At 33.4% G+C, this 72,089-nt stretch overlaps 1 protein-coding gene and 1 non-coding gene across 2 annotated transcripts; both read left to right on the forward strand.

The window, feature by feature from the left end:
• The first annotated feature begins 20,725 nt into the window (after nt 1-20,725).
• Nucleotides 20,726-20,798, forward strand: Trnap-ggg (transfer RNA proline (anticodon GGG)). The gene has a single exon. It is a non-coding gene; the product is annotated as a tRNA-Pro (tRNA).
• A 17,138-nt stretch (nt 20,799-37,936) lies between these two features.
• On the forward strand, nt 37,937-50,741 carry LOC149782335 (uncharacterized). Its single transcript, XM_089934866.1, has 5 exons — nt 37,937-38,714; nt 42,370-42,568; nt 46,629-46,800; nt 47,250-47,416; nt 50,135-50,741. Exons 1-5 carry the CDS (start codon nt 38,106-38,108, stop codon nt 50,413-50,415), a joined length of 1,428 nt encoding a protein of 475 aa, XP_089790992.1. The 5' UTR covers nt 37,937-38,105; the 3' UTR covers nt 50,416-50,741.
• Nucleotides 50,742-72,089: the final 21,348 nt, after the last annotated feature.

Consider the following 72,089-nt stretch of genomic DNA (forward strand, 5'->3'; position numbering starts at 1 on the left):
CTTCACGAGATGTCCGCTCCAACACATTTCATATTTCTCTCCTCGGGGAAGAGTTAGACTCAGAGGGTACGAGACAAGTTGTTGAGGTAAGATACATTTTCTTTGTTAAAACGTAATTGAGCTTGCAACGTGATCTCATATCTTAGGACATGAAAAAAAAGGAATCATAAATTTAGAGACATTGAGAACGAAGTTAATACACTTTGTTTCTGCTTCCGCTATGGTGATACATTAATTGTATTGAACCTCAGAAGCCTAAGTAATTGTTTTGGATGGAAGCACAAAAAAAGATTAAAACAATTTCCCTGTATTCTTGGACTGTTTATGAGTTGATCGGAAATATAAATAATTGTCTAAAATTGGACTTTCTTGGGTATAATATCAGGACTGAGATTCTGATCGTGTCTCGTTTTAGGCTTAAATAAGGGTTTTCACCATTTTTATGCTAAATAAATCATTTTGTAGATTAATAGCTCGAATTTTCCTGTCAAAATGTTTACAAATATATTAGTCGATTGAGTCAAAATGGAGATATCTTGAGGAGTTTGGCATTACGACAAATTAACCGTTATTTATCAATTTAAGCTTTTTTTTAGACAATGTGTAGGTTAATAAAGTGATTGAAGTACATTCATAATAAGTAGTGCATTGCCCAAGCCCCTTATATATATACGTTTTGAATTGAAAACATTAAATATAAATATTTATCTTGCGGCCTCAAAGTCGATTAGCAAATGACTAACCTACATTTGTCTTTGGGTCCAATTTTAATTGTTATTGGGTCTTTGGATTTTCTTCAACATTTCGATCAAAGTCATTTTGGTTTTGCCAATCATGTAATTATTGTAATGCTAAACCCATAATTTCATATCAGGAAATATTCGATACTAATAGCAACCATAAAGCATCATCTCTAGCAACGGGTAATGTTAAAAGCAGATGTTTCCAACTCTGATGAATCTGTATTGTAATCAGTAATATAACCTTAATGTACCTCTCTATATAATATATGATATTTATTAATGATATTACAATGGTATCAACACTGCACCTTGGCGACAAACTGGGTTAGCTACGACGTGTATCTTACGAGTCACCAGCTTCGGTTACTTTTTCTATTGTTATATTTTTCTGGGACTTTGTGCAAAGATACAAACTGTGATATTTATTTATTACATGCACCTCTGTTAGTGCGTTGCATTTGCAATGAAACAGGTAGTTTAAATTTTCGTCTTACCGTTGACGGTCTTTGCTTAATCGTATACCTCATGACTTCGTATGAACATTAGATATTTTTTACATTATTCAATCAGAAAAAAATCTGCGGGGGGGGGGGATAATGCAGGCGCTAAAGTTGTATTATACAATTTTTTTAATATTACCTACATTACTAAACATTGTTTTAGCAAGTTGAATTCTTACTTATTGTTTAATCCAGAATGGTCAAACTTCGAGAAGAGATTTGTATCTTTATGAATACTACAATCTCATAGCTAGAGAAAGTCACTTAGACCTACATTTCACGTATTCAGCTTTTGTATATATGTATGTATAACGTCATCCGCTTAAAACAGATCACTGTGTCAGCAACGATAAGATTTTGAAAGTATGGGGAATTATATTCTTTACTTTCAAGTATCCATAATATCTTTATTTCTACTGACTCATTCTGTTTATCTGCTATGTCAGACTTTGCATATCAATGAGTACTGAGAATTCGGAGTGTCACACATTCATACACTCTTTATCCTAATAGTTGATTATGATGACATAAAGTATATCATCACATTGCTATCTCATCTATATTGGGATGCGTCAAAAGGAAACAGTATGAATAAATATATTTCGTAAAAAGAAACAAAGTTACTTTTTCTAACGTCAGGTGTAATACTCAGCTTACAATATAACAAATGCATTTTGTTATTGAGAATTGAAAAGTCTAAGTCCAGAATATACTTGTTTATGTGTTATTTCGTCCCGATCATATATATATTTTAAATATTAATTATCGGAATTGAATTTTCTAATAAATACATACAACATTTGTCATCGGCGAAAGTTCAAGTGATCATCCGAATAGTTAATGTCACCAGATTTCCGTTGAAATACATGTCATATTTCTCTCCTCCGGGAAGAGTCAGACACAGACAGCACGAGGCAAGTTGTTAAGGTAAGAAACATTTTCTTTGTTGAAACTTAATTGATATTGCATTGTGATTTCATATATTGGATTATAAAAACAGCAATCTTATTTTTAGAGACATTGATAACAAAGTGGGTACACCATCGTGTCTCTGCTTCCGCTATGGTGATACATTTATTTTACTGAACCTCGAGAGGCTAGGTAATTGTTGTGGATGGAAACACAATAAATTTTAAAGCAATTTCTTTTTATACCTGGACTGTTTCAGGGTGGGGCGGAAATATACATAATTGTCTAAAATGGGACTTTCTTAGGTATATTATCATAACTGGTTTTCTGATTGTGTCTCGTTCTAGGCTTAAATACGGGTTTTCTGCTTCGATTATTATGAAGTGATAAATTAATTTAAATATCCATATTATGTTCATCGGCATAGAAACAGTGTAAAATACAAGTCTGAGGCAGCTTAAAATTTTGTTTGATCGCTCATACGTATTATTTCAAAGTCTAATGAATAGTACTTGCCAAATATTATGATGTAGATAAGAACTAGAAGATATCCACAGCCAACGTTTAACATAACTGACCCATTTTCTCTCTACTTGGTTTCCAATTTAGAAAAAGGTCCAAGTGAGTATATTCAAGGACAATCCTAGCCTTAACGTCTTCAAAGATTTGAAAATAAAATTTTCAGGTCGGTAATCGAGAAGGATATGAAATATTTATCCAGTTTTTAAACTACCGAGTCTATTCAAAATGGCTTGACACTGCAGTAAGTGAGTCAGACAAGTCAAGTTTCTAATTAATACATACAACATTTCTCATCGTGGAAAGCTCAAGTGCTCATACGAATAGTTATGTTCACGAGGCTTCCTTTCAATTTCATGTCGTATTTCTCTCCTCGGTCTGATTCAGACAGCACGAGTCAAGTGGGTGAGGTAAGAGACATTTTGTTTGTTCAAACTAAATTGATATTGCATAGTGGTCGAAACGTTTGGCGCAAAAAATACAAATCATTTTCTTTACGAACGATACGAACAAAGCTGATATACCTTCATGTCTCTTCTTCCAATATGGTGATAAACTGATTTTAATAGATCTAAGTAATTGTTGTGGATGGAAACCAAATAATGTTAAAAATAGTTTTGCCTTCTCCCTGGACTGTTTCGTGGTAGGGAGGAACCTTATATTATTTTCTAAAATGGGATTTTCATTACCTACAAAGTCAGAACAAATAATCTGACTGTGTTTCGTTTTTGGCTTAAATAAGAATTTTCACCAATCATTAATCTGAATAAATCGTTTTGCAGGTTCATAATAGGAATTAACCAGTCTCAATGTTTGGAAATAAAATAGTTATGTCAAAAGGGGTGTTTCTTGAGATGTTTGGCTTTATGAAAAGCTTACCGATATTTATCATCTGAGTTGCTCCCGGACACGTTTTAGGTTTACAAAGTGAATCTTGTAGATTCGTAAGAAGTATCTCATGCTTCTTATATATATATACATATATATATATGTTTTGTGTTTGAAATAAAAACATTAAATCAGTATATATATCCTGCGCACTCTCAGTGAATTAGCAGATGATTAACATATTATTTTCTTGAGCATAATTTTAATGTTATTGGGTCTCTATTATGTGAATTGTAATCAACATAGAACATACTACAAGCATCGCTTTTCAAAATCATATTATTGATAATGCGTGGATTAAAATAAATATCTATTTTGACTTTTATTATGCATATCTTACTGATATCAGCAGGAACCTCTGTTACTCCTTTGTTTTTGTTGAACATATAAATCATCATCATCTGGCTTTTCCAAGCATATACTAATATTAACCATTCTCCAACATGAGAAAGCTGTTTTAATAAGTAATATAACCCTGTAGATAGCTCTCTGTATACTCTATGATTTTTATAAATGCTATTAAAAGTGTATCAATACTGCACCTTGGTGACAATATGGGTTAGCTTTAACATTTTATATTATAATATTTATATAGGACAGTGTGCAAATATTAAAACCGTGATACTTGGTTCTAGTATGCACCTATGTGAGTACGTTATATTTACAACAAAACTGGTAATTTAAATTTGGGTCTCGCTGTTGACGGGCTTTTTTATGCGTATTCTTCATGACCACGCATAACGTTTAGACACTTCTTACATAATGCACATCAAATCAGGAAATCTGAGGGTGGGGTGGGGTGGGATTCTGCAGGTATTAGAAAAGGTGCGATATTACCTATATTACTAAACTTTGCTCTAATAAGTTGAATTCTTACTTATTGTTTAATCCAGAATCATCACACTTCGTGAACAGATTTGTATCTTCATGAATACTACAATCTCATAATCAGACAAAGTCACTTTGATCTACATTTCACATAATCAGATTTGTATATAAGTATGTAATACATTCTCTTTTTAAAGCAGATCGCTGTGTCAGCCACGATATGCTTTTTGAAGTAAGGTATGAGGTATTATACTCTTTACTTTGATGTATGCATACTGTCTTTGTTTCAATTGACTCATTCTGTACATATACTATGTCAATGAGTACTGAGAATTCGGACTGTCATATAAGTATACATTCTTTTAATCTCTATTACTAATAGTTCATTATATTCACATAGAGGGTAGCATCACGTAAATATATAATCGATATTGGTATGTATCTAATGTACGAGATAATGGATATTCTAAATTATTCGTTGGTACTTTGCATTGATGTTAAATGTATAATTTAGAGCTACTCCTGTATTATATACTTTCGCTAACCAAATTTCCACTCTTTGAAATCATTTTTACTTACCTGTTTATTGTCAATCTCCAAAACAAAGTAAAATGAGCATAAAGGTAAATTTTTTAATGGTCGTCATGGCAGGTGTAATCGTAAGCTTATCTTTATTCAGAAAGCAAAATAATAAATGCATATGTACCCTAACCAACCATCTTCACGTTTGACATTACTCGTTTTAATCTCGCATGATATGTTCGCCGACTGACCATAGTGGTACGAGTCTATGCTCTTCAAATAAGCAAAGGAATAAAATGAAAAGCAGCAAGCTTTATACAATTTAACAAATACTTTTTCACGAGTCACCGGCTTCGGTTACATTTTATATTGTTATATTTATCTGGGACATCTTGCAAACCTAAACACCGTGATTCGTAGTTCTTTCTTGCACTTCTATTAGTACTTTACATTTACAACAAAACAGGTAATGTAAATTTGGGTCTCCCCGTTGACGGTCCAAGATTTTGCGTATTCCTCAAGAAGACGTAAAAAGTTTATACACTTCTTACATTATTCACATAGAATATTGAAAATTGAGGTGGGATTCTGCGTGTATTGAAGTTGTATTATAACAAATTGTAATATTACCTATATTACTAGGTTTTGTTCTAATAAGTTGAATTCTTACTTATTGCTTAAGCCAGAATCATCAGACTTGGTGTATATATTTGTATCATCATGAATATATCAATATCATAACCAGAGAAAGTCACTTAGATCTACTTTTCAGGGAATCAGGTTTTGAATCTATGTATGTAATACGTCCTCTTTTTAAAGCAGATCGCTGTTTCAGTCACGATCTGCTTTCTGAAATATGGGAAGTATGCTCTTTATTGTCATGTATCCATACAGTCTTTATTTCTATTGACTCATTGTGTTTATATACTATGACAAACTTAGCAGATCAATGAATACTGAGAGTGTCGCACATTCATACATTCTCTAGTCTCTATGACTAACAATTCATTATATTCACACGGAGTGTAGCATCACATCACTATCTCATCTATATTGGCATGTAGCAATGGTATAAGACTATGAATATTGTTTAACATAAATTTAGACGTCACTGGATACGAACTTATGGCTGGAGTATCATGCAGAGTTCGTTGGTAAATTGCATTGATGTTAAAGGTATGGTTAAGAGGTTCTTCTACATTAAATATATTTGCTTACAAAATTTTCTTTCTTTGAAATAATTGTTTATGTTGCTGTTTATTGTCAAAAGAAAGAGAAATGAGCATACGAATAAATTTTCCATGCGTCGTAATGGTATGTGTAATCATAGGGTTAATTTTGTTTAGCAAGAAAATAAGAAATGAATAGGTGCAATAACCAACCATCTTCACTTTTGACTGTATTCGTTTCAATCTAGCACGATTTGTTCGCTAACTGAACTTATTTATTGGTACTAGTCTATCTTCTTCAAATAAGCAACATAAAACCAGTACGTTAGATTTTCTTTCAGCATGAATAACCGCAGCCACCGTTTAATATATATCTGACTTTTCTCTTTACTAAGTTTTCAATGTAAATTATGGTACGTGGGGGTATGTAACAATGTCAATCCTAGCGTTAACTTCTCTGAAGACTTGAAAATAAAAAATATTCAGTTATGTAATTGAGAAGAGTGTGTATTATTTATGGAGTTGTTCAACTGCAGTGTCTATTTGTAAAGACTTGTAATTGCAGCAAATCAGTCAGACAAAGCAATTTTCTAACTAATACATACAACATTTAGAGAGGAAAGTTCAAGTGCGCATACGAATAGTTATGTTCACGAGACATCAGTTCAAATACATGTCATATTTCTCTCCTCGGTGAAGAGATTGACGGAGACGTCACAAGGCAAGTGGTTGAGGTAAGAGATGTTTTGTTTGTTCTGACAGATTTGATATTGCATCGTTCTCACTTATTTTTTGCGCATAAAAATAGCAATCATATCTTTACAGACATTGTCAAACAAAGCCGATATACCTCCATGTCTCTTCTTCCACCATGGTTACTTTTAATTCAAAATATGTTTTCTTACTCCTGGACCGTTTCGTGCATGGGCGGAAACTGATATACCTTTTTTAAATTGGATTTTCTAAGATTCTGATCGTGTTTCGTTATATGCTTAAATGAGGGTTTTCACCATCTTAAAGCTAAATAAACCGATTTGCAGGTAAATAATAGGAAATTTCCAGTATCACTTTTTCCAAATAAATTAGTTGATTGTGTTAAAAGGGGTGTATCTTGAGATGCTTGGCTTTATGACAAATTTGTTGTTATTTATCATTCTGAACTGCCCTCAAACACTTTGTAGGTTGAACAAGTGCTTAATGTACATTTGTAATAAACGTATCATTGTTCTTATATATATATATATATATATATATATATATATATATATATATATATATATATATATATATATATATATATATATGTTAAATGCGACCTTTGGTCGACATAGGAGTATCTATTGCCGCCCAAAATTCAGACAAGTTTTCTTACCGTTTCTGTAAAAGTAAAACTATTAGTCATTTGATATATATAAATGAGATAGTAATTAGGTTAAAACTTATTTTTAAGTCAACTTTATTTAAAAGGATGCTCAGATGTTTCAATAAAAAAATTTAAAAATATATTCACAGTGCAACCTTTTGGCGACATCATGTATATTACGTATATCCTTTTCGGTAGCGTTTATGTTTACATCACTAAAATAAATTTTAGGTTCATTTTTGATCATCATCGTTGTTACGTATCGCACCGTTAGCATAGATAATGAAATACCATAGCCCCAAATATTACCTAAATATTTTGCCCACTTATAGGTTTAACTTCCAAAGTGATACCTTCGAGCGTGATCCGCATGCTTATATATTGGCCTAGTCAGCTTCCGGAAAAGCCGTCTCGATATTTTCAAACAAAATCGCTGGCTTGCGTTTGCAGTTGCCTTACATAAAGCGCGTAGTAATTACTCCAAATGTAATGCTGGGATTTGTAGACGCAACATGGATCTAGCAGTGTAGCCAGTAGAAAGAATATTCCAAAGTATGGCAGAGGTTGGTTGATCATGCAATTTGACTGAATGTGAATGTTGCTTGTTTATTCTGTCAATAACTCCTGTTGCAAACTGGGCCAAAATAACTCACAGTGACTTGCATCATTTTTGATATGGTGCATACTGTAGATTAAAGATTGGCTTTTGATTTAAACTACAAGCAAATGTAGGTGCTGGAGATACTTCAAAATGCCACCCCATTATAGGGGTGCGGTGTGTCTCGTACCATTGCTTAGAATAGTTTACCTATAAATGACTGACTATTTAGATTAACATCGTTTTGGCCCGTCAGGACATGCACGACGATTACCTATAAAGGATATCAGGTACAGCTAAAATAACCATAGGACAACACCCACCTCCCACCCCTTAACAAGAAAAGACATGACATAATTCCCTCCCCCAGTATAAGTTTATCCCTTTTAAACTTTCTTTTAACCAATACAAACATACATCTTTTTGTGTCGCCATGGACCATTGGATTCTGAAGCTTAGTGTTGGCCTCCTTTGAGTAGGTAAACGATTTTTTGTGTGCCTATGTTATGTTAGATCATAACTGTAACATATACGGATATTAAGATGCCTAATGATATAAGGACTTATTGCACGCACATTTGTTTTACACCTCACTTTTATAAGCATCATTATGCACACTTTTAATCATTGCATTAAATCCTTCAGCGGCTCTGTAACATTTGCATTTTTAAATTATACCATATCCATTGGAAATAGAGCATTCCTAGCATAGAGATAGAATAAGAATTGTGCGTAATGTATTTGATTAATATTTTGTGAATTATTTAAAATCTGAGACATAATATTATTTTATTAACATGAAATTCCTTAATTCAATTAAATATTAATATTTCTGATTTCTTTTTAATGTCCTTAACTAAAAAACCTCTTGTGCTTAAATGACAGTGGTACTTACAATAAGTTCAGTATGGCCACTACAGTGGCCATTTTTAAAATATTGTTATTTCTGCTCATCCATTATGGATGGTTGTGTCCACATGGTTTATTCAACAAAAGACTACTTAAGATGTATGGTTGATCCTAAATAAAAAATGGTTTCGATCTGACATTCAATATGCCACCATGGCAGCCATCTTACAACCTTTTTCATCGCATCTCTACTTAAACAGAAAGTAATTATGAATTGGTTTTTTCACCATATGCCTTTGTATGATGTCCAGTTGGTCTTAAATGAAAACTGTGCTAATATGATGACCAAAATTTCTATCACAGCAGGGCGTATCATTGGAAAAGTACTGTTAATTTATTTTGCTTGATATATTTAACTGTTGAATGAGTTGTTTATTCTATTGTTGCTTTCCCACTGCGCTATCATTTTAGCCATTTGACACTTTCGAACCCTCCGTTATAATTTAATGTTTCCTGACATCCATTAAAAAGTACTCAGCTGATTAAACACCCTTTTACCAAATACTAAAACCACATCATTCAAATAGCACCTGTTCTTTTCTTTTCTTATATTTGTTATTATCAATATAATCAGGATAATTACTGCTCACTTGGCCACTACATGTATATGTTGTACCTGACTTGACCAGACTTCTGGTGCATGACCTTTGTGTTTGGATTTGCATTGACATAGTCACATGAATGGCCTACCATGATGGAGTCCACTGATATCATGTATTATATATTTTATTGATTTCCATTATCAATTCATAACGTGTGACATATTTTTAGATTAAACAAATAAGGAATGATCATTCTGAAAAAAATAAACACTGCACCTTCAGAACAAGCATACAATTACCCAGATAGCTCCATCTAGATCTGTTATAGATGATCAATTTTTGGTGATTCCAAATCATATAGTGGAAATGACCTGAAGCAAGATCATAAGAAAGAAAAAACAGTTTTCAGTAGTGAATTGGAGATTTCATTTGCTTCGGTGAAAATCAGTGGATCACATGGTACATTTTCTATACTACTAAAATTTTGTTTAGATTTATAAAAGGTTGGTGGGGGTGGGTTGGCATGGTTTACACTACTTTATTCAGTATTAAAACTTGTTATTAGCTCTACTCGTCATAGGACAGAAGAGGTTATATGACTGTTACCACATCTCATAAACTACATTGAGGATGGTAGTGAACTGTTTCATACACACGCATTCATATCATGGTCTAGTTGATCCTAAATGAAGACGCTCATACATCCATAAGTCTTAACAAACAGGTATCGTCTAGCTGAACATATTGTTATTACTTCTCCTCAATGGATGTTAATATAATGTTTTAACTGAAAGACTTTTCATGATGTCTAGTCGGTCTTAAATGAATAGGGTGCTGATGTGAGTTCCATTATAGCTGTCACATCATTGGTCGATCTTAAAGACATGTTATCATTACTCCTCCAAAGCAAATAGTTTTGTGGCAATAGTAACGTTCACAAATCCAATATGGCTATCATAGTGGCCCTTTTGAGAATATTTTCATTACTTCTCGTGCTAAGTGGTTTTCTTATTAACATGGGGATTTTACTAAAATGTTAAGGTGTCTAATGGCAATGGTGCCACTCAGGCCACCACAGTGACCATTTTAATGGTCATATCAGCATGGTGTTTTAACTCAAACACCTGTTGTGATGTCTAATTCGTCATAAATAATTATGATGCTAAACTGACCACCCAAAGAGTCATTTGGAAACGTTTGCTCTACTCTTCAATGGAAAGTCAATTTGAGAGGGATATTCGTCAGAATAGTTCTTCTGATGTCTCGTTGGTCCTGAATGAAAACAATGCAAACTGATATTTACAAAATGACCCACAACAATATATAATCATCAAACAATTAATATAGTATACACAACAGTCTACTTAGTCTTAACAGAAAAAAGTATTGTATTAAAGTCCTGGACATTCTTCTCACTCAGAAAAGCATCAATCCATTATAGGGACTCTTCTTATTTTCATTGTAGGAAAAGTAGTATTTGATGTTGTAGCTGAGATAATGTTGCTGTTGTTATTTTCTGGATTATGATAATGAATTTGGTGCATGCAAATTAGGCGTTACTCAGAAGTTTTTGCATAGTATACCCCCACCAAGGGAAACAAATACTTATATCAAAAACATAACTGAAATGCGCGCTGCACAATGCATTTTTCTTTTGTATATTCAAGTAGGAAAATGTGCATTTTCGATCTTCCAATTTACCTCCTTTGAAAACATAAATAAAAAGTGAGCGATTGTTCTTTTATTTATATTGAAATATTTTTACAATGTGAAACTAGTTGCAATTAGAATATTTTACATGATTATTAGGTGTTGATAGTTTTCAATCAGTATAGTGCTGCATTAATTGGCTTCATCCTTTTATGTGTTAGAATCGAAAATGTGAGCATGAAAACCACAACCAGTGAGCTGTTTTTACGCTTTTAATTTTATAATTGCCGTAACTAAACTTAAAACTACATTATGTCTGCCATTTGGAATCAATATAACTTAGTTTCAAAATTTAAATTCTAACACTAATGAGTTTCGACATTTATTGAAATTCAAAGATTAATTAGTTTTGATGTGTCAACAATGGTTCATATAAAAAAATGGTAGCTAGTTGAAATGTTGGAAACAAGAAGTAAATTATGTAAAAATCCAATTTGTATCAAACTGGCTGACTATATAAAACAAATTGCATTATTTTACTAATTCCATATGGCCCAAAGTGGCAGAATGGTCTAAAGCGCACACCATTACGGATCACTGCCGTCGCACCTCTGCCTGTGTGGGTTTGTCTTAGGCTCGGCCAGTTTCAGCATGTGAGAAAGCTTGCTGGTAGCTTCTCGTGGGTTGGTGGCTTTTTCTGGTATTTTCCCGGGTTCATCCTCCACCATATATATTGACCGACATTTATGGCCTGTCTTGTGTTGTAAAAATACATTAAACCCTCTAACTACAACAACAAATTCCATGTGTCGTTGCGGGCTGCATAAAATAATTACATTGGCCATTCGTTTGAGACCTGTGAACTAGATACATGTAATCTGTACCTTCTAGCAATGCACGACAACCTTAATGTTTCTTCTTACAGTTTTTATACAACAAACATGTAGCAATATTAAATGTGTTCCTGTTTTCCTGATGTCAGTCTGCTTGTTCTTTATTTTCTTAGGAAAAGGTTAGGCTCCCTACAATATGTGGTTATCATACCTTTGAGAAGGGTAAGATTAATTTTAAGTATCAAATGTCAGGGTGAGTAGGACTGAAAGACTGAAGATGGTTATCTACATGCACACTCACTGCCTTGATCAAACCATGTAAATGGCTCACATTGGAGATGAGATAGACAGTAATTGATTGAGACAGAAGGCCACACTTGTTGCATGGCACTTTTGTTAGTTATTGTTATCTAGGAGATGATTAAATGTGGTGTTTTTGCCAAGATTACGTAAATAACAATGTCAGTAATGAAATCAATTGATAGAATAACAGAGATCTGAGCAGTGATATATAATAGAACAACACAATCCCCCCCCATTAAAAAACAAATAACAATTTAATCAGTTACATAAAGAATATGAAATTGAACACGACATTTGAATGATACACTTACTCTTAGAAATATAAATTCAAAATTTAAAAGAAATGTAATTATCTATTATGTTATACCAATAAAACGAATTTGATCATAGAGTTGAGTGAACAATAAAACTCGTTACTCAGCAAGCAGGCATTGCCGTTTTGAGTCTCCTTCCAAATTCAGTGTTTGTGAGAGATCAAATTCGCTGTGTCCCGTTTCCTCTTATTTCTCTCTTCAGCCTCATTTGGGTCTTCAGATATAACCTGGTTGTCTTTTCTCTTTCCCCACCGTGGTTTACATGTAAAGCTCTTTTCCCTTTATGCTTTCCCGAGACGCTCTCTCTTCTCTATGACTGAATTCTTCGTGTCCCTCACTTCCAGACACCCATCACTTGGACAATCTTTAATGAGAAAGTATACTAGCTCTTTTTCTTGGAGTGGGGCATCCACATCCTCAGAAAAAGTTTGGACTGATCAAACTTTCGGTGAATAATAATTAAAACATTGAAATTTCTCATTAAAGCAAACACCATAATTAACTTAGAATAATTAGCTATGGTCTGCCTTTCTTAAAAACTATTCAGGAAAAACAAATTTTAGACACTTGTTTCCAAATGGCATTAGACTGCTCCAGTGGCTTAATGGATACAGCGTCCACCTCAGATGCAATAGTTTGAGGGATCAAACCCCAGCATAGTCGTACCAATGACTTATAAAAATGGTTCTAAGAGCAGTATTGCTAGGCTGTTAGCATTAAGAGGTAAGTGTTAGGACTGGTTGGCCTACTGTAATGTGACTGGGTGGGACATCATGTTACATGTCTGCAGTATGATACCCTAGTGCTAGACATCACTATAAACTTCCGTACTGCAGAAGTGTAATAATATGATTGTACAATTGTGAAAGCTACATTGAAATTCCAAATCACATGCACACAATCCATAATGGCACAGAATTGTCTCTGGTTTGTCTCTACGATGCGTTTCCGCCACTTAACTCCACATAAATGTCACCTCTTCTATATCTCTAACCCTTATTCCAGCAGGTCCTAATTAAAAATCAATCACGCCCTATCCCATGCAGCAAAATATGCCATCTTCCACAGGCAGTGATTTATTACGGGCCAAGCCTGTACGCTAAAGTTAAGTGTTACATGTCACCTTGACTGCAACAAGATTACACTCATTTATGGTACAATAATCATCTTCCAAATTTCATACTGTTACATTGTTTCTGTAGTTACGGTCAATGCCATGACAAAGTTGTGATCATAACATTTTATGACTATGACATTAATTGTAACTAAGGTGTTTTTGCATGAGTTTGCAATATTCTGTGTCCACAGTTTAAGCATGTCAGGGCAGATTAACAGTACATGCATACAAGTTTTGTTTTAATCAATCTGTTTATAACAGCTTCACCTTACTAGAGAACACCATGACATGCAGTTATAAAAATATATATTACAGTGTGAACTGTGTTTCGAACCATCAATCAAAGAACTTTAGGTGCCATGATGGAACACTGCATTGCAAGTTTCTCACATTTTACTTTTCACACAAGATTTATTTAGGATTCATGTAGAGCTTACAGAAAAAATAAACCTGATAGTACACTGATTATGCTCCCTCTAAATCACGATTGTGTCCCTTTTGTAAGTTATGTGTCTGATCTGTTCACAAAAGGTCATATATAATTTGCCTGAAAGAAACTATGATCCATTTGTCGAAATTATGCATTAGCACAACAACTTCAAAGTACAGTTATAGTAGTCAAATGTTTCCCCCTCTGAGCGTTTCGCCGGGGGAAACAACTGGCTAGCAAATTCTTTCCCCCTCCAAAGTTTTCAAACAGGTCTATATTATTGATTGTGGCTATACTACAAATTATTGTGTAAATGCATCAATAGGAATATTGATCACCACTACAATTATTTTATTTTCTGCGGCAGAGTTAGTTTGAAATTATTTTATTCAAATTGCAGCAGAGGATGTTTTTATATTAGACAATATATATATATATATATATATATATATATATATATATATATATATATATATATATATATATATATATATATATATATATATATATATATATATATATATATATATATATATATGTATATATATATATATATGGCAAAAAGTCACATATTGATATTATAGTATTTTGAAATAATTTATTGACATATCCAATTGTGGTTTTATTTTGTCAGATCAGTGAATTATGCACACTGCTACAGCTAAGGTGGCGCTCACCAGATAATATGTACTTTTGAGAGAATGACGTATGTAAGGTGAAGTAGTTCGCATTTAAAACATGCACAATGGAGAGAATGTTTGCATACCTCTATGTTACATTGATGTAATGTGGATGATATTTCTTTTCGATATTGTACTTTTGGAAATGTTACATGATTTAAGCACACTGCTAACTAAAATGACTGCTTCCTTGTGTTAAAAAATCAGTCTGAATTAGTCTAAAGTACACTATACATAGCAGCTATTAAAATAGGGAAAATGAATTTTGCCAGACTAGACAATACCAGCTTCTGAAAGTGCAATGAATGAATTACCAAATATATAAAATGTAAAAAAAGTTATCGGCTCTTTTTTATACAATTTACCTCTGAAGTTCAGGAAGTGAAAATGACAAAGTAGAGCTAGCATTTTTTTTGAAAGGTGCACATTTGAAGTAAGGCCAAGCTGTATACTCTATAACCCATAGTATACCCATCAATCATACACCAAAATAAAGGAAATTAAAGGTTCTTTGAATTATACCTAAGATACACAAGGTCTTGTTTTAAATAGCCAGTATAACCAGTGAGGAAAGCCGGGGAAATTCTTTTTCTTTAAAATCCTAACCCTATGCAAAATACGAAACTGTAGAGCGCCACCTAAAGAATAAATTACTGTTTCACCTAAATGTATCATAACGATTAGTCAGAGACTTGCTAAAGACATATCCTGGACATATATATATAATGTATTCAACTTAAACATTGTCTTGGAGTATCAATGATTTATCGGTAAAATGATTTGGGAGGAAAAAGTCATGGAAAGTCCTTTGATACTGTAATGGAAACGACTGAAGTATTTAACATTTAGACAACCCAAAAATGAATAAAATACTGCAATGATGATGATAGTGATGACACTAAAAACATTAACTGAATATAGTAACCTAAGAGTGATGGGTATCAAGAATGAATTAATCAGAGAGATGTGTCTTTAGCATTAATATATTGAATTTCAAGCAACGACCTTACATGTGTATGAAACTTTTTTGACGATGATGAATGTAATCAAATGATGCAGTGTTACAAGTTTTGTGGATATATTTACATGCAAAGAGAAAACCTATAGTGTCAATATACAAGCAGAACATCAGATGTAATTGTACAAACGGTGGTCATTTACGTTTTGGCATATAACATTGTGATCATAATAATCGGCATGCAATGATTTGATCTGATACTGAATTAAAGAAAATTATGTTAAGACACAAAATTATATTTGAAGTTTATCCTTGGTTGATGTGGACTAGTGTACAAATGTTTGTAAAATGCACTACCACAGGCGTGCAAATTAATTTCAGAGCGGTGTATTTTACAGCATATGGCCATAAACTTAAATACTGTCCACTGCGAGTATTTTGAAGACCATATGTACATGCTGAGGAGCACATACGCCTGTACATACACAATCATTCAAAATAAATTAGAGGCTAAGGGTGACCAACTGGTCTAAATGGGTCACCGTTACTGATCAATGCCAAGTTTCATTTCATGGGTTCAAGTCACAGGATTGGCCAATGTGGGTATGTGAGAAAACTTGCCAGAATATACATATGGTCTTCAAAATACTCGCAACAATTAGAATCATAAATGATGATTTTTATGAAAACACATACGATTATTAATGTTAGAATACAATTTATAAATATATAAAGTATGATGGCATTGGTGTGTAATGACTCTAGAGGGGTTGGCCTTGGAAAATGTTAACTATTAAGCATAACTTGCCCTTATGCATACTGTAAATTACATTTGCTTGCATAACATGTGGGTATAGGTGTCTTAACTGCGGCATTCGAGTTAAATCACATAACCAGCTTTTCCGACCTTGTGGATCTGTTCGTGAGCATTATTGTGCACTCGGACAAAGATTCGCTAAGATATATGTCAATATAAATAATCTGTGACGTTAACACTGTTGAGGAAACACATATGTTGATGAAGTAACAGTCACGGTTGAAGCGATTACAGTTTATGATCCTGATAGAGTAAAGAAACTTAAACAAAATTGATGGAATTTATAGTTCGAGAAAGACTTCCTTTATATACCAGTATCAATAAATGCAAACGTTCAGTAGGATATTTCCATTCATCGCAGATATTTCAGTGATGTTAGCAATGGTAAAATTAAACATTTGTCAGGTGCCTTTATGCGGGTTAACATGAATGGAGGATTCCACAAATAATAAAAATAGGATTGTTAACCTAGATTTGACAAAGGGACCTATACTGCATTGAGTAACATACGTAATAATACCGTAACATATTTTATAGTTTGACTTGCATTGGCTTGTACCACCGCTAAAATTGTTGATTATTTAACCCATTGAACAAGAAATCATGGTGATAGCCCAGACTGACAGCCATCATTTATATCAACTCTGCTGTTGCAATCTCTGTCAGATGGGCCAATATGTGATCATGTTGATCTTAAAGAATCCCATGCATTTGAACATTCAGCAAATGTGTATTGAAATTACGTTAAAGTTTACTTAACATTATACAGATGTTGTACTGAAGAAAATCGGCAGATTTTCCGTCAAGGCAGATTTGGCTGAGTATAGCAGCCAATTGCTACTGAGATTGACCCAGGTGAGATTGTGAATTTTGAAGATCGAACTGGTAAACTTAAAATGTGTAACATGCTATTTGTGGTCTGAGTTTGGTATGAATCTCATCCACATTGACTTTTATAGCTACACCCAGTGGAATTGTCAGAGCAAGTGTCACAGATGGTGCTGGTAAAATTATTTAATTATGGCTGCATTCTGGAATATGAGTCTATTCCAAACTTTTTATGGCAGCACAAAGTTTTTCAGTACAATTCTACTCGATGGCTATTGGGATCAAATAACTAGCATGTTCGATTTTGAGTTAGTATTGGTAGAAATGGAAAACCACTGGCAACTTGGTGCACATGCACGACACAATGGGTTTATGGATTTACAGAGAGTACAAGTCAAATAATTTCCTTTTAAATAACAAGTGAATAAATACCAAAAACAAGCGCAGTTCATTGTATTTATCATGTCACAATCACGAAGACATGGTTTTCAAGTAGAGTGGTAAGAGCGCTATGTTGATGTTGACTATCCTCTTGCATGGATGCATGTTAGTAACTTTCATGGATTATAATCCACAGTTCACATGCATACATGTGTGGTTTCATAAGGTATGTGGACAAAGGGTAGAGGGTTGTCACCTGTATCAGTAACTGTTACAAGTCTAAAGAACTGAAACCATCCATTGACAAATTAGACAAGATCTACAATACTTGCAAAACATGATGTTAAAAGATGTAAAAATGATGCCAGAACTTCTGATATGTGCCATCGACTCCTAAATGATAAGCTAAGATAGTTTCATAAGCTAAACTATGACGTTTCTGTCTATATGGCATAAGAGCAACAGTTTGATAGCTCACTGACTACTCTTCACCAGCTGGTGCCTCAGGTGGTCTCGATTTTAGCATAACAACCCCATTTTTCAAAACAATCAAGTTGTTACATCTGCAGAATGTGCGTCACTAATAAACCTCAGAAACAAACAGGAGATATCAGGATATTATTCCTTTTCGACGACCAGTGAATGTCATTTGCCAGCCTGATTCGAAATAAGAGAATGCAAAGTTAAAATATGATCACACAGATCAGTACCATTTTATTGATCAGTAACAGGAGCAAAGTTTTCCTCATTAAACGTCTGACAACTGCATATATGTCAGCCAAAGGAATAAGTTCCTGAAAACATCTTTCTCAAGAGCGCTTTTACCATAGCTTTAGTAACTGCACAAGCAGGGTATACATAAGGGATTTCGTTTTCAATATGATCGGATTTTTTTATCCAAACTAGGATTGACAGTTACAAGTGCATTAATCACAGCCTTATCTCCAGCGACGTCGCTGTCTATCACTAAATTAAAACTTCAATGAGCGAGGAACTAACAGCGCTGATAGTAGTTGGTTCTGAATCTGTGTATTCAGACAAATTAACGTTACGGAGTGGAATTCAAAGAAAAGCGCACTCTACTCCCTAAACAAGAACACTTTGATCAGAAGAAGATTTGTCAGACAAAGGTAGAGTACCTGATAATAAAATATTGCAAGAAGCTCCTGCTTCCCTTAACATTTGTATTGGCATAGGATTGACCCAATCACCAATAAGTGATATAGAACCCTTTGATATAAATGGCTTATAATTCTCCATATAATCTGAATGGGGTTCATTTGATCCAGCAAATGTATTTTTCCTATACATGAATAAGACCTTGACCTCAGACAAATAAACTTACTTAATAACTGTCTTTATTCTTTAGCAATAATAACTAATGTACCCGTCCTATGCCACTGAATAATCCAAACAACTGTTTTTCTTCTTAAATAATAGCTAAAGACAACATAGAATTCGTTTGCAAACTCATTTTAACATATGAAATTATAATACAAAACAGGAATGAATTGAATTGCTCAGTTATCTTCTTATACGAACCTTCAAGAGTATATTACGACTATTTGTCTCAATATAACTCAATGTACAGATCTGACTACTTATTTTAACATTTCAAAATACCTGTTCACGTGATCTAATCTATCAAATAGGAAATAACATCTATTCTAAGAACCCACCTAACCAACCTGTCCAGTGGGAAGCGACCCAAAACTTGTCAATATATTTACTAATTATATTATTAGTAACAGTAAACACGTGTGTCAGCATCTATTTATAGATACTATGGAATATACGTTCATAATATCGTAATATTTAACCTATGAACGTGCGAATTTTCAACTAAAGATAATCACTGCAATTTTCAGTCTTGAATACAAAAACAAATTTAAATTATAGATCAACATCAATCAAATCCTCTATTATTATTCTACTGTGTTTGTGTAAGTATAGTACGTAGGCATAAAAATTTTTGCAGGATAGCAGGGATGTGTGCTTGAACGGTTATCCAAAAGCAGTTGCTGGATTGATTAAAATCAGATATCCACTGTTGTACGTGAAGATCTGACAGCGACAACTTAGGGATCGTGTTGTGGTAACATTTTATTTTCATAATCGGTAATTTTATCAGCCAGTCAGATGAAGTTGTTTCTCTTTACTTTTGGAGTCTGAACAGTGTGGATGAAGAATATAAATGTGTACGGAACGATTTGCTTCACTGTCAGATTTTTTAAAGCTGCACTTACATTGGCAAATTTAAAGGTCACCAGAACATGACCCTTAAAGGGTAGTCATCATATCTTCACGTTGGATAGCGGAGATCTGATCTTATTGAGATTGCCGGAATGTAGCCTGTCTTTTTGGATAGTGATCAAAAAGCGGTTGCAGGATTATGGTACGCGTGTATCGCACTAAAAACAAAACAGGTAATTAGATTGTAAATGTGCCTATTGGATTTTTTAAAAAAAATAACATTATCATTTCCAAAATGTTAAATTGCAGAAACACAATGTTATATTCCAGTTTGTCTCTAGAGTGCTTTTTATGTAAACCTACAGTATGCCGTAATTTTTAAAACAAACTTCTCATCTGTCTCTAGGGTGACCCATATATGAACTCTAAAGCAATCAAATATTTAGAATAAAATGGAAACGGGTAAGAGCTGAATGATTTTGTGTGTGTATGCGTGTGTGTGTATGTGTTTAAAATTGAAATTTCACACAACTCCATCAACAACATGAGTGGAAGCCTAACATTAGATTTTAAATCTTGCCGGAAATTCATCAACAGAAAAACAAGACCCACGTGACAGTCATTCTCCAAAGACAGACACCAGACTAGCAGAAACCCATACAATGAACAAACAGTTCTGCATTGTTTTAACTACTATAGTAATATGGCTTCAGCTTGTATATTCTCGAACCGCTCCGGTGGCCTAGTGGTTAGAGCGTCCGCCTGGGATGCGGAAGGTCGTGGGTTCGATCCCCGGCCGAGTCATACCAAAGACTTACAAAAACGGTACTAACAGCTGCCTCGCTTGGCGCTCAGCATTAAGAGGTTAGTGTTAGGACTGGTCGGCCCGGTGTCAGGATAATGTGACTGGGTGGGACATCATGCTACATGTCTGCGGCATGATGCCCCAGTGCTAGACATCACTATAACCTGCCACATTGCAGACATCGTAGCGCTATGACTGAAAATTTGTTAAAGCTACGTTAAAAATCCAAATCACATCACATCACTTGTATATTCCCGAAGGTAGCAAAACGAGTAAAACAGTAATGACATGTGTGGGACTAAAAAAGTTGCTATATGGTTTAAACATATCAAACTCTTTAGGAGCAGATGATAAAATCAAAAAGTACTTAAGGCACTATCTTCTGAGTTGAGACAAGTACTTAAACACCTATTAACAATCACTTGACATTTACAACATCCCAAGGATTGATATCTGGCAAATAAATGGCATGGCCACTACTGAAAAAAGGTAATCACGCAATGGCCAATAATTACCGTCCGATGTCACTCACCAGTGTTCTTTGCAAAGAGCTAGAACATATTGTATGTTCTAATCATAAAGCACTTGGGTAACTATATGATAAACATGATGCATTACGGAAATCGCACAGTTCGAAACACACCTTGCTAATTTATTAATGATGGGGCTAAATATGTGGATAGAGGTGACCAAGTAGACAACTTGTATTTTTTACTTTGAAAAAACTTTTGACATATCCCCCATGAGTTGTGGAATTGCAAACAAAGCTCAACGCTGAATAGGCGCTTTTTAAGTTTCCGAGAAAAATATGTAGTGACTAATGGTCCCAAAACCGGCTGGTGTTACGAGTCTATACTCTGAAAACAAGTAACAGAAAAAAGTGAAAATCAACAAGCGTAGTAAAATGTTACAAATAATTCATTTGCCTTGAATACAAAGTGACAATTAAAAAAGAACTTAAGGTATTAGAAATTAAATCCCCAAATAATTCTATAATTATAGACACAATGCCTAATAATTTAAAATTATGAATAAACTTAGTAGAAATCCAAAAGTCCATTACTGATGATGTTGGTATTCCTGTGATGACCTGTATCTTGATGATGTGTTAACAGTCTTTATTTGAAACACAGTAATAAAAGTACAGGTTTTATTTCACTTTAAATCCTAATGAATGTCTCTATCTAAAAATATGATTTTTTGTGAGCACTCTGCATTTTCAGAGAAAAGAATCATTTAATTAAATAATTTGACGACAAAAAATCCAAATGAAAAATGGACGCAACAATAATACAAATTGATTTTTTAGCAGGAGTGAATAATCTTTCCAGTGATAAGATTGTATAGTCACCTACTTAACCTCCGTTCACAATTAAACCAAGAAAAAAACGGAAAAAAAATAAAACATTGCCTAATGCAAAATAACCTACCCAAAAATTCTGAATGAGTACAAAATAATCTTGTTTATTATAAGAATGTTTGTTACTAAAATTATAATATAAAACTTGGACAATACTAGGTAAATTGTAGAAGAATGCGAATAACATAGACCCAGACCCAAATACACATATTTGCTTCTATCAATAATGAGCCTGATAATAACCCATACATATAGGGAATATTATAGCTTCGTGTTAGTTGTTTACAAAATAAAATTTAAAAAAACAAACAATTCAGGTAACGTAGAAAATAAACTTGATTTTGGACAAGGTTATGTCCAATATGCAATGTTACTTTACAATAACATAAAATTAAATATATAAAAAAATAAAACCTAACAAACAATGCAAAGGAAATATACATAACACTAGTACAACGTAGCTTCTAGAGTAGCGTAAGGAACACTCTTCTACTAACAGCACTGACATCCTAATTGAAATTAACTAAGAACGTCTACTATTCGCAGATGACTGTATATGCTAAAGATTAATCAAAACCGAGCCTAATACATGAATATTGCAACTGTCATTAACAATGCTGGACGATGGGTTCGAAAATGTCAAATGCGATTCTTAAAAATGCAGCATATGCTTATTGACAAGAAAGAAATGACATAAAACAACTATCTCGTATTTACTAGAAGATAATATGTTAGGAAACCTCAATCAAACAAAATATTTCATGCTCACAAGTACTTGTAGTCTGAAATGGACCCCTCAAATTTTACTCGAACTTTACGCCAATAAAGACGTATCTTGTCATCTTGCCCATAAAATGCGAAAGAACTCGCTAACAAAGGTTTAGCTAGACCTATTTTGTAATACACTTGTACAGTACGGGACATGTATTCCCAGGGTTTAGGAGATGAAATTGAAAAGAATCCAGAAAACGAGCAGCCAGGTTTGTTACATCCAATTATGACTGAGGCAAGGAAGTATGACCTTGATATTGGATAAGTTGTCTTGGAAACCATTATAAAGATGTAGATTGAAAACAAGATTAGTATTTTTCTACAAAGGTCTAAAAGCTAAGCAAATGTACCCTTCCATAATTTAACGAAGCCTAAAAGAACCATATAATAAATCAAGACAATATGCATATATGCTATCATGCACACGAACTGATAGTTACAAATTCAGCTGTATATCCCACCAAAAATATTAAGCACAACTGCCGAATCCTCAGAAAACCCAATGTAAAACTTTTTTTATATATAAAAGTAAGTTCTTTTTGTAATGAAGCAAACCCAACATTATGATGTAGCACCGAACGTATCATGATACATGAAGATCAAGCTTCTGAGACTCTCAGGTTTGTAAATCCGACTCTGCAACCACTACAGTGGCCTAGTGGTTAGAACATCCGCCTCGGATGCGGAAGGTCGTTGGTTCGAACCCCGTCCGAGTCATATCAAAGACATAAGAATGGTACAAAGGCTGCTTTGTCATACGCTCAGCCTTACGAGGTTATTGTTAGGACTGGTCGGCATGTTGTCAGGATAATGTGACTGGGTGGGACGTCATGTTACATGTCCGCGTTATGATTCTTCAGTGCTAAACAAACAGACATCGTTGCGATATGACTCAATGATTGTTAAAGCTACGTTAAAAATCCCAATCACACACACACACACACGCACACACACGTCCTAATATGCGAACCTATCACTTCTCACTACAAGATACATGAAATCAAAAGTAAAGTCATAAAACTGCTTTTAGATAAGACGTTTTCTTTTTGTTGAAGCACAACCAAATTAGATCCAAACTGAATCTATAATTTCCAGTCACAATCAAAACTTAAATTCAATTTATACCGCCTGACATTATGTCGATTGGCCGGTATACACTTATATTGGATTCGCGGTACTAATTATATGCAGAACTATGGACCAGTCCAGAAATGGGTGACCATAACATAAGGTATATTAGTTTTAACAGAGTATAATTAATACTTAAATGTAAAGTTTTAGCGAAGAAAGTGACACTATAATGTTGATGTAAATTTAGTATTTGTATAGATTTGACTTAGGAACTTGCACCTGATTCGTTGGGCACGGTGTATATACAGCATTGCATGCGCATGAAGATGACAAAAATATCGTTGCAGGGGGACATTTCATTTTCACCACAGGGGCTCGTATCTTTGCTTAGAATGGACCTGTCATATATGTACTGTATAATAGCTACAAGGGAGGACAATTGTATCCTCGCTCGCCCGACCTATTTAAGAATAAACTCTGTTAACTTCAAGCTTTGCGTAGCTAAATAAATTTGGTACCGATATTTAGCTCAGGCAGTCGACTCTGTATCCCTATCAAACGTTTGACTTAATATTATATCTTTATGGAATGTCAAATCATTTTCCCACGCTACTGCTCTACATGGCCATGATCGCGCCCGCTTGATATGTGAGATCCCGCCGAATGCCATACTGTCCTCTCATTGGTTAAAATAAAATGATGTCCTGTATTTATTTATAATTGATTTTCAGTTGGCCAATGAGAAGGTATTATTCCTTTCCGCGCGTTCTTCTTGTGTTGGTTTTGCTTCTTTATGTTACTTATTTTAAGACCAATGAGTCCTAACAAGCCAGATAACTTTTAAAAATATGACTCTTAATTTTGACGTGAGTAGCAATAACAAGAACAACAATATGTTGTTGTTATACATATATAATATATTCAATCTTAAATGATATTTATAATTTCAGTTTAATGTCCATTTATAAGAAGTCAATTTATTCAGTTTTCGGATCCCTGGTGAAATGTATCCAGGGTCACTCACCGATAGTCGTATTGCATCATTTCGATTGCCAAAATGCAAGTAACCATCGGAGTATGTTTGTTGTTGTTGTTTTTGTTGTTGTTGTAGAGTGTGACACCATTTTTCAGCACAAGAGAGGCTATACATGGCAGCTAGTATTAATGGGGAGGAAGAACCCAGAAAGAATCACAGACCCACGAGATGCTACTGGCAAGCTTTCTCACATACCTACATTGACCGAACCCGAGACTCGAACACACGCAGACAGAGGCGATATTGCAGTGATCCATAATGGTTAGCACTTTAGACTACTGGGGGCACCTGAGTATGCTGGAAAATACACTTACGTAGCTACATGTATAAAGGGAAACGACTTGTGCCTAATTTTATTTTTTTAAAATTGTGCATGGAGGTGCTGTGTAAATGTTGTATACAGGAAACAAATTTTCATGTAACTATGTTACTTTTTGTAATATAACTAACTCGATGCCTTATGCAAAATCTCTTTTAGAGAAAATAAAGATTAATGAGCAAAACAATAGTCTATACATAAATATTGTTAGAAAGAAACATATCGATACAACTATTATTTTCGGATGGTAGAGACAATATAACTTCCAAAATATCTGCACTAGTGACCATATCCAATGGATAATATTTCTGTATAGAAGTACCTAGACATCAAGACAAACATTGCATATAATTTTATTACGTTTTACCCAGATATATTTGATACTGGTAAAATGGCCATTTGTGTCTGCTCCGGTTTGGTTGGGGTGTAGTGAAACGTGATTGGATACCTAGAGTTTAGGTATAATCGAGTTTTATAATCAGGTATCCCCAACACAAAACCTTCCAACGCCATCACCGTGACGGAAGCTCTTCCAGTTTACCCACTGGATTGTTTTATAGTAAAGTTTATATAGAACATCTAATCCAACACCCTCTCTCAACGCCGACCTCCCCCGCCACATTATATTTTGGTCAAAGCTTTAACGTTGGTGTAGTGTATAACATGAGAAACACATTGTCCAAGTGTGTTAATCAACAACATTCGTAACGTAAGAATGGTTGATTATTAGAAATTTACACACAATGAGGTTACCTCCACTGATGTCTAAACTCTGCTGAAAACCCTTCCAACCATTTCTACATTTTTCAAAGTTGCAAATCGGAGATCACGTCTGAGTGGTATGATATTTTGACGTAATAAAAGTTTCTCTCATACATAATGCAAGAATTAATGATGAAAGGCACCCCGAACATTAACGCACGTTAAATCACTTTGTTTCTTTGTTTGTGTTGTTGTGGTTGTCATTGTTGTTTATCTGATTCGATGCGTTGGTGGACTTTACGATGGATATGTTTTCTTAAATTCAATATTGGGTGGTTATGATGAAGGCCATTTTAAGTTTTAAATGATCTCGCACTTGAGATTATAGGAGGACAACCTATTGAACAATATGAAGGCTTCTCTAGCACAGTAAACTTGCAAAAGACATTGTATATCAATGATAGGGAACGGCACGTTGATTCAACGTAAAATTCCATATATTTCTTCGAAGAATCAGTGTTCAAGACCCCGAAAAAAATATTGAATTTTAAAATCCCCCAAAATCAATTCGGTATAAGTGCAGAAGTACCACCAAAGTTGAAAGGTATGTCACATTTCCGACCATTTCCTTATATTCCACTCTCCATCTCAAATAGAAAACGAATTCATGCAAACCGTGTCCTAAGAGAGAAATTAAGAAATGTAGATTCAGTAATTGGTCTAATTCCTTTTCATATCAGCAGATGGTGTGTACCCAAAAGATCAAGTCCAAACCTTAGGTAAGATATGAGAAGAAAACAAAACAATCTGTAAATTTTATTTCAACTAATTTAACATTAATTTGTCAACTATACTGTAGGTTTAAGATATTAAACCAGACTCCACACATTTTGATGTATTTCGGGTTTGATTCGTGTGCAGCAAATTTAGAACCCTGTTCCGTTCTGCATAAATCGCTCTCTTTTGGTTTGGTTTTTGTGAGATTTATTCTTTATCCGTTTTCCTCCATATAATTCTAACGAAAACTCCACAGATTTGTCGAAACAATTATGAAAATATCTGTCATATATTTGTTCACTCTCAATGAAATGCACAGATACATTTTTGACTTCGTTTGCTCACTCTTATTAAAAAATCACAAAGGTCTAGCAGGAAAATATGCAAACACTTTCAGAACGATCTATCTATCTATCTATCTTTAAAACAGTCTAGATGCAATATATACTTTAACATGTTTCAGCATTTTTTTTTCTTTTCAAAATGTGCTGTACATGGTACATATTTCAATTTTAGTGTGTGGGAGGACAACGCAGGACTGGATGTATAATAGGTGGGAGGGACTGAGAGGTAATGGAGGGATGATAAAATATGCTTGACTAACAAAGAGGTCGACAGTTATTATATTCCAGGCCTTTTGTTTAAACCAGGCAATTTACAATTTGCAAACCTTTTCTAGAAAAACAGGGAATCGCGGTAGCTCAGTTGGTAGAAAGTTGGACTTGCTATCCCCACTCAACCTGAAACCTTCCGTATCCTAGGCGGACGCTCTACCACTATGCCACCGTAGCGGTTTGAATGAGTTCAAAATAATCCCAACCTGCTTCTTTAGTCCATACTGTCATATGATAATAAGTAATTCAAAATAATGATTCCTAACAAATAATTATGAACACAACATTAAATGCATCTCCATATTGATATTAAAACAATAACAATAATAGGAATATAAATAATTGTTCACGTCTGTCTTCATATACATTTCCACGTTTATAGTACGACTCTTAATTACAATATATTACTACGTGAAATCCACTGAATGGAATATTGTCATCTCATTGGTTAAACGAAAATAACGTCCTGCGTTTATTTATAACTTATTTTAAGTTGGCCAATGAGAAGGCAGAATTCTTGCATATTAAGCGGGCGCGATCATGGCCATATAAAGCAGTAGCGTGGGAAGAAGGTATGGCATTTCTTAAAGGTATAATAGCAAGCCAAACTGTGCACACGCATACAAAGTCGAATGCCTGAGCGAAACATCCGAACCAAATGTATTACGCTACGCGAAATATAGCTTGCGATAGCAGCGTTTCTTCTTAAATTAGTCGGGCGAGAAGGGAAAGAAGTGCCCTCCCTTCCCTTGTAGTTATTATATAGAACATGTATGACAGATAAATTGTAAGGAACGATACGATCCTCTGTGGTTTGACCCGTACTACTGTGCGTTAGCAAGTAGCATTAGCATAACACCATCATTTCTTACTGAAAGGGGCACTTCTATTGTTTCTTTGTTTCCTGTATATAGCGTTCTTATTAATTAATGCTACTATCTGCAATGTACCTATTCTTGTCGTTGTTGGTGGCGGGCTTAACGTCATTTTCAGCACATGATTGGCTAAACATGGCGGCCAGTATTAACGGTGATGGAAAAACCCGGTAAACCCAAGGGAAGCTCCACTGAACAACTGGAAATTGCTCGCAACCTTTCTCAAATATACACTTTCGCTGAGCCCGAGATTTGAGTCACCCGAAGTGAGCGAGATGAGAGTAGTTTGTGATTTTATAGCTGATCATCTTTCACCACTCGGGTACCTGAGCTTATGATTTTCCTTTTCTCTTTGTTAAGTTGTCATTCACAATGTTTCTTTCCTCCCATTTCTGTCGGGGAAGCCGTGCAGCTCCTATATTAGGGCCCCTCTCTTCTACTGGAAGAGGTATGTCTGACTGCCCTTTCTGGAAAAACACCAACCCCAACCAGCATTCCCCGCCCCCTTCTGTGTTTCGGTGAACAGGACCACTCGGTATTAATTTACTAGGTCAATTGCCCGTCCTATGACGGGAATAAACAAAAAGTAAAATAATTGGGATCAGCGACATTAAAAGAAAGTTTGAACACTAAATTACAAATAAAGTTTTAAAAGAATTGCAATGCCGCCGCAAGTTTCGAATTCGCGACTTCTTGTTTGGCAGCCTGGATTTCACATGAAGACAAATGTGGGTGTTTATATATGACTAGGCTGATTGCCCGTCGTAAGAGGGGAAATAAAATAAATAAACATATATATCAATAAACTGGGAGAGACAGAGTTTACAAGAAGTTTGAAGATACATATAAAAAGGTAATTAAAAAATATATTGCGAATGCCACTACGAGTTTTAAACTCGTGACCTCTTGTTTTGGCAGCCGGAACATATAAAAAGACAAATATGGTTGTTTATGTATAAGATATACCAAGGTTTCTACAATGCAATGTTGTTGGTTTTTTCTTTCAAGTCGGAAAAGATGATCTACCACATCTGATCTTGATACCTATAATGCAATTTGTATTTCTTTGTATAGCTCTTTGCTATTTTATATGTTGTGTATAGTAGGCTTTCTGTCTGATCGGTACCATGTTGAGCTGTTATGTTTGCAGTTAATTTCTATCTCTTTATTTCTTTTTCAGTTCAATATCGAATGATTTTTTTGCGTATCAACTTTGCTATACCTAAAGTGATATACTAGTAATTTTTTTAAAGTATCTTCAAAATACTTCATCTCTAGTTAGCCAAAGAAATATTTTTCCTCAGTCCATATTTTCTTGATCTGGCTATATATATAAGAACTATATATTAGATTTATCTCATTTTTGTTGGTGGTTCTATTATTTTGGTTATATTATTATTCTTTATATCCAAGGCATTTGTTTCAACGTATACACAAATCGTAGCTAAATTAACAGTCGAATAAATCAGTTTTCTTGTATTTCTTTTCCGTTTAGACTGTATTATACAAATCTGTGAAAAGGTTCTGAAACTTGCATCTTATGCAATTGACGAACACTTTGTTGACTGATAATGTGTAAGAAATTGTATATATAACTTTTTTATTTTTTATAAATATTTATTGATTGTATTCAGATGATTTATTCTTATATCATGTAATCTTCCATGGAAGGAAATAAAGATGATGATGAGCACTATCAAACATATAAAATTACTAACCAGAAACAAACATTTATAACATCATGTAATGTTAAATAGAGATGTGTCGTACTCTGAAGAATATGTGTTTTAATAAGTAATATAACCCTTTAAATAGCTCTCTTTATAATATATGATTTTTATTAATGCTATTAAAATTGTATCAATACTGCACCTTGGTAACAGTCTGGGTTAGTTCCGACATATATTTTACGAGTCACCAGCTTCGGTTACATTTTCTATTTTGATAATTGTCTGAGACAGTGTGCAAGTCTAAAAACCGTAATACATAGTTATTACATGTACCTCTGTTAGTACGTTGCAGTTATAACAAAACAGGTAATTTAAATTTGGTTTCACCGTTGACGGTTTTCGCTTAAGCGTTTACCTCACGAACACGTATAAACTTTTCATTCGTCTTACATTAATCACATAATAATAATTAATACTGTGGGGGGATCCTTCAAGTTTTAAAGTTGTATTATTAGAAGTTGTCAATATTACCTATTTTAATAACTTGTGTACTGAATAAGTTGAAATGTTACTTATTGTTTAAGCTAGAATCATCAATATTCGTGAACATATTTGTATATTCATGAATACTACAATCTCAGGCCTAGAGAAAGTCACTAAGACCTTTATTTCACATAATCAGATTTTGTATCTATGTATGTAATATGTCATCTATTTAAAGCCGATAGCTATAATAACTTTATGTTCCCAAGTATATGCATACTTATTTGCCCGTTTTTTTTTTCGGGTAATTTCAGTGCCCGTGTTCATGATAATGCGATGAAAATAGTTGATTGGATGTATATCACTGTGCTACAGCCTTTCTCCGAAAGTCAAAAACTGTGACATATATGTCTAGGTCACAATTAACACTGTGCTCTAGAATCTTTCCTCTGTGGCTTACACATGAATCGAAGTTACTGGTGGCATCTTTTATTTCTTCAGCATTATGCCTTTTATGATTTAATTCACCCTTTTGCAATTACGTTTATTAATGGGATCAACAATTTGAATGTAAAACTATTTCAAAAATAGTAAATAAAGGCTTTAAATATATTGACTACTTGTTACTTATTATCCCTGTTTCAATGCTCAACGCGTATCCATATAAAATCAAACATGTGAAACGAAATATTAATCGACATCTTTTACTAGTATTCCAATATTGAAGCACAGTCAAAAATGAAGAATATTCGGCCATACCCTCACGAACTAATTAAAACAGTGCAACACTGTTACTTGTATGCAGACATGTTGCGCTAACAATATTAGTGGAAGCCGTTGAAAACATTTGCCACGCAGCTCATCCGGAAAATGATCTCCTATGTAAATATTTCTCAGAAAGTATTTTCGTTGGTGAAATTTTAACAAAATGATATTCCACTGTTTTGGAATGCTTATTCATCTTGGATAGTATCAATTTCAATTTGATGAAATTAAAAACTTTTTCTGGATGTGTGCGAAATCGTGACTGTTATAGGTATGTGTTTTGCTTCCGTTTTATATTAGCTTGACTTTGAGGTATATCCATCAAAATTTACATCTGCGGTATGTTATTTTAGATTCATTCGTAACAAACTGTTTCCAGCGATAATGGATACAACAAAATGCCGTTGATTTCACATTACTCAACCTTGTTATAAAAATGGATGAGGAAAGTTAGATCGAAGTAAAATTGTTCATTTTTTGTCATTTCTCAGTATACAGAATGTCGTTCAGTCATTTGTAATGCATTGTTCATTGTTGTTGTCTTCTTTGTTGATTGTGCTATTGTGTTTTTATTACAGTTACACATATAATTTCATACACAAGCGCTCTTCCTCTTCTCTGCAAGATGCAAACGACTTTCCGCTTAATAGAAACATCAGTGAACTTCTACGTTATTACAGTCTTATTTCAATGACGTCCCTCTGACATAATATCTTATATGATAAGGGTTAACACCATGTCTGAATATCTGATTGTCCATGATGACAAATATTATCCCTCATATCTCAAAGTTTTTTATGAGGGACTCTTAGCTATTGGTCCATACAAATTACTTCAAAAGTTGTGTTTCCATGACGACATTTAGTTAGATTGGCGTAGTAGAAAATAAACATTGGACGTATTCATGCAAAATGTCCAAATGAATATCTTCGCTCTTACAAATTCAAAATGAATATTTGTAACACAAATTATATTTGCTTTGAAAACGATAACAAAAGCTCTCCAAAAGTTAATTGTTATGACGTCTAATTTAATTCTTTGGAAATTTAACATCTTTTTATTTTTGTTTTACTTTCATTAGTTCTTTTTGTTAGGAACGTTTTACGTGTTTTTAGTATGCGCATGACTGTTTTAGTAAATATTAGGTGTTGACCTAGATTCTTACACTGATTCACAATTATTAGCAACCACGTAAACACGTCCTATTTTTATTTTAAAATGATTGGTTCTTGTAGAGGTCATTATGGGACTACTATTTAAGATGCAAACAATTTTTTTATTTTATTTCTTAGAGTAAAATGATTGGGTCTTATCAAGGAAATACAGGGACTACATGATGTTTTTTTATATGTAAATATGACCACAAGACCCTTATCCGGGGCGTACAATTCAAGTTTTAAACAATCGTTTTACAGAAGTAAGCATAGTAGCTCTTTTTCTTTCCACTGGAATGTGTTGTGTCATTTGGAGTTATTTCAAATTACTTGGATTCAAAAGGATTAATTCTTTTTTCTGGGAAAATACGTGTGCTTATCTGAGATTCTTGAACAAAGACAACAAAAGTTAATTCAGATTTCCCAAACCGGAATAATATTTCTTGTTTCAGTAAGGAACTGTAGACTTCAACACTACAGGTTCCATCTTGGATTCTTTGTCGGGAATCTAACTTGAAATCGTTAGAACATATTATTATTAGAACTTTTATACAAAATTTCGTAGATTATTCTTGGATTATATTTGGATTTGATTCTTTAAACAGGGAAGTTAATATTTTTTCATTTTTACAGAATTTGTCATGGGAAATATATTATTTTGTTTGTGTTACTTTTTATTCGAGCCTAAACACGTAATATAAAATAATCTAATACAAATATATGTTATAATATAACCAGGTAGTAGCAACGCCTTCTTACATCCATTCATCACTGTAGACAATGCATTATAAACACGCTCTTCCACACAAACATTGAGAATCTTGCATATATTCTCTGACTAATGAACATTCCAATTAAGATCGAAAGAACTGTCTCATCGTCTCAACTATCGGAACTATCAGCACACTGCTGGAAGTTGTCACATATGAAGTAAGAATAACAATAAAGGATAAAGCAAAAGAGACACTAAAACAACTAATAGTACCGTTGAAATCAGACTGTAACGTGTCTAGAATATGAATCATTTGAGCCCATTGCTAAGTAGATTGTGACTTCAATGGGGGTATTTTCAAAAGAAACCTGCCTTCGAACAATGCAAAGCATGCAGAAACGTCATTTAAAAGACGTGTATATTAAAACAAACGCTGACCGAACATTCCCATAAAAAATTACACAATGAAACACACAAAGACAATTTTTCGTTGTCATTCAGTGCAAGGTAAACCTTCATCCAGTATTTTGTGGAGGCGGCGATATTAAGCAAGAAGACAAATCTGTCTCAGACTCAGTTGTACACGTTTTATTGCAGACAAGTCAGCAGATCGTTCTGACTGTATCCGATTCCGAGGGAAGCAACCTAACCTTGGCCTCAGAAATTGCTTACTGTAATACATATATTTATTACATGCTCATTTTGTTTCTCTGTTAATTTTACACCGTCAGAATCATGCAATATTTTACGATATTGAACTCGCGTACAATTCATATTGTATTACGTGCATAAAGGAACTACTTTCTATTGTAAACAAACAATGGACGCATACGCCATCACTTTTAATATGTAAACAAATTATGTAACCTAGTGTAGTAAGTACTTTCCGTTTTGTTTGAGTAAATTTGTTTCTGAATGAACTAAAGCAGATGTTTCGTGGAATGCCACATACCAGCTGCTTTGTCACAATCCGCGTTAACTTTGTTGATACAATGTTTCGGATTTAGATATGCTATGCAGTAGACACCGAACAGGGTCTGTACAAATAATATGCAATTGACAAGGTATTAAAACTATCTTTACAGTTAGTTCTACATCCTAAATGTCCTGACAATAGGCATTCTTAGTTGAGGCATGTCATAGATTCTCAATTATAATTGCTCATTTCGAAATTGTACTGTAATTGTACTATAATTTCGAATAACTTCCAAGTGCAATTACATCGTCCTTACTTCACTCAAAATGATATGAGCATGACATTCCATGTCTTCGTTTGGATAATTAAAATTGAAATACTATATTTTCCCCACATTATCAATTCAAACATTATATGACAGAAACAAAAACAAATTAGCAGATGTCAACACGCTTCTCCTTTTTTTGTTCATTCTGATGTATTTCATCTGGAGTTGTCACTTATAAATCCAGTCAATAATCACGACATTTCGTAGAATGAACAATGTACAAAAATACCAAAATCTATTCCCTCCGGATCAAATGAGAAAATTGTTACAATGCACATTCATTCAAATTTCAATTATAACTAAACACGCCATTTTCTTTCAAAAGAGTTGTCTAGCGCGACTAAGTTCAAATTTATGTGGGCGGAGTTACGTGAGCATATATAATGTTGCTGTGTAATGGCGAGTCTGCGATTGTGAATTTAGTTTGGAATACGGCATACATTCAGTTACATTATTTCTTGTATTGTAGTTGGGTTCATATAATTAGTCCTTAGGTAGAACAATAACATATGAACTCGTTTTGTGGGATTGATATACTCCACTCCCAAGGTCGTTCCGTATTTCCATCCCAATAACTCGGTCATATTTTCCCATGCAAATGCAGTAACGTATACGTATATTCAATATATGCGTATATGTCTGTGCAGATAACATAGTATGTGTTAATGTATGTATATTCTTACAGACATCAATCCTATATAGATAAAAACAAATACGGTATTTTGCGAAGAAATACCATTTCCATGTAATGCAATGACACATCGAAATAAATATAAATATATTGTAAGGACAGCAAAATAATATCACATGAAGTTTTCTCTTCTGATTTGTTTCAAAGCAAGAACCATATTTAGGTGAACCACCTCAAATTTTCGGTCAATATTTGTAATGTTCTTATACTCATTAACATTTCTTCTGAGTCAAATATAACTGATCTTAGGGTGCTTTTCAGTCTCATGTCTTATTTATTTGTGAAGTTAGTGAGATATTTTATGATCATAGTTATTGAACAATCGCACTTACGTATGTAAAATGCATTAGACAGAAATACTTAATTATGTACGATAACAATGTAAAATGTTTGCTTCATTAAAATTTCGCCTTACTTTCATAATGTAGAACGCTACTCACTCTGCACAATATATGATAAATAAACACCTGTGTACATTTTCCTGATATTATTTCTACTCCGACAAAAATCAAACAAAATAGTTTCAGCAGTAGGCCGAATTACATTGTTGTGTGTGTGTGTGTGTGTGTGTGTGTGTGTGTGTGTGTGTGATACCTTATTAAACTCCATCTAATAGATGTCTTGATTTTAATTTGAACATAGCAAACATTCTTGGCGAAATTGAGCTCGTTGGTGCTGCTTAAAACGTAAAATTAAAAGCACTTATTGTAACATTTCGGTTGTCCAATCTTCTTTTTTGATGCTTGGTCTGTGCACGTAGTCAAGCTCTTTAATTGATTAATCTACAAACCTGTACCTAAATGGACATGTTTGAGTATTAATATTAACGGGGCTCGGGGGAATGTAGCAAGTCAACTAGGCAATAAAGCACGCTTCGCACAGAATTTTTATATGTTACTCATGCCGTTCATTTCCAGAATCGCTTCGGTTATGAAAATGAACCACACACAAATGTCGCTCTCATAATTCAGACATACATACGAACGTAATACAGAAGGTTGATTATCTCCAATTTTGGATGTAAATCATAGAATGTCAAATATGCATAATATCACGCATGGAATAGTTACATTACTTTTATTTGTTCTCCAGTTTTTTAAAGATGTTACCTACAAAATGTGCATTTAATTTTAGGTGCTGGATATGCTACTAAAGTGGAAATTGGGATAATTACAAGTATCTTCAGGAGATCTGTCTGAGCTTGCTGTTGTCAACTACGAAGTCATTTTAGTTTAAGGACTAAAATGAGATTTAGTACCATGTCATGGCTTCTGCTATTGATTTGTTGCGGTTTCTGCCTTTGTCATGAAGGATATTTCGGAGTTTCTCACGATGACCTCCGAAAACTGTGCGTTGTTATTACCTTACCGGGAAAACAAAACGGACCTGATCCAGACATATTCCATGCTAATTGGAATAAATATTTGAGCATTGCAGGTGAAAAATTATTTCCCTCTTCAGATATTAATGAGCAATTGAAGGTCACAGAGGAACACTGCAAAGAATCAAAACCCGAAAATGATCCTATATGTGCATTCAGTGATCTTTTTACCGTCGGTAACCTTGTTGTACAGGATATCAGAAAACTACAAGAAACATTTACTGGCTTAAGGTTAGGTTCTTCTGCTTCTTATTTGTATGCCCATTACATCCAAGCTTGGTTCCAGCATCCTCGGATGAAAAAGCTTGACTGTGCTCCAACATTAAAATACTTATGGCTGTTTCGGGCTAAAATGTCACGTTTGCCATCCATTGATTTATTAATTCACATGAAGTCGGTGTATGACAATACCAACGCAAAAATGCTTCGACATATGATTGATAGGTATTGTCCGGCTTCATCTGGACCAAGGACCTGCGGAATTAAGAGATGGACAACCTTAGCAGATAAACTAGACAAACTGTTGATCTATGTTAATAGAGATCAATGGGACAACTCATATGAAACACTGAAAAATGCAATGCGGTTGTATTTCTATGCAGTAAAGGTGACTCTCCCTATAAATGTCCCTTCCGAAGCAGCACGGGAATTCTTATCCACAACAGACAGCGAAGTATATAAATGGATTCAGGATGTCACCTACAGCGTATATGATTCCATCCAGAAAAATGATATTGAATATTGTAGACGAGTTATAGAGTTACTTCCGTATACTGTCGACCTGCCATGTGATCATGCTGCTGAATTCCCATCCTTGAAGAGGACCATCTGCTCGTTCAACAGTATGATAAATTCCTTAACGCTTTTTCTTGCTAACAAGAACGCAAGAGGTAATATCAAACAAATAAGCACAACCACAGATTATGAAACATTTCTAAAAGTAAAACAACTTGAGGCGATTTTAAATATTGGTGAAACAACACAATATAGCTTGCTACTTCTGGCCCAACATTTGAAACAAGAGATGAAAAATAATTTTGGAGAACTCAAGACATATTTCCAACAAATTGCAGATTTCGACCAGAGAAAAGCAAGCGCTGATATAGCATACATATACAGTGCATTGAGTAAATACAAAGATGCATCAGCTCAATCAGCCATCAGAATGGATAATTATATGGACGAGATAATAAAAGCTGCATTGAGTGCAACAATAACGGACGGGATAGAGGCAGCTCTGAAATTTTCATTTGCGGTAGCGGAAGCATGTAATCCATTAAAAGCAGTATTTGCAGGTGGAAGTGCCACTGGCATCCTTGACGCATCTCAAGGAGTCTCCCAGGCCATGGCCAATATTGCAAAAGCAGCCAAATTGAAAGATGCTTTCGAAAACCTCATTAGTGAGGTCAGAAACTTTGTCAACAAACTAACAAGAAACGAAGTATATTTAAGCAATGTTGCCAGGTTGATAAACAGTTTAAAAGAGAAAGATTGGTCCTCATTAACATCGGAATTTGAAGCTCAGAAGAATAAATTCCTGGATGATTACAATAATTATACTCCAGCTGTAACAAAGGATGAATTAAAAGGATTAACGGTATATTGGGAGAATCTTGTCGATGAAGCATGTAACATTCTTGATGCAACTTCTGGGATAGGTTCAGGTATAGCGAAAACAGTGATGGCAGCAAAAAGAACCTGTCCCAATGCAGGAGTTGAGGTTCAGAAGCTGATCGCAACGTATGAAGAGATATACGACTTCCAATTTAATTTGATGGACGCTCTTGCGGCTTGCATGAGAGCTGTCACAGTATACCAGGCGGCTAATGTTATTAATTCAGACCTCGACGCAGCAAAACCTAAGGATCTTGACAACACTGAGATATTCGCCGCATTGGAGATGCTTTCGGCCTTTTCAACGATCTGCTACAAAATATCTATGCTTACTGCCATAGACGCTTACTGTGATATATTAACATACAAGGAGGGACATCGACCACGTGAATGCATCGGCGCAAGGACGTCCATAACGTCTCTTTTAAGTAGAACGAAATTGACCTGCTCTCCCACGATAGAGTTTCAACAGATTCCAACAAAACCATCGGGACCAGGAGATAAGGCCTATATCAGTCTGAAAGACCTGTATGCTGGGCAGACTGTAACATTTAGGATTCCAGACAGCCAGTGGTTAATTGACCACAATTGGATTTCATCTTCCCAAAAAAATGACAAGATGTTTGTTCAACGATTTGAGATTTACCTTCCAGTTCTCAGCGAGACACAAACAAGGGTATTGTTCAATTATAATTTTATATAGGAAACAACAACAATAATACTAATAATACTAATAATAATAATAACTGGGATAAATATTCTGATGTTAACATTACTAATTCTAAATATCCTTACCACAACTAGTTTAGTGATGCAAAAACACCAAAAATAAAGAGTTAATAATAACACTAAGTTATGATTTTTATACACCAAACTTCGTAGGACTTTTGTACAGAGCTTACTACTTTATTGCGAAACAAGCAACAATTTGCCAAACTGCTTGGAAACCTGAGTAAGAGGAAACCAGCGAGTATTATGTATATACGTGTAATAGACAAAACCATTGTAAAAGTACCTGACATGGCTGGCAAATACGATCATTAATGGACTGATAGTATATGTTGTTAATGTATAGTTGTAAAGTCTAGTTAGACGTTTATAAAAGAAGTATACTTCAGCAAGCTGAACAATAAACACACAAACAGCATTAAATCACATCCCACCTATACATTTTGAGAACATGAGGTCAATCACCTTTACGACGCAAGCGGCTATCAGCTATACTTATATATATATATATATATATATATATATATATATATATATATATATATATATATATATATATATATATATATATATATATATAAAGAGAGAGACAGACAGATAGATAATTATATATATATATATATATATATATATATATATATATATATATAATTATCTATCTCTCTCTCTCTTTATATATATATATATATATATATATATATATATATATATATATATATATATAAAGAGAGACAGACAGATAGATAATTATATATATATATATATATATATATATATATATAAGAGAGAGAGAGAGAGAGAGAGAGAGAGAGAGAGAGAGAGAGAGAGAGATAGATAGAGAGGTAATATAAACGAACAAGTTTAGCAAAGTCACAAAATATATTATTTATCTAAGTTACAAATATAACCATTTAAGATACAGCTACAGATTTGTGAATAAATCCCATATATTCCAAAATGTCTTATGATACATCCAAATCGTTTGAATGTTCCTTATGAATTCCAATAATCATAAATGTAATGATACCTAAAAGAATGTTTTTGAATGCGTTGTCAATAGTCCACAAATAGTTTTTGTCTAGAAAATTAATAAACCATTTGATATCAAATGAATAATTTAAATAAATAATTGTTTTAGACATATATTTGAGCAAAATGCAAACTCTGATCATTGGTTTCCCAATACTAATATGAAAAAGGAATGAATAACTGTTTTCCAAGTAATTTATGTAACCCCTACTTGACCTTCATCGTAACTGATTGTTCCGGAAATATTTATAATTTCCATATACAGCTCCATAAACCATTGAAATCATATTCTGATAAAACTGTTGTTTACCACTTATAATATTGAAAACGGTCAGGTATGTATAAACTCTATCAACAAACCCTCAGTCACGAAGAGTACAAAACTCAGACATGCAAAAAATCAATCCAAGAAACTTCATTCGTAATGATGACCGAGTACAAGAACACAGTATTCGCACGTTCGCAACAAGATCATAACTAAGCGCCACAACTGTAATGTGCATTATGTCTGTATACGGCTGACACTTTTGCAGGACCGATCTATAACGCACACATTAAAATGATACTGAATAATACACTTTTATACTAATGCACGTTTTGCCCAATTGAAACAATCTAATGTTCCTAATGTATGCTTAACAAAACTTCTGTTATGGATCCATTATAAGATGACACAATATTTGAGATATGATTGAAGCCATTACATATTCAGTGCCTCTTTACAATGTGTTATTATCATTAACATAATTGTTATTACTAGTATTATTTGCCAATTACCTACAACTGATATTATACACGCCATGCGAGCATAAGATGTACGCAATTAACAAGACTACTATACATAATTTTAGGTTTGTTGTCAAGCTTAATCCAAAAGTTAAAAAATATTTATTGGTGCATGATGGCCTTTGTCATGAAGTTCTCTGAGAGGATGCATTTAAGGACGAACTAACGAAACCATAAAAGAAGGGTCTTACTGTACAGTAAGCAAAACGTGCAAGACAACAGCTCATAAATACCAATTGTAATTGTTGATATCTAAAATTGGTATCGTTTTATAATTTGTGACCAAAAATGAAGAATTTTGAATGGTTCGGTTATTATTTAAAGCAAAGCATCAAATCAAGCCTAATTATTGTGACAACGGGTTACAGAAAGTAATTTTTAAGTTCAATAACCTGTTACGTACGAATTTGTTACTGCCTCTTTCCAAGCACTACCTAGTTAAGAACGAGCTTGTTTCTTTTACAAGCATATCCCGGTTAGTTACAGCTTGTCATCAACCAATAACGGGTTACGTGCGTCCTTGTTATTAGGCAATAACGAATTACATTAGACATATTCTCCAAACACTTACGGGTCATGTACGGTGTTTATGGCAAGCAATTAAAGGTAAAGATTTACATACGGTCTTTCGTTGGTGCAATATCGGGTTTCTAGCGACTTGTTTAAGAAGTTTACACTAGACCTCCATACAAATAAAGTCTGGAAGAGATCATACAAAGTACCATCTGGGTTTAGATGAATTAATCATGAACTGTCTAAACTCAGTGACGTTTTATATTCCGAGACGATTCTCTTATAGTAAATGTTTTAGTTGTCGGATATGGGTACCATGGATTTCCTCGGTCAACAATACCATTTTTACTTGTAAGTTTGTTGCAATGATACGAGTACTTAAGACTGTCAACTATAATCTGTGAGAATAGTAATAAAGTTGAGTATTTATCAGCTTAAGCCCATGTTTGCAGAGTTAACAAGAGCAAATGTAAGAGCTTTCCAACTTCAAAGTTTTCCGAGTTAATATATGCTACAGTTAAAATTGAAAATGATAGTTTAAACAACAACATGTGGGAGAAACATTCTCCGCTCCCACACTTTTTTGATTAAAACTATATATTCATTAATTGTTTTAAAACCTCTACATGCATCTTTCAAATCATAGTAAAACTGATCTTTCGGAGACAATCGCATCTTAGCTGTCGGATAAAGGACGTAGACAATACGAAAGATTCAACATACCTACTACTAGTCAAAACTAGTAGAAGGGGACGCGCGTCTAATGTCACCAATAGCTAAAGTGTAATCACTCTATCTACATTTGCAGAAGCTGTCCAATTACAGCACCATGGGGCATTATTTTCTTATTTTAATTTGCGATATTCTGAAATAAGCACAATAGCAAATACGTGGTACATGCGATTTTGCGGAATAGTGTAAACACACCTGTATGATACAGGTGCAATGTCGTTCTTTGCTTAGTGGAATCAGCTTTGTCGTTACGTAATCCCTAATAATTAGTAAGTATGTGTTCTTAATATAAAGTGATCTCGAATATCATTTACATCGAAACGGTATTATAGCTGCCATAATAAATAACTGGTTACTTTAAAAATTGTTTCACAGGCTTGCTTTGAAATTAAAAGAAAATATAATGATCTATATATTTACATATGATTAGATAAAGGTTTTAAATGATGACTTTAACGAATTATGTCTATCAGCGAATACATTACTTGTGGGCAAGCAATAAACATAAAGAGGTTAATACAAGTGTGTTTTTTATACTCAAGGTTGAAGTTCAAGTAAAATCAACTGTTGGAAACCAACTCACTCCGCCTGATGGCACGGAATATCTGATGTCTCCCCGGCCCACACTCTGGTATCAATACAGAGAAGGAGGAAGCGGAAACGAGTGCCGGCAAGGGGAAATTCCAAATCCTTACAACGATAAATGCCGAGATATGCCTCAAATATGTCCAGTTACAATCGGTATTTTAAATAGTACTATAAAGTGTGTGCTTATTTATGCCCATTGTTAGGCGTCATGCAATAATCCACATTGATATATTTCAACTATGAAAAGAAGAAGCATTATGACAGCGTCCGAAATATTATAACGCATTGCAAACATTTAAAGATTTAAAATTTGTCCATTTCTTTTTCAAATATTGCACCACCCCCACCACCATCACACTAGGAGCAGACAAAATGGAGAGTTGAACTTTAGTAGTAAGATAAACATATACGCCAGGCTGCTTAAAGGCTTCCCCTCATTTGAATTTAAACATGATTTGTAAAGCGAAACCCTACAACTACAATACGCGATCAACAACCTTATCCTAGGCTATTGGAATCCCCATTATCTCTCTCTCTCTCTCTCTTTATATATATATATATATATATATATATATATATATATATATATATATATATATATATATATATATATAGATATATATATATGTGTGTGTGTGTGTGTGTGTGTGTGTGTGTGTGTGTGAATTTCAAAGCAATGCTCAACTTCTAAAAACATTACTATTTCATCAATAACAGCATTTTCAAACTAACATAATGTCTAAAATAAAATTGTTAAAATCAGCAAGAACTGTGTTCTTGCCTTTTGACATATTCTATGTATGACCAGCGAACACATTTTCTATATTGTTTAGCATATTACGTAGATAACAATATGCCCAGAAAAAGAGACGATCTATACGGTAATCGGTTTTGCAAACACGTTCATTCTTTTAAACATTCCACATTTGACGTATGTTTAATGGTGCAAAACTAAGAATTTTGACTATGTGTCTATCTGTATTATTTTGTTTCGCTACCAGTAAAATTTTTGATATTTTGTCGTATAATTCATTTTTAACGTTTATTTGATAGTGATATGTATGTTTATTTTACTTTTCCGTGTATTATTTTTCATGTATGTTTTTCTTTTTCGTATTATTATCGCAAATATTTTGTAATATCAGGCTTACAATAAGTGTGTTCACTGAACTCAGGAACGAATGTTATGTGTGGTACAATTTCTGTTGGTAACCTACTAAATTCCCTTTCGTGTTAGATATTTACTACAACCGGTAATTAATTAAGCCGCTGAGAAGAAGATAAATGCAATCATGACTAATGTAACCATGTTCGCCTAGTGCTTTTTAGATAGTAATGTTAACCACGAAGCAGTGCTGAGTAAGTTCTAACAGCGTTCACATTATACAATTATCTTGTGTGGTGACAGGGCAAATATATATATATATATATATATATATATAAACAGTGAGAAAACATATATGTACTATATCATATCATAAACATAAACTCCGGTCTTGTCACTATTAGGAGAAGAATTACTAGACAGAGCCCGGAGAACCATAACAGTACATAATTTTATATAACAATTATACTGTTCATCTTTATCTCTTTTCGGTACGTAAATAAACATGTATTAAACAATACAAATTAAATACAAGATACGATTGAAAAAATATTCAGTCCTAAATCCTACAGAATATAACATAACTAAAGCATGCACCTCTAAAACACATAGGACATTAATTGATTCTTGACCAAGATCACTAATTTAGGGACTATGTTTTTAAAGCATCCACAACACCCACTGTCTCTTGAGTGACGTATATGTCACAACACTATACAAAGGAAAACAAAGGTACCAGTCTCATGGACATTGTGAATATGGCACACCATAAAGCAATCAAATACAAATAGCAAAGGGTAACCCTTTAACAAAAATAATAAATACTTTCTTCTTTCAAATTCTTTTTGAGTTTTACATAAATACAAATCCCCACAGGATTTGGGATACATAAACACATGAAATCTTTTACAAATATGAATGGGCTATTGCAATATGTGTTCTCTGCATCGTCATAATGCCGCTGAATTTAGAACTGTTTATGATTGAAGTGTCATCGATATCTTGGGCATGTGTTACCCGAATAATGACAGGAACGGTAACCTTGGTTCGAATGATAATATTGGTTAGCTCACTGTGAGGGTCCACTGGTTCAGGGCCAACTATTTTGCTAAACGAAGAGATTATTTGGCGATCCTTGTGTAGGCTGAAGTAATCGGACCGAGCGGGGCCGTTCCTTTTGTATTTTACAGCTATGGGATTAGGAATATCCCGTAACTGTCGACATGATCCCACGGGATAAATAGCTTCGTATATTCCATATTAAACGAGACATTAAATTTAACTCTGTATATAAAACTCAAGTATATATTCATCATACTTGTTGACGAGCCTTATGGAGCTCATCTGATATGGTGATGGAAATTGTGATATGGATTTGAAAATTGTGATATGGCGATGGATAATGTCATATGGTGATGGAAATTGTGATATGGTGATGGTAATTGTGATATGGTGATGGACATTGTGATATGTGATATGGTGATATGGAGATGGGAATCGTGATATGGTGATGAAATTGTGATATGGTGATGGAACTTGTGATATGGTGATAGATATTGTGATATGGTAATGAAAATTGAGATATGGATTTGAAAATTGTGATATGGTGATGGAAATTGTGATATGGATTTGAAAATTGTGATATGGTGATGGATATTGTGATATGGTTATAGACATTGTGATATAGTAATGGAAATTGTGATATGGTGATGGACATTGTGATATCGTAATGAAAATTGAGATATGGTGAAGGAAATTGTAGTTTACAAAAGGTTAAAGTAATAATTGTCTTCATTAATCCAATTCATTTTTTGAACTAATCGTCAATACCGACGTTCTAACCAAATAAATGGAAACATTCATTGTACAACTTGCTCATCAGACAAGCAACGAATACATAGATTATCAAGCTTTTCGTATGCCTGTTTTTTTAGAGCATAATCTTCATTACAGATATACCACTGTTACGTTGACGGATATTTTCTCTAATAAGAGTTAACAGTCTAGGTACTAAATTTGAATTATTAAGATCGTACTTGGTATTTCAATAAATTCCACTGAAGCACTGTATCACTTATGTCAGTGAATATGTTTAATGCGCGAAGAAGGGTGTATTTAATATTCTGTTCTGTTTCCAAAAACGACTTTCTGATTGTGCTTGTTGAAAAGGTTATTTTCGTGTAATAATATAAGTACTGTGCTCTAAAAATGTTTTTGTTAGTAAACAAAAAGTGTTTAAATAATTGTTTTGGCGCAATTTTAAAGATATAGTTTTTCATATAAATTTTTGAGTATGCTATAGGATAAGGTCAGTGGCTGTGTACAGGAAAATCCTTAAAATAGTATTTCCTGTTAAGCTCGGGCCGGCTTTCTTTGACTTTCTAAAAGGCTCTTAATATTCAGTCATATTCATGAGATGGCTAATAATATGTTATAAGCGCTATAAAACAGACACAAACAACAACACTGATGGATCATTTCTTTCATGTGTTCTTTTAAACTGCAAATGTATTACATAGTGTGATACAGATATATTACACCTGTGCTATATCGTTCACAATTTATAGCATTAAGTATTTGGTTGCGTTGACCAAACAACATTTAAAACTTGTAACTGAAGATATGGTATTGTCATTTAATAAATGTTTTCGTTCAATAACGTATGGTGTTGTTAGGAAACAAATTAAAGAGGTCAATAGCAAAGGGTCTTTGGAGCTGAAATTTCTTAAAAATGTTGTTGTGGTGGTTTGTGAGGTGTTGTTCCAAAATTTGTTTAGACGGGTGTTGGAGAAGATCATATAACTACTGATATTACCAAAGTTTGACATATATATATTGTAAATGGTCATGAATTTCTGATTGTGAATGAATGCACGGATGACATTTATTACAAGCCTTTCTACCAATTCCTATGGGAATCAGATAAAAAATTTTATAAAGAAAATTTTGACAATAGATGACACAAGCAATCGTTTATGTAACAAACATAGGTTCTATGCGTAACATAGATGCTGTTTGGGTGAGATGAATATATTTCCGAACTGCATGCTTATCTTGGTTTCTTCGGATATCATGGTTGCCACTTACTTTTCTCTTTTTTCCCCACAGAGTTACCTACGTGTGGTAATCAAGGGAACATCTGTCCGTCTATCTACACACAATGGGATATTAATATTTATGGTTACGAAAATGCAAATTTGGCTGTACCTTCTACAGATATACCTCTCAGAGTTGCGGTGCAACTCTGTTCTCTTCGAGCGACTGAACAGTTGAAGATTCGGTACGTTAATAATGGAAATTCAAAGTATGTCATACCGATATTCCTCGAAAAACTCCACATTCTTTCTTAGATTTGCTAACCATTTTAATCAAATACATATGCCTTCACGCGATCCATGATCATCAAAGTAGCATCCTCTAGTAGTGATCAATTTTGAATTTAAGTAACGCGGCACCTAGTTGAGTCCTTTTTAGATATATAATCTCAAGTAAAATACATACACAGGAAACATTTGCTTAACATAAACTGTTTTCGGCTATTACAGTTCCAGTTGGGCTATTTACCCTGAAAAACGTCTAAGATCTTTTGAAACTCAAATGATTTCTCATTCTCAAGGCGTTCCGTTTATTTGGATTAATGTCTCTTAACATGGTATAGTCAAAAAACGAAATCAGCCATTGATTTATTTGTGTGTTAAATTTAAATAAACAGTCAAACTTTTTGTCCAGAAATCTGACTGATGTGGAACGACCACTGGATTGGCGAACTTACCATACTGAGGAATACAGCACTAAGGGAGCATGTTGTGGATCAAACCAATATTATGACCAATCGACTTCCAGATGTAAAGCGTGTCCATCAGGCAGTGTAGCCAAACACAGTGGTCTTTTATGCGGTAAGCCTTTGAGATTGAACGTTACGTCTCTTATGCTGAGGTGTAGTCTGTATGATGCACTTTGACTGCCCACATATAGAAACGATGTGCAAAGTATAAGAACTAAGTACAAATGTATTAATGTGAATTAGCAGTTAGGGACATTGATGACTATGTGATGTAAAGTAAAGGTAAATTTACTGAATGTCTCATGACGGTTTGCTTAAGTCGAATTATAAATACGAACCATAACGTTGACCGTTCGTTAGCTCCACAGTATTGTTGCTACCCATAGGAAAATATACAGCAGTCAAATTATTTTTATTTACCAAATATAACATATCACTTGTTTGCTTTCTTTATTGTGCAAATCAAAAGGTATTATAATATTTCCACAAAAAGATAAACTCAAATATAAACGAACGTAGACGTACTTTTAGTGGTTAGGTAAACAGCATATTTAAAATGTGTGAAAATTTGTTGAAAAAAATGTTTCTCAATGATTAGATAATACCTTTTATTCAAAGTTTGAGAAAAGCTTTCTTCTCTCAACATTCGAATTAACTAAGATTAGACAAAGTTTAAAAATCAGTGTCAGCTTTTTTATTTCGTCACCGAACATGTTTTAAAAAAACAAAATATGCAGACAATAGTATGCTTGAACGTCAAAACCATCTTCATATTATCCTTGTCGACAATACAGGTTCCACCGGATGTAAACAGGGAATTTTCGCAGGGTCTGGATCTAAATACAAGCAGCTACAACGGAATTTTTGTGTTTAAAAGACCAAGTCATGCAGCAGAATATTGTCATCATTTTGAACGTTTTGTCTTGGAGAGGTTGTGATTATAATGCAGTTGTATTTTGCGGGTTTTACCAGAAAACATTCAGTAACTTGATAGAATTTTAAGAACACCGACAATTACAGTTGAAAGAATTATCAATATATAGGAACAAATTCATCAGGTGGAAATGGACCATGTTGATATTCTTCCATCAAGTTTCTCTCTTGTATTATCTTCGTGGCTAGATTAGTTTTATTTCGCTTTAAAATGATATAATAAGGTGTCTGTTGTGAAAGTCTTAGACGCATTTATTTACGCAAGTAATTTCAGTTAGGATTGATTTAAATATATGTATAGCAGAATATCGTAACAAAGTCATGTCTACTGTTTTTGATAGCATCGCTATTCACAAAGCTTCCATAATTGCCACAAAACTGAGCAAACGTATTATCATTAATGAATCTCCTCTTTCGAATGTTTTAGTAGGTTATTGTAATTATTAAAGGCTAGTATAAAAGGATAGTTTACAGAAACAAATCATTCTGGTAAAACCTCACTAGTGGTCTAGTGGTTGAAGCGTCCTCCTCAGATGCGGGATATCTCTGGTTAGAACTCGGGCGCAGTTATACCCAAGACTTGTAATCATTGTTCTAACTACTGCCTCACTAGGCATTCAGCATTAAAAAGTTCGTATTAAGACTGGTTGACCTGCTGACAGGAAATTATACGTCTGCAGCATCATGATCCAGTGCCAGATATAACTATAAACTGACTGAAAAACTGTTTAAGCTACGTTAAAAATCCATATCACACACATACGCTTTCTAGTAATAATCGATTTTACAAAATTGTGTTAAACTGGGCATATATATATATATATATATATATATATATATATATATATATATATATATATATATATATATATATACACTGGTTTCTCGAAAACCGTAAAACACGAGGTGTGTGTGGAAGGAACAGTGGGTTCCATACTTACTTTCCTTTCCTATGGAAATTATTGTATGCGCTCTAAGGGAAGAAAGGCAGGACATATTGGATTTATTTAAGCACATTCATTCACCAACATCAATGTTTTGATAAACGGAAAAAACTGAATATTTGAGAACGAGTAAATACTTATGTAAAGTTATTGGAATCATGATGCAGTGTGCTTCGTAATTCCTTTCGTTCAGAACAAACAATACAAATCCAAAATGAGTCAGTCTTAATTTTGTGTGTTTTAACAGTACTTGATTCTTTTCATGTATCTAATATATAGCATTTTCCCTCTTCTTCTTTCTTCCCTTTATTTCCGTTCAAGATAGCCCTTATGTAGTGTACTTAGGATCATAATTTTGTCTATAGAGCAGCAATCGCAAACAGTTTGGTAGGAAGTAAAACTTGCATGGCAAATGTCGTAATAATTAAAGAAACTTTTTAGACGTTCCAAACTGATTCTTTTGCAATATATATATATATATATATATATATATATATATATATATATATATATATATATATATATATATATATATATACTGATATATATACTTACTTTGAATTATTATATAAAAGAAAATATATCATTTTATCCCCAAAAATGTCTGCTTATATATATTTAAAAGGATCATTGTGACACTAGAGATTTAGCACAATCTTTAACAGATAATTGCTGTTGAGCTTAAATAATTAAAATAACAAATAGCATCTGAAATTACGTCACAGACGACTAATTATGTTCCTTATACGGAAGCAACCAGTAATAATAATAATATTCAAGAATGAAATACTCTGATTGGCTTACATTAAGTACATATACATTATTCACGTACTTGTTAGAAAAATCTTACAAATCGATAAATAGTAGTGAACATCCTAAGGGCCTTTTTTGCCTAGATGCAATTTATTTTGTTACTGAAATTAAACTGACAATTTGTTTTTATACATTTATAGGAAAAGAAATTCGATTTGTTCCCGCACCGGCCACCGAAACCACATTTTCCTTTGCTAGTGCTCAAACTACCTGCACAAACCTAGGCACAATAATTGCCTCAACGGAAGATATTAACAGAGCAGTGGCACATGGGTACTACGCATGCGAATGCGGCTGGTTGTCTGGAAGAATCATGAAAGCACCGAAACCAAAAGTCAGCTGCAAGGAAAATGCCGGCTTAAATACAATAACATGTAACAGCTTTACCACTTGGGGCGTTTATTGTCTCAATAATTTCTAGAATGATGCGTCTGGTGTTCAAGTCAATTGGATTCTTCGGAAAAGACACTGTCGGAACATTAAAATAGCTTGCAAAAAGAGAGTTTAAATCTTTGATTTAGCAGAATATTAACATATGTAGTATGCTATCTATAATATCACAAACGAATGGCAAATATGTCATTTTAATCTTTTAAAGTTACGACTGAATGCGCCTGCTATAGATTTCTCAGATACAAAAACAATGGCTTATTCTTCCAAAAAGCAATGTACTTTTTAATCCATCACACAATTCATACCCAGTGATATGGTCATGCAAATTGTAGCTTAGTTATGGTTATAGTATTAATTGACTTTAGTAGTCCAATTCATTACATTCATACATACATACACACACACACACACACACATATATATATATATATATATATATATATATATATATATATATATATATATATATATATATATATATATATATATATATATATTCTCATTTTTTTATTTCTATTTGCATATACTTTAATGCTAAGAAATCTACCGTTTTTACTCTTATATAATATTAAACGAACAAACAAATGCACATAGTACGTTTATTGTAGAATGACTATTGTTTTTGGGCAATTATTACAAGCCAATGCGACGTACATCAAGCTATTCTGCTGAGGCTCTATTTTAGCTCACTTAAAACATATTTTCGACAATAAGATTCAAACTTAAAAAAGTAATTAGGTTGGTTGCCAATTCGTCGTGGCTCCTTTTCAATTCGTCATGATTAAGTTGTCCTTTCGTCCTTGCTTCCTTTTCTTTCTTTTATATAATATTGTATTCGTTGACGGATTGCTTAATATTTTCATGTTCACAGAAACAGCTAAAGTTTCGGCATTTCAAATTGGAATGAAGACAAGATGAGTGGTATTGTTACTGAAAATAGATGAAACTCTCTCATTCTCACTCTTACAAGCACACTCGCAGTTGATTTATTCAAGGACTTAATTTAAGCAAATATTAAAATAGATGAAATGCGATAAAATCGAACAAAATTTAATTATTAGGAAATGAACATTATTTCACCAATATATGCAAAAACATAATACTAACGTTTAAACATGTTTAACCATTTGTATACTTTCACGGCACAGTCCTAACATATAATGGCAGATGTGATGTTTTTCATTCTTTACATTTAATATTCTATATATACACAACTAATTAAAGCTAGTGGAATACTAACTAAATATGCTGCGAAAACATACATTATTCTGATTAAAACATAAGAACAGCGAACATTTACAACCAGGCAACCAATACAAATTTATATTAACACACATGAGCATATAACAATGTATTGGACACGTATTTAAAAAGACAGTATTCGTTATTCAATACCAAACTTTCGAAAGGGGTGACTCTCAAAAAGAACATGCAACGAGATTATTTTCTCTGGAAGGATGCATAAAGTAAATGGGGAATGTCTGCACTGTTGATTCACTGAATTGAACAAAAAATATAAATAAGACAGCCTTGAGTCAAATGAGAGAGAGATAAGGCAAACTAAAGATATATCAGTTAGGTACATTATGTCAGAATAATCATATTAATCATATTTATCACAGTAAATGTTGCTAAAAACATACTGGGATTCTTAGGCATTTTGGAAATTAATGTATCATACATATTGTCAAGTAATTGTTTCAATTATCTAAGAAAGCATCATTATCATCAAGTTGCATTAGCAGTGAATAATGTTGTCTGTTAAATGTGCTTGAGAAGTTATTTCTTTATTTTCGGGGGTCCCGAGTGGCCGAGTGGTCTAAAGCGATCACCGTTCTGGATCACTGCCATGTCACCTCTGTCTGCTTGGTTCGAGTCCAAGGCTTGGCTAGCGTTGGTACGTGGGAAAGCCTGCCAGTAGCTTCTCGTGGGTCGGTGTTTCTTCCCTGGGATTTTCAGGGTTCTTCCTCCACCAGTAATCCTGGCCGCCATGTATAACCTATCTTGTGCTGAAAAATGGCGTGAAACCCAAGAACAATAACAATAACAGTAACAATTTCTTTAGTTTCTGATATTGTTTAACTTGCATTAGACAGTTTCTTCTTTGCAATTGAATTTTAAATTTCTCTTGCTATGGAAAGGAAAATGAAAAGGGCCTTAATATAAGAGTAAAAATTATTAAAAAATAATAATAAGTGCTTGTTAGTTTGTTGCATGACCTGTATCCTTCCCATCATAACGTGTATTAGTTGTGGTTATATCAATCTTGACTCCAGTTACTAACCATGCAAATGTAGGCACTACCGTCCACATGACGGTTACTTCATAACGAATGCTGAAAGGCTGTTATGATATATGTTGCTACATCTTTGAAAGGAAATAATTCGTTCTATGTTTTCTTCAACATATCTTTGCCCTTGTTTCGCTGTGGTAGGCATTAAATGTAAGTCTTCACCTAACATTTTTCTCCAATACTCAACTCGGATATAATATTATGTTGGTATGCATATACCACAGCTGGTGCAGGTTCTCTAAATCCTTGATGTATATATTTTATATTGCTCATAGCAATAATCACTAAGATTTCCATTAATTTATCCTCTCTTGATGACAACAAGTATCAAAATCATTACAAAGTATGCTAAAGTATATTAGATCTATATTTTCGATGCTGAGCATAGGTTTTAAAATATGAAGCAATAGGCTATTAGTTTACTTATAATACAAGTATATATGAAACCTATATCATAATTTTACCAACTCTAATATACGTAGAGCAGATAAATACAAGGACGACATTCTTTATACAGTTGTCACCGACCACAATAACACATTTAATTATTTTGGCCATAGTTTGATCTCTCATTATGCTCTATGCATTGCTATTGACTGATCGTTTTCAAATTTAGAATGATAGCATAAATGTGCAAATTAATGAGTATTGTAGCATTAAATATTTCAAATTGTTCACTATTTATTTATCAGCTGCATCATAAAACTGACTGCTTGGTACAAGATTATGGTAATGTTTGTTATGTGCTAAAAGGTTGAACAATTTTGTGTAACTCTTGTCAAAGTAAATCCGTGGGGAGGGATACATGAGCAAATATAAGTGTTTCCATCAACGATTATGGGATTGATAATTTGCAGATTGGGTGTGAAGTTTCCTTTTCAAATATTTAGGTGATTATACAGAGAATGAATAGTTATGTAGTTATATGGTCAGCTTGATTCTATTTCGAAACGGATGTTCTGAATTCTCATAATATCAAAGTGACTATGCACCCAAAAGAACATAATACATTTGCCAGATTTGATTTATAAGAACAGCATACGGGGGGGGGGGGGCGCGTGGTAAGGATAATGACAAAATATAAAATGAAATATTTTCCAATAATTTTTGAGTGGAAAAGGAATCTGATGAGATGAATATTTTGCTTTGAGAATTATTTGTGGCTCCAAACATTATGTTATGGCTCTTTTCCTGCAGTAACATGTGAGGGTTTATCCTGTAAAAGGTTCGGGATGAATAAATAGGGTATATCAATGGTAGTTAGAGCGGTTTTTCTACCTTTCCAACGAATTGTATACGAATTGTATAAAGAGTCGTTTGGCTCTGATTTGACTGAAATTAATTTGGAAACATGTTGATTGATACTGGACTTTGGAACTTGAAACATCACACAATATTTAGGGTTGACAAGCTTAAAGTTAAACCGCGCATGTCTACAAGATTCAAGTAAGAATAATTTTGCATGTGGTGATTTCAAGGGAGATGCAACGAGAAACCTGAACACGAAACAATCACTGTCAAAATCTATATATTGAAACTATATAATACAAAAATAAATCACAGCCATACTAAGATAGCTAATGTTGTGATACATAAGGTTGCATCAACAAAATCCAGATATAGTCATAGAATACTATCCGGTGTGATGCCATTTTGGCGACAGGAAAATGTATATCCCGGAACGGATCCTTATTATGCTGCACTTCAATAGCATATATAGAACGGAGTTACACATCCTATATGCATGGAAACAATTGGCCACACGCCCTGCATTGACAAGAAAGGGATATGCAACGTAGGAAATTTGTTGCATACCAAACTGACAAAGGGCGCACGGAACGCTAAAGTTAACAACCTTTCACCTTTTGCATCCTTTTGAGTATATTTAAGTACGCAATACACATCGCTCCCAAGATTCGAACCAGATTATTCTGGTTAACGAGTAGCCATGTATACACTATACACCTGCATTATTCTTCCGTATTTAATGAGTCACCCAACAAGTCTTGTTACTCAGCTATAATCCAGAGAAGGTCGGATGGGTTTCACATTCCATCTGGCGCCACCGACAAGTGATAGTTGTTCGAAGGAGCAACAATAACAGGATAGGACACAACATAGCTGCAGTCAATGGAGTTGGTATTGTTGCTGAAAATATACTTGTACACCTATACCATACATACTAGTATATCAATGGAAAACACTTCTTTTCTTTTCTCCTGCAACCATATTTAAGAATCAGTCAACGTTGTATGCCTACAAAGTTTGACTTGCTAACGCACTTTAATGAATGTCATATTATTCTTATATTGTATTGGTTGACATAGTCATATCTGCGTCTTTTCAATATACAAGTTAAACGAGATGAATGGAATAACAGTTCTCTCATTGGTCGACCTCGAGAAGGAAGTCGAACCTTGTGTAGGCATACAAAGTCGAATTCCTGAGCTAAACATTAGTTTAAACATTATTCACTGCGAGGGGTACAGTTTGAAATAAAGTCGTTGATTCTTAGACGTGTCAGGAGGCAGGGGCAGAAGCGTTCTCCCTGTTAAATATGAATGCATATAGACTATGTGTATATGTAAATTATCAGCAGCTGTACGAACCCAACTGAACTGAATCAATAACTGACTACAACATCTCTGTTTCACAGGCCTGATCCAGCTAAGATGCTTATTAAGTGGCTACATCTACCCTCGACAGCTGCACCCCTTATTCTCACACTCATTCGTCCTGGACTACCAACAGAAATTTAAATTACATCCTTCATCACACTAACAGCTGATAAGGGTTTAATCAACTGGAACACGTGCTTTTCTTCAAAACTTTATCACAAAAAACCCGAGGGATGGATACCGTTATAGTATAGTTATTTATTTATCTGCACACTTTCCGTATTGGAAATTTATCAACGGAGTTCACTCTTCAAAACAGAAACTTGGAGATTTTTAGCCTAGAATACGTCATTACGTCGAATAACTTGAATTAATCTAGTTGATCGTGCGTTATTTGCTTATGACAACACATGCTAGATAATGTTCAATACACGAACGATTGCCAACTCATCAAGGTGTACGTGGAAATAATGAGCTAAGTATTAATTGTCCATATACATCGGCTGTTTGTCCACTCAGTCCAGTTTGTTTTATGTTTCAGTGTTGCTGAGTTAACTTAGTTCGTCGCGCAAGCCGACACACAAACAAACTGATGGACAAAACCCAAGACAACATAAAGTCGTCTATGGCATGTCTCAAATTACCTGTACTATTACCATTACTTTTACAAACTATATCATAATAACCTTACCTGTCACCGCCCTAGCTAGGGAAATGTACTGATATATTCTTATAACGGTGAAAAAAATGGCACTTTTACATTTCTTGGACATCTTTCCACCCGTGCAAGTGACACAGGGCACGTCATTAATAAATAAGGCCTCAGCGGTATCTTTTATTTTCTCGGTTAATAAACGATATTTCATAAACTGTTTTGTTAGTTTTTCATGTTTCATACTATAGCCAAAGACACGTTTGAACGAATTGTCGAAAGCAGTGTTCGAAATAAACCATCTTATTGCAAACTCATAACACGTTCATGTAAGATATCATGTATTGCAATTGTTCCTTCGATAACATTTGAAATATGATTTTAATAAGTACACCGCGGAATTAAATTTATCAAATTGAATAAATGCAAGTGACGCAAGGGGCAATACTAATCTTTAGAAGTGAAGATAAACTCTAAGACTAATAAATATGATCATTATCGAATACAAACCAACTGCACATATCGAACATCATGATGAAGACACGTATGTCAGAATTCGTTTTAAGGCTTCTTCAACAAGAATAAACCGGCTTTATATATTGAAAGAATGCACAAAACATACTCAAGCTATGTTAGAAAATGTTGTTATGTAGCTTTATCCGTAGACTTAAGAACAAACATAGATTATTAGAGAGCACTACAGTTCTTGAAGTCAACGAAACTCGTCAACGTTAGCATTGCTCCGTGAATGTATGTTAGTTGTTCTTCATGTTTTCATGAAAACTATCATTAGGCGCCAGCATATGAGTGACATTCTTATTGTGTTGTCAGCCGCCTACTTCAAATCTACAAAACTTACTCATGAAGTATATTTGACATTTGATACCGATATTTGATGTAAATTGTTTGCGCTGATGTTAACAAATAAGCTTGAAACCACTAAATTCTGGTAGCTATGCTGTTTTTCGCTGTACAGCAGTATGTAAATACGACGGCATTCACCTCCTCGCTGCCTGACGAGAGGAGAAGGATGTGACATCCTCCGTCTTGTTGGTGGTATGGGCTAACATTTTTAAATAAAAATTGAAAATCAATTGAATACTAATACATCATTAAAATAATTGACGATTTGCATTATTTTTACTCGCCGAAAATTCTCTCTCAATCCTAAGGTCATTTCGTAGCAGAGATATGAAAGGTACTAGAACAGATTGTGGTATAAAGTCTCATACTTCCGTCGAAGTAAATTACTGCGCCTACATACATCCAAGGTTTATATTTGTCCAGCCTGAATAGCCGTGGTAGCCCGAATGGAACTGCCTATTTAATTTAATTTTTTTTAATTTAATTGCATAGGGGGATGGTTAATTTCATAGCACATATGGTACACGTATTAAATTAATGAACTAAGAATTCAAACATGTAATGCTAATTATTTTAAAAGCATAAAAGACGTCTGTCTAATAAAGATACGAAAGTTTTCATTGAATTTTTAAAAGTGTTCAATTAATAAACTGTGTTACGTTACTTTATACAGAATAAATAAATAAATAAATAAATAAAATAGACTGAAAGTCAAATGCTCCAGTAATGTAAACAAACGCACATATACTATTTGGGAAGAAGATATACTTAATCTAGAACGGTCGCAATACACAACAAATAATTCTGATTTACGGCGTTGTGTTCCGAAGCCAGGTCGAAGGACATACAGAAGAAAGTTTTATTATGTACGTTTATGTATCTTTTTTTGGATAACATGAACTGGATTGGACATTAATGGTTCATCTCTGTTCACTGCTCTGACTTGGAAACAATTTCACTTTTTTTATCCGGTTCGCCTTTTTGTTGACGATGAACTTGGGTGTGCAACCTAAGTCTCGAATGTACAAAGCATTAAATACATCGGCTGGGAAAATACTTGAAATGATCATATAAAATATATCAAAAAATAAATTAAAGCATCATAACAAATAAATATATTAAGGAAACACCAATTATGTGTTACTTTTATCTTTAAAATGTTTAGCAGCTTAGCTTTACACGTTGATGTCTTTAGTCAGAACCTTGTATGAATCTGAGTCATACCAACAGTCAGGGCTTACTTCATTTTCAAATTCTTTGTGGCCAACAAGACACCCGAAACACTTCAACGACGCACTAATTTGAATACATGGTAGTAGTCTAGTGAGATGGATATTTGTCGCTTCTTCATAAGAGCTAAGATTAACTGATTTATTCACATAATCTTGATAGAAAAGCCCAGTAATTTGTAGCTGTGCTTGCATAACGACACGCAGTGAAGCATAGATTGAGAGAACACAAAGTGCGAAAATTGAACACTAATACAGTTATGTTATTCTGGATATAATACGAATGTTTCAGTTGCTACGACTGCGTGTTCTTATCAAATATAATCGGGCCAAAATGTAATGGACCTTTGCAATTTAAATCTTATTAATTCCACTTCAATAGCAGATACATATTGGATTAGAATGATTACGTTACATTGTCTGATCATAATTATATAATTTCCTTTAAAGGTAGAGTCGATTTTAAGCAAGCATCCTCCGTCTCAAAAATGGAGTCCAATATTCATCCGACCCTCCCATGTCCAGCTATTTAATAATTTTAAGTACGCACTGGAAAGAAGAATACTGAGTTGAGAAGCAATTTAGTGGAACGAAATGCTAACGAGACGTAAGTGCACTTGTAGAAAACAATATCAAGTTAAGAGTCGATGTTTTGAGAGAGAGATGGGTGGGGGGGGGAGAGAGACTGTTTGAACACAAGTATGCATGATTCAGCCAGAGGGAGAAATGTCAATAATTGATAGTTGATACCTTATTTGTCCGCATGTCGCATTTTACTTAATAAATGCCTTTGATATTGCCTTTTATATAAAGCAAAATCCAGATATCATTTGTTAATTAGAATGTTTCGTTGTCACTCATTAAAAATTCATACACTTTAATCACATTATCAAACGGGAATTATTTGTTTCGTGGTTTCTTATTCTTTTGTTACTTGTCATCACATAATTCGTTTCTGGACACGTGCCTTGACTTTCATGCTGTTATATTCGACCTGAGACCATAGTATTGACACTGTGACTCCTCTAAATTCAGAGCATAACCTCGTACTTGTTATGTGTAGCCTAATGTATCCGATTCATGGACGATCACCGCGTTTAAAAAATAGATAACAGGTTAATGCATTCAACTTATATTTATATTCAGTCACGTAAATACCCCATATATTTCGACTGGATTGTTTCACGTGTAGGGAAACAGTGTTGATAGACCAAAACAACTAAGGTTGGGATGTAGATGATACTATTATCTTTAAACACTGATGTAGACTATTTTAAGCGGAATGAATACGCATATTATGAGTATTCCAACTTATAGACGTTTATTAGAAAATACACAAAAACCAAAAATAATATTAATAACATTATTTAATGTATATACATATATATATGAATTAAAATACACCTGCACATTTTCTGCTGGAAACAAAAAATCTTTTAAATCTAGGAAACATAATGTGGTGCATGCTATAAAAGGTGTACCTCCTTTATCACAAAATTCTATTTCCATGCCCCCATTTTTAAATGTCCATTGTAGTATCCTCATTTTTGGTATTTAATGTATGTACTGAGTATAACTACATCGTTTTAGTAGGAACAATAACAACGACAAAAACAATTATGGAAGGTGTTGAAAGCAATTTTAGACTTGAATATGATATATGAGGCATTGGTGGAGAAAGACGTAAATGGTATATATTATACAAATCTTAGATTCCTTTGTCAGAATCAAAAATGGAGGTATTACAATGGTTTCAGGCTGAATAATGTTGCTTGTGTTATTCACATATACGCGTCTTAAATACTATAATCATATAAGAAATGGACTACAATGGAAGCTTGACATCTTGAACTTTTACATATATGTGAAGCTCTTTAGTATTTTATGTTGATTACGAAAATATACTGCTCGAATGATAGCAGGCAAGGCTGAAATGCCTATCATGAAAATGGTTTATATGCATTTATTTATTTAATTACATATTTGATATAGTTCACGAAAGGTGCGAAATCGTTAATCTATTATTTTCCTTAAAAAATATAAATATATAAGTAATTATATAGTAAGGCAGTAAAAAAGATGATAGGTTAAGATTTACCTTTCTTTAGTTTGTTCATCGTCTCTTTGATCCGTGCGAATTTAGAAAAGAGCACTATAAACAACATCTAAGTACATCGGAAGAAAGCTAAGGATAGCTTTAGATAAATTAATGGCTGGAGCGTGTAATAATATTTAGCAATGGTATAACTATTGTTAATACACTCAATGAATTAAGTATATAACAACAAATGCGAAAGACCACTCCTGTGTAAGTGTTGACTAAATCATTATGTCAATCAACTTTAGCTTTCACCGCCTTATATCCTTACATTGACTTGATTGGAGGATTAAGCTTATGCCCCGCCCATATTGCTAATTAAGGCCTCATCGTCTACATAGTATAATTTGTAGGATTTGTATCAAATTTGTAAGTTAAATATTTTTCACGTTAGCAAAATTTCTTTAGGATTCCATATGGTTCAGAGGACTGTGAGAAAATATAAAAAGCTAATGATAGTGAGCAGTGCTGAAAAAAGTATGTGTGTGTAGTGATTTTGAATTTGAACGTAGCTTTAAAACTTGTTCAATCATATCGCTACGATGTCTGCAATGTGGCATTTTGTAGTGATGTCTAGCACATTGTGATCATGCCGCCGACATGTAGCATGATGTCCCATCCAGTCACAGTATCATCATACAAAACATTTTAATGAAATTGTCTACATCTAAGTCGATTTTAATTGAAAAAATGCAAATTTGTTACTGGAAAATATGCGACTATTTAAACAATGTAGCTTGCTTTTAAAAACAGATTTATTGAAACAAATGGATAAAAAGAAGTGTTACATTTCAAAGAGTTTCAAATACGATGACATTTTCTTGCAATAAAACAATAACAACAATTAATTGTGTACCAGTTATTGATTACTTGTTACTGAAAGCACTATCTGTGAACGAGGAAAGAGAAAACAATGATACAGTTTTACATCGGTTGCACGTGCTACAGTTGACTATCTTTGTACAGTGGGTTTGTTTTTATAAATATGTTCTAAGTTATAGGGTTGTTGTTGTTATTATAGGGTTTAGCGCCATTTATCAGCGCAAGATAGGCTATACATAGCAGCCATTATAAAATGCTGGAGGAAAGCCGTGGAAAACCCTGGACAGAACGATCGACACACGAAAGTCTACTTGCAAACTTTCTCACATATCCACATTTGCGGATCTCGAGACTTGAACCAACGCAGACAAAGGTGAGATGGAAGTACTCGGTAACGGTGAGCGCATTATACCACTCGGCCACTCGGGTTCCCTTTAGTTACATGATAACATGGCTGTGCTTTTTCACTCAACGAGGATGGCATTCTCAGTATTTTCATATGGTTTTGTACAATAAAAAGGTTAGGCTTCTATTTTTTTTCTTCATGTAATTCTTTAAGAATATTTTTGAATAAAGGGTATCGTTTTTACTTAACATAGGAATCTGATGGTGGGGGGTCTTCCTCTTTTGCCAGGTGGAGTCGAATCAATATGAGACAATTTAAGAGTCCAATTTTGTATACATTAGTATAGTCCATCTCTGAAAACCATAGGCACAGACCACGAAATGTACCAGCAGATTATTGTCTATGTTGTTTTCACTACTGGTTACTTCTAACAAATGGCACAGACCCTGATCTGCTGGGATTTTGTAGTTTGTTGTTTTTCTAGACTTGTAATAGAATGTGCACGATAATTCGTTTTATAGATCTGTTTGCTATTTTGGAACAATTGTTCCTACTATTTTGTTCACAGTGACATTCAATTTGTGGATACGTATGCAGATAATGTATGATACTCGTCATAACGTTCTTAAAATGTATAACTTCGAGCAACTATTATCTGTGATGTTAAGATACTTCAACGAATTTTACTTACTTATTTTAAAGTCGACTGTTTACAAATTTCCAGTAAATATTTTTTTATGTTGCCTGCTCTATACCAAAGTAGGGCTTCTTTCTTTTTATGTAAATGTGTAAATAAATACGTTATTTAATTTCATAATATTCAAATCCTCGACTATTCTATTTCAACCTGTCAAAAAATCTTATCAATGACAAAATAAACACATTATAAATACCAGTGCGTACTTGTTTTATGAGGCTATTGTTAATCTCTCAATATAAAATTTACTTACATTACGATGTTTAATATATCGTTAAAAATTAGCAGTATTCAGCTCCACTAAAGATAAGGAAAGCGAGTCACTTCAGGATATATTCTTCTTAATATAATTTGATTGTTTTGCTCTTTCGTTGGAAACAAATTATCATGTTGCCTCATTTTCACCAGGTTTTAATTATTGCTTTATGTCTGGTTTGTTTTATGTTGTTTATGAGCTTTTTTCTATGTTTGATTTTCAGCCATTTTTTCCTCTAAGAATGAGGTGTGTATTTTGGCCTTTACCATGCAAATTACAGTCAAGGATTTTTGTCTTGGTTGTACAAGTCGAAATGTATTGATTATTAGTACGTTTATTCCAAAACGCAATATAGGGTATGTCGCCTGAACACAATATGATACTACAGGGCAATAATGAATAATAGTAAATGCTTTTACAGATATTGTACGTTCGTATGTTACCTGCTTAGTCTCGAATACACATTAACAAAAGAAATAGTGAAAACAAAAAGCTTTGAAACAATTAACATATATTCTTCCATGGAATAAATACTGCAAAATTGAAGAAAAAAAAAAAGAACTTAAAGTTTTAAGAAACAAATCCAAAAAGAGTTCATGAATTATATTTTAGAAGACCTATCAATGAAAAGTTCTAATTACTTCCAATTCCAGTCCCGACGAAGAATCCACGATGGAAGGCGATGATGTTTAATGTAAACTTTTTTTGGTGTTGGAATTTCTGCAGTTTTATGTTATTCACAAACAATTGTCCGATGTTTGAATTAATAAAATATTTTTGTTTACGAATTCTGTTTGAGCACTCATATAATCCCAGGAAAAAGAATTAATACCTTTGAATCCAAAATAATTCGAATAAACATTAAAATATATTTCCCAGTATAGCACAACAAAATAAACATCTTTACATCATTGTGTTTAGAAGCCCTGCTCAGACAAATCTCTATAAACACAGAATATACCGCAATTTGAAAAGCAAAATCAGATTCCCTAATGAGTCACGTGATGTTCTAGACATTTTAGAACGTAGCTATACCTATAATGTCACCGATTCCCAGAATGATCTTGCCAAGAACAATCATTTTAAATTCAGAATAATAAGATAGAAATAAAAGGTTGTTTACTTGCCACAGTGATTGCTGAAAGCCAGGTCGGGAACTAAGTCAGCTTTAAAGACAAAGAAATTTTGTTTTCTAACAGAATATCATTTTCCTAGCAAACAAAACTACATTTTTTAACATGCAGTGAAATTAAAAATAAAAATAGATTAAAACTTGCAAACAATTAAATTAAATCAAGTATAAATTAAATCAAACAACATATAAAATATTAACTAGAAGTGCACAAGGGCAATGTAAATCTCCCAATGGTTTCAAATAGTCTTTATGCATATAACTGTTCCTTAATTATGTCAGCTTACTATTCGTCTCTCTATATAATTGTCTCTCCAAATGTCGGTGTGTCCGTCAAACTGTTATCTAAAAAGTATATGAATTTTATTCAAAAGATGACCTCTATTATGAATAAAATTTGTATATCCTTTTATGTAGGTTGACTGTCACTTTTCCAGAGAAACTTTCTATTTCTAAATGATATTGGATCCGTTTTAAACAACTTGACATGCTTAACAAGAATTATTTGTTTTTAAATTGGAATTTCAGTCTATCTATATTACTTATTTGATCGAAGCTAACAAGAAACTAATACGTTTGTTAAAGATATGGAGATTATTGAAGTGTCTTAAATGAGATAATATTCATATTAAGTTGAAACGTTATATTATCACATATGCAGAATAAATTGTTTCAACTTCACTCGCTAATAGTTTATAATATCTACAAAAATCATAAATTGTTTTGTTATTAGATACATTCGAATTCAAATAATGACGGCTTATACGGATATTGTTTTGTTCATTGTCATTGCAGCTAACGGTTCTACTACTGCACTGACCATATGTCGATCTGTCTGTCTAGCTGTAGTCTGGGAAGTATAATGTTATTGATTCCCATAGTCATAGCTATCATTGACTGTGTATGTATTCCCTGATCTCCTACACTGTTCACATATTTCCGCACATGTCAGCGCTACCATGTTAAAGTATTTATATCCGTTTTTATAAGAGACATTATACAGTTTACCAGGATGTTAGATCCAATGCAAACAACTTGATTTGCCTAACAATAATCAATCTTTGGCATAGAAACTTAAAATCTTGCTTGGAAATATTTTGACCAAAGCCTACATGTAATTCTAATGTAAAATGTTTCTACTTCAACCTTTAAATATTTCCTGATCTACTGAAAACAAAATAAAGTGGAGTTTCTTTCATCATTCTCATTTATATATAGGTAATATATATATATATATATATATATATATATATATATATATATATATATATATATATATATATATATATATATATATATATATATATATATATATATATATATAAGCTTTCAAAGCAACTCGAGTTTTATTTGTATACGGTGCCAATGCGGTTAACGAGCCATTACTCCATTGATAGAATAAAGTTCTGATATTTTCCAACAATTTAGAACTCTGATGTTTTTAGTTATTTGTTTTCTGTATACAATGCTTAAAGTGCGCATTTGTCCCCCTAAAATAATGACTATTTTCATAAAACAAATGAAAAGTCTTTTTCTACCCGCAAATCTATTGCGTAATGATACACTGTGCATTACTAGGGCATATAATTGAGATACTAGGCATGAGTACTTGCAACTGACTTCAGAGCATAACCACCTTAAATTTAAGATATTGTGATTGTGAATTTACCTATTCTAATTTTCAATCTTGAAATCTAGTTTGCTAACAGACACTACACCAATTTATTAACTTGTCATTTAGTTGCAGTTTTCAATAAACACTGATTTACCTCTAATGTATGAATGGTTTTCGAACCTAATTATGAGCGTGTTGAGAAGTTTGATTATGAAGTAACCAACTGGTAGTAATAAAATTAATCCAAAGTTTTGCCTAAACACCTTTACTTTTTCCCATAGATTGTAAGTATGAGTGATTATCACTATTCAATAAAAATAGACGATATACGTTAATTTAAAGTCAAATTGCACAATTTATGTTGACAACATTTTAAAAATAATTTCGCTTTAAAAACGTACTTGGTGTTGCTTTGAATTTGTTTCATATATTATGTTTTTATGGCACCTTATTTCTTAAAAAAAATTAATATTATTGTCATCAATTACATTTTCGCTCGAATGTAGATAAAGAAGGCTAATAAAGAAAATAAACCTCGATGTAGCCCTAACTGTAGAAATGTCACATCCATATGGGTATATATATATATATATATATATATATATATATATATATATATATATATATATATATATATATATATATATATATATATATATATATATATGTGTGTGTGTGTGTGTGTGTGTGTGTGTGTGTGTGTGTGTTTGTGTGTGTGTGTGTGTGTGTGTGTATGAAAAATGGGAAAAGAAAGTAGCTCCTTATGCCATATCCTTTAGTATCGTTATTAATTTTCTCACACAGTAACATTACAATAACTCATTTGCTGAAATATGTAACAAGAATTTCCAGGGTATTTATAATCCGTTTACACTTGTTTAATAGCAAGATTGCACTGCTGTAATCAAATATGTTTTTAAGTAATACGACTATTAAATTCGCATCACGTTTAAGCTACATACATAACCATATCTAGGTCTACGTATCGGATAAATAGTCTTACATGGAGTTGATGAATTTATACTGCTTTTGTACTAAAATCATCAGTACTATCATAGTAGTATCGTTTTTCTGCGGATACATATAAATGCGGCTAAAATCTTACCTCAGTGACCCCAATATCACTCCCAAAGAATTAAATCTCATTCGATTTTGACACACAGTCTCTATTGTCGTTACATCAGTTTAATTATCCCTCATTCTAAACTTTGTCTTCCATCAAGGACATATTTCCGTAAACCACAGAAAAAACTTCATTCTCTCTAAGCCAATTAACAAATTACATCCGCATAAAGTGCTTTAATAATGTCTCCATCCTAGAATGAAGATTAAGGTTACTATAATTAATATGGATTGAAATGTTTGCAAGAATCACTGTAGAGGTTTTTGTATTTTGTTATATATAAGGTTCAACTGTTAGCAATGTTCAATTTGTTAAACAATTATTCATACCGTTTAACCGTTCACATAATGACAAGCAGAAGTAATGTCTGTTAATTATATTGTACGAGTGTGTTTTAACATTGATAGAAGAACCAAATGAGAGACAGGCACTTGCGCTAGCGAGAGCTGTAAAGTACAACTATACCTTATATTAATTCAACAACATCGACACAAAATTTATATTCGGTTTAAAGCATTTATATGCTACTTACATAAGTTGTTTCAAGAGTAGATTATTATACTATTACTGCATTGACCAGACGTCGGTCCGTATCTCTACATGCTGTCTGTCTAGTATATTATTATTGATTTCCACGGTCATACCTATCATTTCTGCTATGCATGTATTTTCTTCTATCATACACTGTTCATATATTTAAGCACAAGTCAGTGCTACCATATTAAATTAATTATATCGTTTTTATAAGAGACATTATACAGTTTTCCAGGATGTTTAACTTGATTTGCCTAACAAGAACAAATCTTTTGCAGGGAAATTTAAACTCTTGCTTGGACATATTTTGATCAAAGCTAACATGAAATTCTGATGTATAATGTTTCTACTTCAATCTATAAATATTTCCCGATCTACTGAATATTGAAAACGTGGAGTTTTTATTATTATATTTCATATATATATATATATATATATATATATATATATATATATATATATATATATATATATATATATATATATATATATATATTGATTTCGAAACTACTTGAATTTTATTTGTGTACTGTGCCAATGCGGTTAACAAGCACTTACTGCAATGAATGCTAAGGTTCTGATTTTTCGTAACAGTTAAGGACTCAGACGTTTATTTGATTTGTCTTCTGTAATAAATTCTTAAAATTGCGCATTTTGCCTCCCTAAAATAATGATTTTTTTCCAAATCAAATGAAAAGGTCTTTTTTTAAACCAGAAAATCTAGTATGCAATGATACACTGTACATTTTTAAGGCATATAATTGAGCTAAATACGCATGCGTACTTGCAACTGACTTCAGGGCGTAACCACCTATAATTTAAGATATTGTGCTGTGAATTTACCTATTCTAATTTTCAATTCTGAAATCTAGGTTGCTAACAAACATTACAACCTTTTATTTAATTCTCTTTTAGTTTCGCTTTTCAATGTACGCTAATTTACCTCTTATGTATAGATGGTTGAGAACTATTTTCATGAAGTAACTGGTAGTAGTACAATTAATCCAAAGTTTTGCCTACAGACGTTTACTTCCCATACATTGTAAGTATGAGTGACATTCACCATCCAATATAAAAAGACGTTATACGTTTATTTAAAGACAAATTGCACAATTATGAGAAAATTGTGTCGCTCAAAATATAATTAGTGTTGCTTTGAGTTTGTTTCATATATGATATTTGTATGGCCCCGTATTACTTACATACATAAATTGGTGTAATCATCAGTTATATCTTCATTCGAATGAACACAAAGAAGGAGAAAAACGTTAAAAACAACCTCGAATTAACTACAGAAATATAACATCCACAAGAATATACATACTGAGATTGGGAAAAGAAAGTATCTCCGTATGCCATATCCTATATAATCGATATTAATTTTCTCACACACTTACATGTCAATAACACATTTGCGAAAATATGTAACACGAATTTCGCGCTTATTTACAAATCCTTTACACTTTTTAATAGAAGGTTTCCCTGCCGCTATCAAACGTGTTTAAAACTATACGAGTTTTAAAATAACATCAGGTTTAAGCTACATATATAACCATATCCAGGTCTACGTATCGGATAAGTGGTCATACATGGGGCTGATGAGTTTATGCTGCTTCAGGATCAAATTATGAGTTCTATCAGACTATTATCGTTCGTCTGCGGATAAATACAATTGTGGCTAAAACCTTCACCTCAGTAACCCCAATATTCACTTCACAAGCAATTAGAACTCATTCGATATTGCTTGATATACAGTCGCCCTGACCTTTTCTTTTTCTAGTCTCTTTTGTCGTGCATCACTTTATTTGTCCCCCACTCAAACCTCTGTCTTCCATCAAGGACATATTTCCGTAGACCACATGAAAGTCTTCATCCGCTCTAAGCCAATTAACAAATTACATCCAATATAAAGCTGCTCCATCCTAGAAATAAGATTTGGGTTACTAAAATTAATCTGGTTTGAAATATTTGCATGAGGCATTTTAGAAGTTGAAAGTTTCTATAGTTTGGTATATATAAGGTTCATCTGCCAGCCATATTCCTTTTGTTAAATTATTGATCATACTGTTCAACCGTTCACTTAATAACAAGCAGTATTACAGTCTGTTAATTATATTGTACGAGTGTTTTTAAAGTTTACAGATTGCCAGTAGAATCGTATAACAGCCAGGCACTTGCCCTAGCGGCAGCTGAAACGTACAACTATACCTTAGGTTCATGCAACAACCTCGACACACATTTGAAATTCGGATTAAGCATTTAAATGTCAAGTACAATTATTATACTGAGATCAAAATTAAACTCAGTTATTTCAAGAGCTTGTTAATATAAGGTTTACATTTATATAAACACTTTAACTAGTGTTTATATTAAAGTAAAAGCAAACACTTAAGTGCCATAAACCAAAAAGAAAATACGGTTTAATATAATGTGCACTGTTATGTACACAATTTCACTGATGATTCCCTACACTATGTTTTGTCTGACTTTTTTGTGTACATTGTGTGGGGCTCATTTGACTACTTATATGACTAACGTTTTAGAACGCATATGCATTGTTCGAGTAACATTTCCATGTCAAGGTTACCTTTTAGCAATCGAAATGTAAAGGAAAGATGTAAGACAGAATGAGCAAAACATGTTGTTTGGAGAAACGTGTTGTCAAAGTTTGGTGCGGTTGGACACTCTCAGCACCCTTAGTCGTCCTACCAAATGGATCAAAATTCAGTCATCGGGCAACACGTAATGAATAGTTAATCATGGTGGAGAGATGATACAGGACTGTACAAATGGTCATTTTGGAAAAAATATTGTTTGGTTGTATTCTTCACTTTCTAGCATAGCTTGATCATACTATTACTTTTTGGACTAGTCATATCTTTCAACAACAAAAACTTTCCCAGGTAACAGGATTGTTCTATATAAAGTGATGTTGTGTTATACATTGGTATACAGAACCACGAATACTTTTGTTTATTACCATTACGAACAGGGCTAAAATATCCTTTCGAAAACGAAAGCACTTCTATTCAGTTTAAAACAAAATTCAATAGCTCATGGTGCAGTTAAAAAATGACGCTGTTGTCCTGGCGTTACATATCTTGTCGCCAGTGGCAAGGTGGTTTTGTGCAAATGTTCAAGGTATGTTAAAACCTTTGGTCTCTATCCCCTCTCCCTGTTGACGAGATACCAATCGTATGCATGTGACCTATTTAATAATATATTAAATACTTATGTCGTCATCACGTTCTTATTATCAAATTTGTTTCTCAAGTTTGTTGTCTGAACAATTTTCAATACCGTAACATTGTTTCACATTAGGACAAAAATGTATTAGATAAACCATGAATATACTAAAGACTTGTAGTTGCAAAAAAGTTCTTTTAGAGATAGTAATTAATGATCCCCTATGCCATAGGTAAATATATCGCAGAGAGAAAATACAATTATGTCACTGACTCAAAATGCCCCTTAAATGCGTGTACTAACTTGAAATTTCATTAAAATATATTCTGAAACTATAAGGGCTGCCTTAAGAGAAGGAAATATTTTCGCTAACGCTAATATCTCGGCATGACTAGATTCATATTTTAATACAATGTCCCGAACGGAAAGCCTAAAATTATATTAACAAACATCCAATATTGTTATTGTTTAAATGTAAGGGTAGTTATTCACAATTTGAAAGAGTGGCACATATTATATATCTGGAGATTTGTGTCACTATGCCGACAGACTGAATTTCTTTCGGAGTTCCTACAATATTCGATCAACTAATAGTTTCGATGGGAATACATTCGGCCATGTAAATCAATTAAATCAGCAACACTGCGGCTGATAAGTCAACAAATCTCACGATTAGGAGAGGAAAATTAATCTACTCCCTTAGGCATGTCAAGTGCCACATATTGTAGAGATCGCCGTCCCAGGGATTAAGAGCTCAGTGAGTGCAGACTGGCTTCTGATACAATTAAAAATAAATGTCTTTTTTTAATGTTTTAAAGTACATTTAAAATAGTGAAATATATATTGAAATAATTATAGTTAAACAAATCTAAATATTAAAAACAATTTATATGTATCTTCCTATTTATGCAAAACTGTTTTTGAAAGACGCAGAAAAACAATTAAGAGAAATTTAAATAAGCAATGGCTAAATAATTTCTCAATGATATTAAACAATATTTCTGACGAGGTCTCACAGTAGAGTATAATTATTCCTTTGAACTTATACAACTAGATTTGACCGTAATCTTTTCAACTGGTAGAAGGAATTGAGTGTAGCTAATTTTACAAGACAAGAACTTATAAAAATACTGAACATAAGCAAAATTTATAATGTTGTTTCTTTCTTCAGGTTTATCTAACTTTAGGAATACCAGGGTTAGGATAGAAAAACGGCGAAAGTACGAAATGTGTATTTGGCAGGATTAAGGATTTAACAAATTACATATATATCAGTTGTTTTAATTAAATATTAATTATCAAAAGCAGTAATAGCTAGAGGTAGTAATCCTTGGATGTGATCAAAAGGATGGAGTAAGCTATACTCATGCAATAAGGACAGTAAGTGTTTATTAATGTGATGAGTGATTAGTGTATTAAGCACACAAGTGGTCATGCAGATATGCCGTCGAAATAAAACTTTGAATGATCCAACCACTGATTTGACATATGCCCAGTATAAATAGAGACCATTGGGAAGTTGAAAACGAATCAAATACCTACGTATGCATTTGTGAAATATTCAAAGGAGGAAAAACAGCGGAATTTCGAGAAACAATATTAATCATATTAGAATAACTAGAATACATGTTAAAATACCAATAGACGTTTTAAGAATGTTTCATTGCGGTGGTCTTAATGCATATAAAATCCTTGTACCATTACGTTCGAATAAAGAATTTGGATCATAGTGTCACCACATAAAAATATCCGCGAATACGACTGCAGTTATGTTTTTTTTTAAAAAAACACAGTATTATCAGAACCAAGGATAATTTATATAATGTAGTTAATTCATTATTTTCGTTGTAAAATTAAGACACTGTCAATGCCGGTTGAAAGTTCCATATGTATGTTTTTTATTGTCAAGGTATAATCTAGCGACATTTAGCGTGAACTGCCACACAATGACTATTTGTATTAATGGCAGATGTAAACGGGTACCAAATACAATGGCAAGTAAATATACAACCGAATTTAACACAGATCTCTGTACTTTCTTTAGACCTTTTGTGTCTGTGAGATACTCATAACCGGCGAAATGGTAATTAATGTTCACATTTGAGTAACTACCTAATATAAATACCGTTTATTTCTCAAGCACATGGTCTTCATCGTTGTTCTTTAAAAATTATACATTATATTCTATTAAGTTGCAATATAATAATATGCTTGATATATATATATATAGATAGATA

The sequence above is a fragment of the Sinohyriopsis cumingii genome, chromosome 15 (genome assembly GCF_028554795.1).
Source record: "Sinohyriopsis cumingii isolate HCF-2022 chromosome 15, ASM2855479v2, whole genome shotgun sequence".
Taxonomy (NCBI): domain Eukaryota; kingdom Metazoa; phylum Mollusca; class Bivalvia; order Unionida; family Unionidae; genus Sinohyriopsis; species Sinohyriopsis cumingii.

Coding starts and splice junctions, on each gene's coding strand:
- LOC149782335 (XM_089934866.1), top strand. CDS start 38,106: ATGGCAGCAAAAAGAACCTGTCCCAATGCAGGAGTTGAGGTTCAGAAG. Junction 46,801..47,249: donor ACTGAACAGTTGAAGATTCG/GTACGTTAATAA, acceptor CTTTTTGTCCAG/AAATCTGACTGATGTGGAAC. Junction 47,417..50,134: donor ACACAGTGGTCTTTTATGCG/GTAAGCCTTTGA, acceptor ATACATTTATAG/GAAAAGAAATTCGATTTGTT.